At 41.1% G+C, this 71,019-nt stretch overlaps 8 protein-coding genes and 4 long non-coding RNA genes across 24 annotated transcripts; 4 read left to right on the plus strand and 8 right to left on the minus strand.

The window, feature by feature from the left end:
* Window positions 1–2,836: 2,836 nt before the first annotated feature.
* Window positions 2,837–4,832, minus strand: hoxa2ab (homeobox protein HoxA2ab). The gene is given in 2 exon segments (NM_001141625.1): window positions 2,837–3,631; window positions 4,292–4,832. Coding segments are annotated over 2 exon segments (1,122 nt in total). The 5' UTR covers window positions 4,656–4,832; the 3' UTR covers window positions 2,837–2,873.
* Window positions 4,833–6,328: 1,496 nt separating this feature from the next.
* Window positions 6,329–8,399, plus strand: LOC106588848 (uncharacterized). Its single transcript, XR_001324719.2, has 2 exons — window positions 6,329–6,487; window positions 7,868–8,399. It is a non-coding gene; the product is annotated as an uncharacterized lncRNA (long non-coding RNA).
* hoxa3ab (homeobox protein HoxA3ab) lies at window positions 8,284–43,531 on the minus strand. Of its 10 annotated transcripts, XM_014178291.2 has the most exons (5): window positions 43,278–43,531; window positions 34,960–35,067; window positions 16,509–16,569; window positions 12,284–12,869; window positions 8,284–9,943 (listed from the first exon to the last, which is right to left on the minus strand). In XM_014178291.2, exons 4-5 carry the CDS (start codon window positions 12,750–12,752, stop codon window positions 9,144–9,146), a joined length of 1,269 nt encoding a protein of 422 aa, XP_014033766.2. In that variant the 5' UTR covers window positions 12,753–12,869; window positions 16,509–16,569; window positions 34,960–35,067; window positions 43,278–43,531; the 3' UTR covers window positions 8,284–9,143.
* LOC106588850 (uncharacterized) lies at window positions 13,380–21,377 on the plus strand. Its single transcript, XR_001324720.2, has 2 exons — window positions 13,380–13,608; window positions 19,818–21,377. It is a non-coding gene; the product is annotated as an uncharacterized lncRNA (long non-coding RNA).
* Window positions 25,208–26,730, minus strand: hoxa4aa (homeobox protein HoxA4aa). Its single transcript, NM_001141624.1, has 2 exons — window positions 26,261–26,730; window positions 25,208–25,723 (listed from the first exon to the last, which is right to left on the minus strand). Exons 1-2 carry the CDS (start codon window positions 26,673–26,675, stop codon window positions 25,377–25,379), a joined length of 762 nt encoding a protein of 253 aa, NP_001135096.1. The 5' UTR covers window positions 26,676–26,730; the 3' UTR covers window positions 25,208–25,376.
* Window positions 26,861–33,301, plus strand: LOC106588847 (uncharacterized). 2 transcript variants are annotated; one of them, XR_006762412.1, is made up of 3 exons: window positions 26,861–27,073; window positions 28,140–29,104; window positions 32,782–33,301. It is a non-coding gene; the product is annotated as an uncharacterized lncRNA (long non-coding RNA). The 2 variants fall into 2 exon arrangements; XR_006762411.1 differs by having other exon boundaries at window positions 28,140–33,301.
* On the minus strand, window positions 36,561–38,677 carry hoxa5aa (homeobox protein HoxA5aa; the record flags this gene model as incomplete). The annotated part of the gene is given in 2 exon segments (NM_001139562.1): window positions 36,561–36,834; window positions 37,506–38,677. Coding segments are annotated over 2 exon segments (849 nt in total). The 5' UTR covers window positions 38,098–38,677.
* On the plus strand, window positions 43,302–45,968 carry LOC123730939 (uncharacterized). The gene is made up of 2 exons (XR_006762413.1): window positions 43,302–43,466; window positions 45,409–45,968. It is a non-coding gene; the product is annotated as an uncharacterized lncRNA (long non-coding RNA).
* Window positions 44,258–48,340, minus strand: hoxa7aa (homeobox protein HoxA7aa). 2 transcript variants are annotated; one of them, XM_045709167.1, is made up of 3 exons: window positions 47,766–48,340; window positions 47,278–47,568; window positions 44,258–45,744 (listed from the first exon to the last, which is right to left on the minus strand). In XM_045709167.1, the coding sequence occupies exons 2-3, from the start codon at window positions 47,435–47,437 to the stop codon at window positions 45,362–45,364; spliced, it is 543 nt and encodes a 180-aa protein (XP_045565123.1). In that variant the 5' UTR covers window positions 47,438–47,568; window positions 47,766–48,340; the 3' UTR covers window positions 44,258–45,361.
* A 3,482-nt stretch (window positions 48,341–51,822) lies between these two features.
* LOC106588846 (homeobox protein Hox-A9) lies at window positions 51,823–56,619 on the minus strand. The gene is made up of 2 exons (XM_014178328.2): window positions 53,309–56,619; window positions 51,823–52,917 (listed from the first exon to the last, which is right to left on the minus strand). The coding sequence occupies exons 1-2, from the start codon at window positions 53,847–53,849 to the stop codon at window positions 52,673–52,675; spliced, it is 786 nt and encodes a 261-aa protein (XP_014033803.1). The 5' UTR covers window positions 53,850–56,619; the 3' UTR covers window positions 51,823–52,672.
* A 1,760-nt stretch (window positions 56,620–58,379) lies between these two features.
* On the minus strand, window positions 58,380–64,548 carry hoxa10ab (homeobox protein HoxA10ab). 2 transcript variants are annotated; one of them, XM_014178301.2, is made up of 4 exons: window positions 64,278–64,548; window positions 62,424–62,617; window positions 60,275–61,306; window positions 58,380–59,384 (listed from the first exon to the last, which is right to left on the minus strand). In XM_014178301.2, exons 3-4 carry the CDS (start codon window positions 61,161–61,163, stop codon window positions 59,110–59,112), a joined length of 1,164 nt encoding a protein of 387 aa, XP_014033776.1. In that variant the 5' UTR covers window positions 61,164–61,306; window positions 62,424–62,617; window positions 64,278–64,548; the 3' UTR covers window positions 58,380–59,109.
* Window positions 64,549–66,626: 2,078 nt separating this feature from the next.
* Window positions 66,627–68,829, minus strand: hoxa11ab (homeobox protein HoxA11ab). Its single transcript, NM_001139565.1, is given in 2 exon segments — window positions 66,627–67,193; window positions 68,030–68,829. Coding segments are annotated over 2 exon segments (876 nt in total). The 5' UTR covers window positions 68,673–68,829; the 3' UTR covers window positions 66,627–66,960.
* Between the last annotated feature and the right edge of the window lie 2,190 nt (window positions 68,830–71,019).

Consider the following 71,019-nt stretch of genomic DNA (forward strand, 5'->3'; position numbering starts at 1 on the left):
TACTTGTAATAGCCCTTTGTGACTTTAAAGAATATTTCTCTCAAAACTGTGATTAAAAGATGTGTCCGGAGATTTGGTCAACTCTGTCAGATGTATCTAAAATACTAAATGAATCAGGAATGAGCAAGGTCAACTATACCATAAGGACCCCTTATTCATGTCTTCATTACATGTAGTGCAACAAGACCACTCATGGTCTGGAAAGTTCTCTACTTTTGATAGATTAAAACAAACAATATTGGAATAACCATGGTCACAACCATAAACTGTCAACTCTTCCTGATATGTCTTCCTGATAGATTAGATAGAACATGAATTTTGATTCAAATACATTACATTTAATTAGGTTTTAGAGTCATAAAGCAACTGAGGAAAAACTAAATTGCTACTGTGTATGCCACTTGAATGAAGAACATAATGTCAACTCTGTAAAACATCAACTGCCTCAGATTTGTGTATCTTGTTGGACACTAATTGAAAAATGTAAGTTAGTTGCATTTTATAAAAATGAAATAAAAATGTGGTTGTTTCTTTACATGGTGTGATAGCTGATACTTTGGTCTATCAAAATATATATTTCAAATGTTGTTAATATTAAAACAATTATTTGCGGGAAAAAAAAGTTAAGATTGTACCTTCTTTTAAGAATCCATTATCTCTAAAACAGCAACATTTTCTCTCAGCCTCATGGCAAAATGTGCAAAATAGCATGAGATTAGCTATAAAACTGCAAATTGTTCACTATGTCCCCTGGCAAAACCCCTCTTGGACACAGCAAGACTCCTTAGTTTCGAACCATGAGACAGTACTAAAGTATCCTACACTACCTACGCTTCGCTCTCTCTTTCTCTCGCTCTCTTCAACCGTGCACATAGCGCGTGGGTGCAGCACTCTTCGCCAGGCCGTGAACGTTCCAGAATGCTTTTTGTGCGAACGTGGAATGGGGTGAGAGAAAAGGCGCTTTGTTTCGGAATTATTTGGTTACCAGCCTTTGGAAAGGAAAGCCCAAGTTGGACCAGAGTTGTATGGCCTAGTAAAGTAGCTTTCCTCTTGACATATGTGCATGGAATATGTGCAATACCTATAGCCTACGCGTGCAGTCGTCCACTGCCAGTTTTTAATAAATTACGTATTGGCTAAACGTCACTCCACCGATACGCTACAGTTGAATGTAATATGGTTATGCACTTTGCTTTGCAATGATACGTTTTACGATCGATCCATGCTATGTAGCAACCCGTGGTTAGTATGCCCATAAGCATTAGCATGTTGAGTGAAATATTGACAACTAGTAGCCCATTCCAAAAGTATTACAGAATTGTAATATTTCTGACCAAATCTCATACAACTCCATGGTGAAATTAGTAAAACATGCATTTCTCCAAGGCTGTGGAAAAATGTATTTCTGCACAAGGACATAACACGTTTATAGCCGTAAGCCATTTTGCCATAATAGGTTATTGTTATGAAAATCAACATTTAATAAAATATATTTATTGGCGTACACTGCTCCCCAATCATTAAAAGCTTTAGAGCTATTTTTAGAAAATATAAAACGTGTAAAATGAATACTAATGTATAGGCCTGCAACAGCCTGTTTTGAATTAGGCTACTTATAGCACGAGGGGGAAGGGACTGCTGCAAGCTGCTGCACGCTTGGAGAGCCCGCGTGTTTGAACAGCTATAAAAATTAATTATTACCAAAGGCTTACAAAGCTTCAGAGTTTTTGGCCTCGATTCGCGAATCCCATCTGAAAAAGTAAAGAGGGTTGTTATTTGTGCATTATATATCACAATTGGTCTCTTTGATAACGTTCTCATTCATGATGGGGTTTGATTTATGAGCTAGTGAAGGCAAACATGGCTCGAGCATTTCTCCACATGCACACAGCTAAGGGAGCTAGCAATAGGGAGCCATGCTATTGCTAGCCTAGTATGTTCACAATTTGACTAACTTTACAACCAGGGAAAGTAAAAGAGGAAATGTATTCGATGTATTGTAGTAGCCTGTAAAATGTTCTGTATACTCGGATCTGCTTGAAATTGGACAAGACAAGTTTTCTAAAGAGTTTCTGATTCAGAATTGTAAGCTGATATTTCTATTAAAGAAATTGTTAAAATGTATATGAACTCCATTGTCAAATTGCACAGCTATTTATATCACTGAAAAATAATGAAAAAGGTGCTAATTCTTAATTAACATAAACAGAATACAATCTCAAGGCATCCAAGATGAAGGTTCGTTTTTTATCCGACTAAACATTTATGCTTAGCCTATAATATAATATAAACCATGCATTTATTAGAATAACTAAAGGATTTATACTCCGAGATACGGCTTTCATCACACTATTTTGACTTGCAAATTAATTCGAGTAAATTTGTATTCAGGAAGAGCTACTAAACATTGTATCGGTAGGTAATGCCTCATTTCTATTTTTGGGGGTTGATAAAAATACATTTGATCAAAAATTCACTTTACACTTCATAAAAAGGTTTGGATAATAATAACAAAACACAATTTTGCAAGTTCCTTATAGCAAGTCAGATTTATTCTAACAAAAATATCCATTGCACTGTAAGCTATACAAAAATAAAATGACCAGAATTCATACTATTGTGCAACTTTTCACATACCCATAATATTGCATCTTAAGAAATCATTGTGTTATTGTAATTGCAGGCCACAATGGTATATTTTTCAAGACTCTTACCTTGAATTAATCGACTAGGCCTAATCAATTAATCAATAAAAAGGAAATGTGCCGATCATATCAAACAACCACCAAAATTAACTTCATAGTTAATACCGGAGTTTTTTTTCTTTCTTTAAATGTTCCAGGTTGAAAGTCTTGCTCTATTTTTCATTGATTTCAATAGCTCAGATGCTGTAAGTCAATTGTAGTTAATGACTCCGAGAAAAAGTAGAAGCTGTCGGTAGATATGTCCAGATTGTCCACGGGGCTGTCCAGGGATTCTGACAAACTGGGCGAGGTGGCATCAGAGAGGTGAAGGCAAGAATCCGAGGAGAATACTTGGAAGTCTTGTATTGAGACGTCCAGGGCAGCGGGACTACCGCCATTGTCCTGGCCAGGTGCAGAGCCGGGCCCTATTGTTGACACGCAGCCTGGAACAGTGGGTGACGGGTTGGGGAAATGCTTCAGATTTTTGTCATTGCTGCTCAGTGGTAAAACTGTGTAACTCTGGGCCTCGCCATTGTGCGGGCCAACATTCTGGAGCTGCTGGGAAGTACTGAGTGAGTTCTGGTGAAAGGAGCAGGCCCCTCTCTCCATAAGGGCCCCGGTCACTATATTGAGGCTCTGCTCAAACAGCGAGCCCTCATCCTCCTCGTCGCTCTGGGTCCTGTCCTCGGCACTTGGCTCTTTCCCTTCGCCATTGTGGTTCTCCTTGCACTGGGTCTGCCTCTTGTGCTTCATGCGCCGGTTCTGGAACCATACTTTGACCTGCCGCTCGGTGAGGTCCAGCAGGGCGGCTATCTCCACCCTCCTCGGTCGGCACAGATACTTGTTGAAGTGGAACTCCTTCTCCAGCTCCAGGAGCTGTGTGTTGGTGTACGCGGTCCTCAACCGCCGGGAACCCTCTCCTCCACTCTCTAGAATCTCAGGCGAACCTGAAACCGCAGCACATAAATCACAAGATAAAGAAGCATTACACAATTATCCACTATGACTTGATAATGCAATATTACTCCTGTATAAACACAAACCACCAGAGATGAACCTATTTAACACAGTGGCTATACTGCAGCAAAATGGCTGCTCATAGTAGCACCCTATGTATTCTCCCCCACAAAATAGCCTACTTGTAATATGGCTATTGACTAATTAATGCACAGTATTGGACGAAGTCCTATGGCGCACCATATGTACATAATTTCCCCCAAAATACAGCAGAGAAAGAGAGAGAGAGAGAGAGAGCAGTAGTGTGCTCCAGACGGCTACTATACTGATGAATGCGCCAGATGCCCGGCACGGCAACACTACTCTATCACTCTTCATTACTGTCACACATCAAAACTCTGGCACTGCTCGGCGAGGAAGGGCACCGTGGATATCAAATAAATCATTTTACATTACTTAACTTTGCCCAAACTTTTCCGAGTAGAGTAACAATATGGATAACCCAATGCACAATTGTGCCCAGCAGATGAATTTTGAATAGGCTCTGCAACTTGGTAATGACTAGCCTATTGCCACTCCTTCAAGAGCTTGGAAAGTGCATTCTGAATAAAAATGTCTTCCCTCTAAATTACCCCATAAAAAACACCCACCTTTCGGGGAGAAGCACACAGGTCCACTCGTTATGGCAGTCGCCGAGGAAGTCGGCAGGTGATTCTTCTTGGAGGCTTTCTTCTCCCGCATCCAGGGGTATTCCGGGGGTAGGGAGGCAGTGGGCAGCGGGATGCAGCCATCGGGGCTGTGTCTGGGCCGGCTATGCCTCGGGTGGATGCCTGGGTTGAGGCTGGGAATGGTCTGCTCAAAAGGAGGAGGAATCAGTGTCGAGTGTGAAAGCGTCGAGCTCTTGATTGATGAACTTTGAAATGAATCACCGACAGGGGGGAAAGATGTCAGGCACTCAGCAAGCGACGGCTGACTATTGATAAAACCGCTCTCTCGCTCGAATTCGTAATTCATCTCCGCTCGCTGAGAGCCGAGGAAAGTTTGCTGCGCGTATTTTTATAAATGTAGCGGCTCAATGAGAAAGAGGTGGTGGCATTTTTTTCAAATTCACTGATTACGGCCGTATGGTGACCGAACAGCTATTAAACTATTGAATTCATGGAGACAAGGTTGAAATTGGAGCCAAGTCACATGATTACTTCTGCCCAATGACAATTTGGGGTTTAATCAAAAGAAGCCACTGTCTGCGTGATTGATCCAAAAACTCTGGTGAAGAACGCCTTGTCTCTATGGGGACGGCTGTTTTTATTTACACCTTTTTTACGCCCGCCCCAGTTTAACGTCCCCTAGCCTCCTAGTCAACTAAACTATAAATGTGTTTTTAGAATGGCTGCCTGAGCGCTGTGAAAGTCAAGTATGTATAGTGCCCGGGCTCATGCACTCCTATTTTCGCGTATTGTTTGGGTATGTCTGGAGAGAACGCCCCCGCGCCACACAAATTACACCAGTAGCTACACACTATGCATGCAGTCATTAGCTAAGTTAGCCATTCATGTAGAGTTCTCTCTGGGAAAAAAAACACCCCAAAAACGGATATTTACAGCTCCTGACAGCAACAACCCCTAACAATCAAATGTGTTCCAAAACGGTAGAGTTTACAACATAGACCGTGTTCATAGACTTTCTTTTCAATACAAGCACAGATGAGCTATAGGTTAAGCTACTAATTGATGCATACAACTGGGAACAGAACGTCATACCTATTCTGGAGGCATGGGTTAATCATGCCTACTATACCATTTTAGTGTCATCCACTTGTATGCAGTACATTTATTACACATGAAGTAGTTAAATATTGTGTTTAACGCCCAGATACCCAAATATACATGGAGCATGTAAGCACACACACACACAAACTTCAGACAAACACACACACACACACAACCGATGTTGCTAAAATGATGTGTACCTAATGCAACAAAAGAATAAGGCTTTAAAATATCACATTTTGTGTGCATGCATACCAATCATGTTCTGTTTCATTTGAGTCTGGAATTTTTGTAGAGTAATTATACTCTTTCTCAGTCCCTGCGTTTATATCACTCTGCAGAGCACTCCCAGTTCCACTAAAGCAAGGTTGACCTATATGCTAACAACATACTAAGTTTAGGGAAACAGATTCCAGCCTGGCCTTCCAGCTGCTTCTCTTGGGGTTTCCCCGGATAAGCGAGGTCACAGCGGGCGTCTTAGTCTGGGTGAGGTGGGTGGTAGACAAGATAACCTTATTTCTCACACATTTCAACTTGTGCTATTGCACAGTTAATAAACCCCTGCCATTGGAACAGGTCATTTTAACGAATACATTGCAGAGAGATTCTGTAGAAGGAAATGTGTATCGACTGAGCAGCTCCCACAGTTTGGCTATGTACCCTTCCAGTACAATCTGTAAAAGCCACACTATGGATGTTTTTCGTCAAACAGCCAGTAAGCAGCTATGTTGTATGCTTCAAAGGAAATAAAATTGGAAGAGTGAGTGGGAGAGGAGGAAAATAAGTGGTAGGCCTTGCTCAGTTTATTGCTTATATAGCAAACAAAGAATCCTGGAAGCCTGCGCGCGATCAATCTTACTCGCCAAAAGGTCTGACAGCTCGGTGCCCTCAGAACACATTTAAGGCTTCTAACTCTCCCCCGGATCAAATGCAGCCAGGAAGCGGCGAGCAACGCTGGCCATTTAGATTATAACACGTTTCTGTTCGCTGTCACATATTTTCTGTCGCTTAAGGGATGTTTTAAGACATTAAAAATACATGGAACATTTTGCAGAAGGGCGATAATGCGCGTAAATGGTGAGTAAGCTAAACCAACATCGCCACTGCATTTTCTTGCTGGATTTTTTTGGGGCGTATTTACAAAACGTAATTATTTTTCGTTGGAGCATACATTTGGGTTTGTTGGAGGTGAGTAGAGTCTGTGGTAAAGGACGGGCCTGAGGAGGAGACGGATGGCTTTTTGGAATTACGCGTAGGCTTTGTGTGTGAGGCGAGGAGTGGGTGGCAGCTTTCTGTGAACCCTACTCAGACCTACACAAGTTTTTTACAGGGGGATTCTGGGGGAATGATTAAGAACACCTTTCCCACGGATGGAAAATGACAATTCCTTGTTTCAACCCAATCCCTTATTTATGCTGCGTTAAAATCTCCAACATATGGGTCAAATCAATGGAGTATGTGTGTGTGTGTGTGTGTGTGTGTGTGTGTGTGTGTGTGTGTGTGCGCGCGCACGCGCAAGCTGGGTCAAATCAATGGAGTGTGTGCGTGGGTGCGTGTGTGTGTTTGTGTGTGTTTTGGATCCAGAGTTGCTCAGTCTATGCTGACAGACCATGGTTAAATTGTTCTAGGTTCCCCTGCTAACCATATGTCAGGATCAAGAGAGTGCCATCCCTGTAATACGTCATTTGTCGAAATTATAAAGGAAATAAATTCGAGTACAGATTTTGTAAAACATTTCAATAATCTTGAAATGCATTTGAAGGGGATAACTATAATTTTACTACACTAACAATTGTTTCTTCGATTATCAGTTGGGAAATTCTGAATGCACAATGCATGGTATTGTATGTGGAATTGTGTTCTCCATTATTGGCTTATATTGACCTACATTTCATCAATATACTCACTGAATTATATTTGAAAATAAAAACTTGAATGTAGTCAACGTAATTAAGATGAAAATATGTTTTATGCTATGTAAGACGGTTCTTTGTGTGAATTGAATTTGGGCCTGCCACAACAAAGGAAACTGCACAAGCGTATTATTACTACACAAGCTTATTATTACTACACAAGCGTATTATTACTACACAAGCGTATTATTTTCATACTTATTTTACACCATTGCAAAATAATAACAGCTGAAAATATGTCGATGACTTTTTGCTGCTTGTAAACGCTTGTAATTGTTATTGTGTGCAGCGAATCCAGGCCCACATAGGCCTATTTAGCTGCATCAGATAGCCTGTGACTCAAATATTTAATACGTCCTGTACTACATATCCTTTCATTTAGTCTAATTTACATGTGTAAAGAACTATAATTATGAGCTTAACAGTCCTACAGCGCCATAATAAATTTGAAATATGGGGCCAAAATGTGATTGATTGAATATAGGCCTATCGGCAAACTTTTTTTCCTTAACGATTTCTCATTTAACCTATTTTATCCTAACAGATACTGCAGAAGATCCTCGTGACACTTTTATTATTATGGATGTAGTCATGCGGAGGAGGCGCGGGAACAAGGCCACAGCAAAAGCTTCTGATGTGCCCACGCGCTAAAGGAGACAAAACGAGAGGCCTTTGTACAATGTTTTCGGGATTTATTGTCACTATGAAATAAACTATTACGTTATAGATTATTATAGGTAATATTGATTCTGTGATCATGTGAATGACATTTTTGTGATGAAATAGCATGCCCTCTAAAGTCCTACCAGTGTTTTTCCTCCTCACAAATAATCTATGTGATAATAAGATGTTTATTATTATTATTATTATGCCTATTATTATTGCTTCCTTATTGTAGTTTATGCCATGTGTTATATGTTTAAATACCCTCGAAATCCAGGTTGAAAGATACAATGTATATTTAAATTCATTTATTTCTTTATTCGAACTGGAGCAGCATGGAATGTATGACACTGAAACAGAAACTTGGTGATATCTGGAATATTTGTTCAATAAAGAAACGTCTAATATCTGTCCGTCCTTCCAAGCGTGACTGGTTGATTTGCATTCGTAGAGAAATAAAATACCTGCTCTAAGAAGAAAAAAATAACACCAACATATCAGTGTGCTGCCGAGTGTCTGTCTGTCTCTCTGTCGTCTGTCTGCTGTCAGGTAAGGGGTAGAACTAGAGCCTAGGCCTGGTTCCAATAGCCTTCTCTCCACATACAAAGAGCACAGGGGGGTCAAATAATACTAAAGAACTCCATATAACGTCATATAAATAAATAACATTTTGAAAGTCCAACAGAACACAAGCTGGTTAGATCGTAGGCTGGAGCTTCCAGGCCTCCCTTTTTTAAGGATCCTTCCACAAGTGCAACAAAATGCAAAAACAATAACACAAAACAAATCTTCAACTGCGGATAAATACCAAAAAACTAACACATTCACATTAAAATAATAGCATAAGATTTGTTCATATACCCTGTTTGATTTGTTTTTAGAAACAAGTTAAAGATTAAATAGGTCTATGCGTATGTGCCCCCGCGCATGTTGTCTCAGATAATAGGTCTGTGCGGAACAATAACACTATAGCAAATAGAGAGAACATTTGAAGCAAGCGTGATTACTTTCCTATGCTACTTCACACATTAAACTATATAAAAAAGAACAAACATAACCTAGAACAAAGAGAAGGTGGAAAAAGCTACTAAAGAAGAGAAGAAACAAAGCGATGGTGGTTCGTCAGGTGGTGCGGAGTGATCCAGGGTGCAACCCGGCTACAGATGTGTCAGTTTGGGCGCTTCCTGAATTCTTCCCTGAGAGTAGTGCGGCGTATTAAGGTCTGTGTACGTCGGGTTTGGATCACACACTCTTTGATGGTGACTATTGCCCATAGTGATTGCTCCATTGTAGTCCATGTTTGTGGACGGCGGGTGCGAGAGATGGGTCAGGCCGAAAACGGAGGCCCTGTTGTTGGGCATCGAATCGATGTAACCTCCGCCTACATACACAGGGCTGACCTGCTGCAAGTGCGTCCCATAGCCGCCATTTCCTTGGAGAGGATGCGCGTCATACTCGGGCGTGGCCGAGCCGCCAGTCCCGGGATACCTCTTCTGAGAGGGCGGGCAGTTGTTTAGGGAGCTGTTCAAGGGAGGGGGATATGACGTAGGCATACCGTATGCATTATGAGCGGGCTTATTGTAAGACGTTGGCGACTGGGACTCATAGGGGACACTGTTAACCAGAGAATGCATAGAGTTGAGGTATCCTCCACCCCCTCCTCCTGGAGATGGGCCGAGGGGGCTCCGAGGGGACTGGCCCCCGGGAGAGGGCATCATGCCACACCCTTTCTGATCCTTTTTGTACTTCATCCTGCGGTTCTGGAACCAGATCTTAATCTGCCTCTCCGTGAGGTTGAGCAGGTTGGCCATCTCGACCCTGCGGGGTCTGCAGAGGTAACGGTTGAAGTGGAACTCCTTCTCCAGTTCCACCAGTTGTGCGCTGGTATAAGCCGTCCGGGCTCTCTTCGACGCGGCTGACCCGCCCGGGGGGCTCTTGTCTCCAGGGCAACTCTCAACTGGCGGAAGAGGAAAGGGAAGACAGTCAATCAGTAACCAAGCCCAGCAGCAAGCACAAGAACAAGACCCACAGAGTGACAAGATACATATAGCTGATAACACACGTCTCTCCACATGGACCGACTCAAATACACACATCAACAAGAGTTCTACAAATGCAGACAAATCAGAGATGTCCGCAACTAGACTGTGGATGTTACTAGTGCAATTATATCAGCCATAACATGAACTATGACTGTATACATGCTGAGGACAGCTCCTAACTGTTAGCTATACAAAAGCCAAATCAAAGTGATTATAATTGTGTGTGTGTGTGTGTGTGTGTGTGTGTGTGTGTGTGTGTGTGTGTGTGTGTGTGTGTGTGTGTGTGTGTGTGTGTGTGTGTGTGTGTGTTAAACTACCTCATATTTCCCACTGTAGCTTTTTAACCCTCATAGTACACACATGTGCAATGCAAATATCTGTATTCCTCACTACGCATGAGCTAAATCTCACCTTGCCATCTCCTATGAGTCTCACCATGCTGAATGGCTGGGGCTCTGCCGCTGCACAGCAAGGTGTTGGTCTAGTTACCGTTTATGGCAGTCGGCCAGCACCTAATAAATGTTGCTACTAGCTACTAGCTACTGTACAGCCAGAAGCTGGGCGTGAGGAATGCAGCATGCCATCATGTTATGAGTTAGCTCTTCTTTATAAACGGGGAGATAATATTTTCACCATCTCTGTTTCAGAAACTAGGCTACTAATACTGCTGTTATTCGAAAAATGCTATAATCGGGCTATAATCCAAATAATAATAATTATCCAAATAAAAAATGTAATATTTAAAATGATCTTGTTTCATTAAGGAGCTACTGTTGAGGGATCTGTGATTAGAATTATTGCAAAAAGCAGACCCACTGGACACAGACTTATTTCAAAGTCTAGTTTTCATTTACATTTGGTGGAAAATCAGCAGTGAATTAAACGTGAAATCAAAAATAATTTCACCATGTCATTGGATTTAGGTTAAAAAAATACGAAATCATTTACATTGATGACTTTCTGCCAATCCAATCAGTTTTCCACGTTGATTCAATGTCATCACATATAATGTTTTTGCTGAAATGACGTGGAAACAACGTTAATTCAACCAGTTTTTACCCACTGGGGTAAGCCTTAGGCTAAGGTTTGAAATAGTGCCTTTGGCATCAATTTGGCAGACATCTTGACAGACTCATGATAAATGGGATTCAGCAGACCTTTCAGATGCCTGGATGCCCTACTTATTCACTTCTGACCAAATATATTCCCAAAAGGTGGACATAAATAGGCCTACTAGCCTATAGAGACAACACGATTTGGTAAGGCCATGGGAATTTAAGCATCTTTCAACTTTGGGTAAACAACTTCCTCCCCCAGGTCTGCTAGTTTTTCCTCTAATCAAAACAAGAGAACAAATTGGAACAACTGTTTTTGTATGTTTGTTTGTTGTCCTGCATGGAATGTTGTGTGATCAGGGCCAATATATTATGTTTATTCTAGCAGAAAGTCAACGATAGAGCATATGGACAACAAATGGTGGAGCTAGGCCTAAAACTAGGAGGAATGGATCACAATTGAGTATTTCTAATGAACATGCATACATCATAATAGATCATAAGGAATGCATACTAATGGAAGAACCATATTGACATCACAAGATTGTATGCGTAATTAAGGTATTATACGAAAAAGGTCGTTTTCAATAAAACGTCACAATATGTTCGATTTGGCTTCTGGGGGGCAAGTAGACTCCAGCTCCGCTAAAACCATTTTTATTTTTACCTTTATTTAACTAGGCAAGTCAGTTAAGAACAAATTCTTATTTTCAATGACGGCCTAGGAACAGTGGGTTAACTGCCTTGTTCAAGGGCAGAACGGCAGATGTTTACCTTGTCAGCTCGGGGATGCGATCTTGCAACCTTTCGGTTACTAGTCCAACGCTCTAGGCTACCCTGCCGCCATTGACAACTACGTGCGGTTTCCAAGGGATTGTTAAATAAATGTTATAAATATGTGGTTTTAATATCATCACCTATTGAGCATAGTCATAACTACAAATGTACGATCCGATTTGTTCAACTGTGAGGGAAAAGTTTGAGAATATGAATGTATGCAAAATAGGGAAATAATCAAACATGTTGTCCCTTGGTCGGTTCATCTGATGAAAATATATAGATCATTGGTGACTTGGGGGGGGGCATGTATGTATGTAGGCAAACTGTTTCATGTATCAGTAATGGATCACAGAACCACGCATGAACAATGGAGTGTATTTTATCACGTGTTTCCTCAGAAGTGGCGTCTAGGTCATATACCTGAGCTGGAGCTACTGGTTTTAGGCTTCTGGTTCTGACGGGACTCTTTCATCCAGGGGAAGATGTGCTTCCGGGTGGTAGTCGGCGAGCTGTGCACCGAGCTCTTTGAGTTGGGTTGACAGGAGCCGTTGCTCGTGTTCTGGTTGAGAGAACCGGGGGACTGTGACTGGGGAGGTGGTGGTGGGACAGACACCGACATCTGCGGTTGATTGCTTTCAGTGAGGACGGGTGGCTGCGCCGCCTGGATGGCCGTACCCCTATCGCAGTTCTCCGCCATCTCCCCCGGCTTCTGCAGGGCGACCAAGCCGTCTGGGGACTGCAAGGAGCAGGCTGGTCGATGGTACTCACTTTCCACATGAGAGGCCCGGGGATATTGGACCTGATTGGCATCATAACTGAAGCCATTTGCGCTTTGATACGGGTAGCCACTGTAAATTGCGGAGCTGTCGTAGTAGGTTGCCTTCTGCATCTCGCCGTTTCCCAATATTTATTTCAGAAACTGACAGGGTCTTGACACCCTTGTTGAATAACATTGGCACCCCTTGGTCACGTGACACCTCTTCGCCAATGGCCTCCTCGGGTGAACCTAGGGTTACAAGAAGCACGGTGAGGAGAAGAAATGGTGGCGATCCATCTTACTTTTCAATAAAGGGCTGACACCAGATACTATGGAGGCAAGATAGGGGCAACAGTTCTCTGGCTATTCTCGTTTACCTTCTGGTTACCAACACAGGGAACAAAGGCATGCACAAACCTCATCTGCACTTAACTGAATCAAATTAAATACGTTTATAAAAGCATACCATTTGTGCAATATTAAAATGAATTGTAAACCACCAAACGAAAGGCCTGTCGTGAACTGGGCCTATGACTTCTCTATGCTTTCTCTCCACAGAGCCGGACATGCCCTCACCGCAGTGTGCTGTAGTCTCTACCGCAGCCCAGCCACCTTGCTAAAAGCATAAACAACCACATTCCCCAGTTTGTGCTGCATGTGTGTGTGGAACCAAGATGGATGAGGGCCAGGAAGAAACCTGTAAAACCGCATCTCCATGACCACGACGTGAACTTTCCCTGGCAGGCCTATAATAAAGGCTCCTGTCGGTGCTGTCGGTTAAGTCGCGCATCCCGGTGATGTATGCAAGGGCGGGATGGCGCACTGCAGACAGCGGCCCGGTGAACAGCTAAGCTATGGCTCGGGATTCAGGCAGACAGAGTTCCGGCATGTAACCTAGAACTATAGGCGTACTTCTAGGCTAGGAAATAGCTATTGTGGATCTAATGAGTAGGAATGCTCAACTACTGCTAGTAGTTTACTCACTGAGGTAGGCAAACTGGGGTCATATCTAATGAGAAGTCATTGAAAAACTATCCAACTGAAATTATCGTTTTTTTGTTATATATTCGATGTGGGTAAATGGGTACAACATACACGTTTTTAAAATAAAATAGAGTTTTCCTTAGAAGGATTTTAGGCTTAATTTGTGAAGCATTGTAGTCTGGATAAAATAGCAACTCTAGGCTAAAGCTATTGTCACACCTGCTAATGGTAATTATGTGAATCATTTAAAATAAACGAGTTATTCGATGCAGCAGTATCAATTCACAAACTATCTAAAATGTTAAACTACTTTCACAGCTAAAGAAATATAGGCAGGTTATTGTAGTCTATAGTGTAATCCAAAATGAAAACATGAACATCCTATTGTGTAGCCTAGTTAAGGCAGTCCAAAAGACATACCACCACGATAAAATGATGATAGCCAACAAGTAGAGAATATTTGTGATAATGATTGATATTCATTGCATTTTTATTAGAAATAAATATATTACTACTCTTTTAGTACAATATAAAACTAACTTGGGCAAAATTAATATTAGGCCTAGCGGTACTATTATAAATCAATAATGTCAATATTAAACATGACCATGATTTTCATATAAGATCCCCTGAGATGTTTTTTAAGAAAATTGATAGATAATTCGTTAACTACGGCTCGTTACTGCACAATACACACCACGACAAGCAAAAAGCAGACCCTCTTGCACTCAACACACCGCAGAATGAAAATGAATATCCCAACACCAGATCTGCTATGAAAGCCATGCTTTGGAATACATATCAGAAAGCTTTTTGATGCATTTCCAACATAAATAGTAGTCTGGTCGAAAAAAGAAAGACAGGGCAGAAAAGAGAAGAGAATACAAGTTCGAGCCTTTGAATACTCAGCCCCCCGCTCCGCGCGCGAGAGAAATCTGGCTGCCTGTGTTGTGTGTGAACTCTTCCTGAACCGAGATGTAAGTCATACGGTGATAAATCACCGCGCGACACAAACTCTGCCATTTACAACCGAGAGAGAGACAATTTCTGGCCTGCTTACCTTATCCTCTGACGATGAATGCAAAGCACAAGGCAATATGTTCTCATTCAGCGACGAAATCGATCAAAACAGTAGTCCGGAGAAAAAGTTTAGGCAGAGCGAGCTGGGGTATAAGCAGCAGCACCAGCATGCGCCAAGCTCATACAGGACTCATCCGCCACAACAAAAAAGGGAAGGGGCGAGAGGCTCTGTGTGTAGAAGAAACAAAATCCCTTTTTTTCTGTTCGATGTTTGAAGGGTAAACCAAGATAATGAAAGCAGGCGCGAGCACTCGGGTCGTCCAGATAAGGGCTATCGGCCCTCGGGGTTGAACTTATCACATGCTAGAGCAGTGCCCATGTCTTATACCAATATTAAACCTAGCCAGGGCTATGGACTATGTGTTTGGGCACAAGCACCATGCAGACATCACCAGAACAGTGAACTCCCCCGAAACATAGCGTCACCATAGACAAGGAAGATTATGCAAATGAACTAGCGCCTTGGACACAAAAAGTCACTTCAAATCCTGCCCCCCCTCCCCCTTAAAAAATAATAGCATTACAAAAACCACGAACACCCATCCCAAATGTTTTATGGCATTTGTTGTTATTTATTCAACACAGAATCGAATAATGACTGGATGAAATGATGGGAGAGTACACAGCTTTACGCAGCACAGCTGATGGTAACAACGCTACATTACCATTACTATGAGAGGGATAAAGGCAGCTTAATCATTAACCAACACTTTTGCATTTTATGTAGCCTATCAAGCCTTTCATTTACGAATTGTGCTGGGATTATAACTTTTTTTTGTGTGTTGCAATATTCGACTAATTTCTAAATTCCTAGGATCGAATACGTCTTTTTCCTGAATGGTTAGAAAATACATAAATGATGCGTTTATGAACTGGGGACGCCGCCGATTAAAGCGTTGGTTGGGGTGAACCAGGGGAAAGACCCCATCGGGCCCTGGGTTAGACAATTAAAAGAAAGTACATCTCCAAAAGGGAAAACAGAGGAGATAGACAAGAGAAACCCGGGAGAGAGAAACCGAGAGCATGGGGAATCCCTCTGCATGTGAATGGTGTCGTTTGCGGACAAAGCAAAACGATTTATGTCCTCTTGCATCTCAAGGCAGTAAACACGTCTAGAGCACTGCTTCCCTTGTCTGAGGCCGCATGGTGGATGGATAGAAGGACAGATTCAGCCACACAATGAAAAGGTACAACATTCAGACGGCGTGGGAGGGTGAGTGGGACCAAAATTCGTGCGTGAGGATATTTTTTTGCAAACGTTGCCTTTCTTTTTTCAAAGCAGAATAGTGACTTGGTATAATTATTTACTGCTTTGTGTTTTCTCGAAATGCTGACTCATGATTTTCCTTAATTTGGGCCCTAACTACGGGTTAGATGTCATGGAGATAGTGGGAACAGAAGGCGAATTGATATTAATACAAAAAGGACGAATACAAACCACCCAAAAACTACTTTTTGGGTGAAATATTTTGCCAACTTTACAGCAAGTGTAATCTACAGCCTACGCCAAGGCAGATGGTTTTCAGAGAGAGGGATTTTTTAAAGGAACAAGGTGTCGCTGCAAGAGCTGCGATTCCCCCGTCGTTTTTATAGTGACAAATTACACTACAAAAGACATGTGGAAGAGAACGAATTATTGCTCTCAGGCGTTTCATATCACCACTATAAGCTATATAGGAAGCTTACAGGCTATGGATGTGTGTGTACAAGCCTGTGTGTGAGTGTGCTGGTGTAGGCGTCTCAGTGTTACTTATTAGAATTGAATCAGGATATGACCGTCAAGCATTTCTAACAGAAATCAATAAGGACATAATATGGACTTACCGAAGGCAGGGCAGGGTCTCGTGAAGACCGTGGGATGGATGGGATTTATTTAGGTACAATTCTGAAAGAAAAATTCAAATCAACGTTACTTTAGCCAACCTGTTTTTTTCCCTAATAAACCTATAGGTCCAATATTCCACCTAACATGTAAATGCTAAGTTCATATCAATAATAACAATGTGCATAATATATTAGCAGCCTAATATCATATTTCCAGAAGAGAGTAGGCTAGGCCTAATGAAATCTCCAAGTAGCCTAACAATAGACTAATTACTTTGAACAATAAATTAATTCAACATTAGCAGCCAAAACCAGTCAAGCAAATACACAAATTTACGATAATAGGCTATAGCCCAGTAGTTTAAAGAATTTTAATGTGGCCTATCTTGCTGTGTGTCCAAATGTAAATATTGTATCATATTGTAATCCTATGTGTTAGTTGTGCAACAAAGTTAGTGAATATTCTTTAAATTAAACTTATTAACCACATTATTATACATATTTTTCTCTTATTAATCAAATTATTGCTAGTCATAAAAATAATACATTTCAAAACAGTCACATGTATATTTCAACATTAACGTTACAAAAACATAACTATCCAGAAAACCCAAAAAGTAGCTTGGACAATCATTTTGGTTGCTTTTTTCTTTTTGTGTGTATTTTTGTCCACCATTGGAATTGGATCGAATAGTCATTAGCGCTCGTGCAATGGCTGCCCCAAGTCCCTGCGCCCATAAATCACACCCGAGCGCGGTGACCTCAGCGCGGCCGCGCGGTCCGATATGGCACTCCGTCTACCATTATCCTCGTTTCCGTGGCAGAGCCGCACAACCCCAAAGCTTTTCTTCACTTTTTATGTACCTCAACTTGATGTATCCTTTCCCGAGAAAACCCATGTTTAACACCACAAATTGATGTATTTTATAGGGAAAGGAATTACTCCTCGGAGCAGGACGTCACGACTGCTTCCACCTCAGTTTTTTTTCTTATTTTCTAACCAGCAGAGGTTTAAATGGCTGGGTTTATTTACAAACGGCTATCTAGGCCAACTGCTATCTGTGGCTATGGCTGCATGAACTGCATACGGGTTTCTAGCTAAACACTTGAGTGTCTACTATTCTGAGCTAGGAATCTGATCAAAATGAAACTGAAAATCATACATTTAAAAATCTATATTTTATTGTGATATATAACACCAATGGAGTAAGGGGATGGGGGATTGTTGTGAGGACTTTGAAGCCAAGCTAAAATGTTCACACAGGATAGTGAAGCAAATATAATTGAAGTTATGTTTCATGTAGCATAATTCATTTTAGTAGCCTGACACTGAAAATCGACGATATCTCCAACAACCTGAAAATCTATACTCTTTAAAAATGTTTCAGTTTTATTTTCCAGCCCGACAAAAACATGGAGTCTTTTTTTGCTTACTGACCTCTGCCTCGCGCGGCAATAACTCACGACAGTAATGAACAATCGGCGGAAATACCTCAAAATAAAATCCATCATCCCCAAGCACAAGCTCTGACTCTGTCCGCGAGGAAAAACATATCCGTCCGTGACAGCAGTATAATAGCATCCACAACAAGCAAGAACCTCCCTCTCTCCCTGTCTCTCTCTTTCTCGTTCCCTCTTTCTTTCTCTCCTCAGCAAAAGTCTACAAAGCCCCGACTAAACTCACGGAAAGTGGGGGGATGCGCGTAATCAGCAACGTATGGCCAGACCAGGGCTCCGGTTTTCTCCCGGTGCCATAACACCGCGCCGTATTATGCGCCCTGCTCACGTGACACCACGTCAACTTAAATCCCTTTTATTTGAGCCCGTGAATCATTAATGGAGGCAGTCATTGCCCCTGAGGAAAACGGATCACTTTAGAGGGAGGAAAAAGAAGGGTACATGAGACTGCAATGTATCTAACGATGGGACAGGTCTCTCGCAGTGCCTCTTTACTTCCACACAACTCGCCTGATTCCGAGGCGTGTGTATTCTGTCAGTTTTGGAGGCTCCTATATTTTGTGCCTATTAACGTAATTTGAGAGCGCTAATCCCGATGTAAAATACTGTGATGCTAGGCTAACTAGCCTTGAGCCACGGGCAGAGCCAGGGATGTGTTTGGCGCTGTGGTGTGACAATTCTCACTATGTGAGATAGATAGAGGGCTTTTCCTCAAGGAAGCCCCTTATGGGTGGCGGATTGCTCACTCAACACCCGAGTCACCCCTTTCTTTTTTATAGAGAGATATGGCTGGTGCTATTGTGTGCAGAGTGTGCAGAGGCACTCAATATCGCCACCACTCCACGATACATCACCCCACATCCCCGAGCTATACAACCAATCACTCACCTACTCACTCACTCAGTCAATAGCCACATACCGGCGGCCGAATCGAAATCAAATATCTCATAGTTACCTGTCCGAACTCTGCGTAAAGGTGTGCGTCCTAGTAGCCGGGAGGTGTGAGTGTCAGTTAGTCAGTCAGTGCTGATCTGAGAGGAGAGGGTGCATGAGTAAGCGCAATGAGCTAGTTCTTTACCCCCCTGGTCAGTGCAGCGACCCTCCATTCAACCTGCAGCTCTTACGCATTTCCTACCGCCAGTTGAGTGATGCTGGAAATTATAGGTTTGCGCAGAGGGCATACTCAAATCCCAGTATGGGGAGGGGGAAGGATCAGGTGGTAATATGGCAACTGGCCCACTCTTCTTGTTCACATGAAAACGTATGAGATGAGGGTCAACGACAATAATTATCTTTGAAATAAATGTATATTCTACTGCAATGTCTAACAGACCCACAACTCAAGTTATGAACGGTATGGTGGCCCACTACATTATATCGTTTAGACTTCCCGGGTACAACCTAAACCTTGTCCGGAAGAGCAGCCCTTCTCTCGGCGCCGTTTGGCGCTTGTTTTCTGTCAACACTGAGCAGCGGGCGTGGAAATGTTCCACCATAACTATTAATCACGTCAAGCGGACATGGAGCGCATCCCACTCCCACACCACGCCACCCTTTGTCTTCTCAAACTACAACCTGAGCCGTTTAAACTTTTCAAATCCGAGCAGGAGGGGACCATCTCTTATCAGTTTACCTTTCAGACTACTTTGTGGAAGATTGGGAGTGAGGAGGTTCTGATTTTAGGATTTATGTTGGGTTAGAATTATGGATGAATCAGATTTGATTAGCATCATTGTTTTTTTTTCTGTTTTTTTTTTAAGGGGGGACGTCGTTTAAACGCAGAGAAAGGCCTTTACTTTGGCATACATTTTGGTGATACAGAAATGTGATTTATGTCTTTCTCTGTTCTAGTTCGGCCAGATTTGCATACCACTACACCAGCTCAGAGTGCACATGCATGGCAATGCCGGGGAGCGTCTGTGACTGGAGCTGACAGTGGACGGAAAACAGACCCTCTCTCCCACGCCGCGTTTCGCCACCGCACCTGAACTTTTTCCTGACCCAAGCCGAGGCCCAGAGAGTCGAGTGCGAAGTTATTTGGGGTCAAAAACAAGGCGAGGATGGAGACTACAAAACCAATTACGAACATAGCTAAACCTCCGTTTTCAGCTGGGAAAGTTTTGGATACTTTTTAGGATGGGCGTTTGTTGTTTTCAGCAGTTTCAAATTGAAAAGTTTATTCGCCACTGCACAGGATTCAACAGGTGTAAAACAGTACAGTGGAATTCTTGATTTGAGAGCTAGTTCCAATATTCAGTGATAATACTATAGAAAATAACCGAACATATAATACAGAATACAATCAAGAATAAAAACCACACAAGATGATTAGCCTATTACAGAATTTGGTTCGTTTCTTTGTTTATACTTTTTCTGAGTTAGTTCTTCAGATATATCAAACTCCCAACCCCGGCCACCGAGAGGACTTGAGCTGTAGACCTCTCCACACCCTCTGTCTTTGGGTGTTCGCCAGACGGCAGTGGCTATAGACTACATATCTCCCCACAATGTTGACATTTGAAGCTCTTAACAGCGAGCCTTGGGTTACCGATACACTCTGCAGAAGATAACTCTTTCTCAGGGGTTTACATTGACCAACATCAAGGCTAATGCGAAATTCAACGCCTTAAGCTGGCTTGGCGTCCAAGCTAGACAAAGAAGCCTCGGTGGATCTCGCTATACACGACTACACCGACTGACTTCTGTCCTGCTGGTTTGTTTCAGTACGTATTGTAGAAATGAAATCGTATTAATGTTGACTTTTTGTTGTAATGCTTTTAAATGTATTTCAATTGCCACTTTTGATAGGCTAACGTTATATTTAGTGCTTTGAAGAGCCGATTATAAACATTTTAGGGTAAGAACAAGAGACTAAACTTCCTAATTTGACCTCAGAGCAATAATAATGCTGTATAATAATAATAATAATAACAATCATAATAATAATATTAACAATAATAGTAGGCCTACACATTACCAATGGCACATTTAATTCAACTAGCCTCTGGCAAGCTAAAACTAAAACTAACCGCTCAAAGTCATTTTGAACATTTTTATAGACTTATCGTTATTACACATTTTTATATTGTATGCTACGTTAATGTTCAATAACAGCCTTATAGCCTAAAGTCAGTCTTTCGTGGACAGGATGGTGATCTGTTAATGTTTAACTTAGTTCTTGATTGTTCTTTGTGCCTTCTCTGTTTAAGGCGCCCATTCAGCAATGTGGACAACTCATTTATGCACCATAGCCTGATATTTGCCTTCTAAAACTTTGCATGTGTGGCTCACAAGACCAGACATGGGTTAACATGCACATAAATTGTTAATAAAAATGTATTTTTACAAAATACTTTGGAAACAGTTATCTTTACCTCATGAAAACTGAATATAAAGTCAATGATTACTGTACTACTTCCACATGAATGCATTGTTTTGACCAGAATCTGACTATCCTTACAATTCATTTCAACGCACCTTTATTTATCCCATCAGAGACAAATGTGACAGTAAGTTGAGTGTGCAAAAAGCATGGAACCTCTTCCTTGCTCAGGGTCATTGGGTTGCTCTAAGGTAATCTTGTGATCACTTATGTCCAATGCCAATATACAATTGAGTTCATTGCAGTGTTTCTTTTCATTTAGGCCTAGTTTATTTATGCTCAATTAACGAAGTGGCATTTCTGGGCTCTACACCCTTGAATGTAAGCCACAGGTCAGAAGCGAACAAGAAGCCTCAGTGCACAGCTTTGTCAATCGCAGCAGTCCTATAACAACGGGGTATCAGTTCATATTTGATCAATTAAATGTTCAGTTTAATAAAAGTTCGTTGCTGCCACATTGCAATTCCGTATCCCCCTCCTCTTCCTTTTGAGTCATTTTAGGGTAAATTTAGCCAGAAATATAATATTATGGAAAAGCACAGATGCTATGCAGAAGTTTGTACTTTTCCACATGCTGATACGCCTTGTGTAAAACGCCTGGGTGTGAGCCTTGATCACAAGTTGAATGCCATATCCTACCATAATAACTGCCTCATATAGTCTATTATCGTTGAAAAAGTACATCTTCATATGAGTAATATTCAGATTCCAGGTAACAATTTAGAAATGTATCGTTTTTAAGTTTTTAAATGGCTACGTGACGGTAACGCTTACGCATTTTAGCCACAAGGAACCAGTCTCCTAGCCGAGGAGTCTAAACCCACAAAGCTGCGGGTTAACAGGAGGTTGATGCTGGGGAGCAAGAAAGCCTCATAACAAAGCAGCAGCTGAATATACACTGTTACAAATCAGTCACAACCAAATATCAATGACGTGGACAGTTACATTGCTCTCAACCTTTAACATATCGCTATGTAATGAAATGAAAAACACAAGTTATTTAGGACAGAAAGTGTCAAAATCTACTCACAATCAGACAACATGGGTTCTATCCACCAGAGAACGGACGGACAGGAGCGAGAATTTAGCAGAGAGGAATATTTGATTCGTGCTCTGCCGAGGATCATTTCAAATGAAAATACTGCCGATTTTCATATCTATTTCTGACCCGAGGGCATTCATTATTGAATACGTCACGTGAGTTATCATATTAAAATGTAGTACATTTGGGGTGACCTCTATTCGGGTATTAAATTAGCTCAAATGTCTAATTTCACTATCTTGACATCGTGAGAGACTGCGTAAAACCTGTGCCAATCAAACAAAATGGCAATTTCTCAACTCCACGCCTACGCCAAGTGCTGGCACAGAAAAGGCCTAGACTAAGTTGGCAAGATAATTCTGTGTAATTTAAAATGTTTCCATAATGCATTACTTTGAATTTCACTTGTATCCACTTAAAGCTCAGATGGAGTTTACGAAGATGTAGCCATATTACGCAATCCTTTCCTGCTGTGCCCAATGCCATTTGATAAGAAAATACGCTGATTGTTATGCATATGCTATAACATTCCACTCAGGCCTACTTATATAATATATATATATATATATATATATATATATATATAACATAGCCATCGCTTCCGTCTATCAAGGATGGATTATGAATGCTTGTAAAGTCAGATACATAGACAAAAAAATGCTGCTTATGGAGAACAATAATAAAGGCCTTGAATAACTGGTTTTTCATTTCGTTAACATATCTACTCGAAACTCAACGTTAGAGTCCATAATTATAAGAATGGCTTTCATTTACTAGAATAAAGTAGATCCTTTGGAGAGGTCAACTAGGTCCCTTTTATAGCTACAGTAAACGGAAAAGTTGTTTTTTCATATAGCGCTAAGCGTGGTCTATCTCAATCTTCCTTTTGCACTCATGATCTGACAGACGCGTTTGTGGGACGAATAGCAGCAGAGACGACTTTGAGTGAATGAGCAGCACGGTTGCACACCTTCACGCAATTTTTGTTTCCGCATTGTCTCGTGGGCAAATGTATATATATTAAAAGCTATGGAGGACTGGACATTGTGTGTCGTAAGGTCAGAGGTCAAGCGGAGTGCTGCTAGTCGATGATTGGTCAGATACTGCTGTGTCCTCTAGTTGAACCCTCTGATTGTTTAGATGTAGCCGGTAGTGACCAACACACGCTGGTATACTAGGGTTTGAGAAGAAAATGCACATTATCCTTATAATAAAAAACGAAACCAGTAGCAGCCAGATGTGTGACCAAATACCTCGCTAGAATAGAATAGGTCTCTATGGGGCTACATAGAGTTTGTGGAACATGTATTATTATGGTAGTAAGTAATATCCTATTTCAATTTGCAACACTCATACTTTCTAAATACTTTCGTATAGTAGTAGTTTACAGATTATTAACAAATATGCACACACGATTTAGTTTTGTATTGTGTTAACTGTGTATGCAATGATGTAACAGAGAAACATGGCCCGTAAATAAACTTGTTTGGTTTAATAACAGTTTTATAGCAATCTGGAAAGTCCACTGAGAAAGATGCATCTGGGTGAAAAATAAAATGTTATTGGAGTTTTATGCCCACTTTAGGCACAACGATATTTCTGGATAATTGTGCGTCTTTGGCTGCGAAACTACATTTACTGAATGTCTTAAGACTGAACTTGCAAGGAGTGGGCTTTTGTATATATTTACTGACGTTTTAGGGATTGCCCATTGGAATATCACTGGTCTGGGTTGTTTTGTCCAGAAAAAAACGAAAGTGGACAAACAAAGCAAAATGTAACACCCAGCACAGCTATCCATAGTTAGGTGAATTGTATTCCTTATAACGTTCATTACGCACGCACATTCGAAGCACTGGCTAGCTCATTCAAAGGTTTCAATCCCTGTTCGGGAATAGTGTAACGTCATTAGAAACTGAATGAAAAGTATTGTTATGTCATAAACGTTAAAGAAACAAGCACTATGCGTATTGACTTTGTGAGCCTTGTTAAATCATCCACAACCTTTGTGCGGCCTTTGACATAGGCCTACGCTATAGGCAAGTTATGCTATTGTTACCATAGCATTCAATCATTTCATCTAACTCAATGCATATTATTCTGAAATATCTTACAATATTATATGCAAACCAATATCAGCCATACAATTGAAGTACATATTTATTTCACGGGAAACGTTTCTTGCATGTGCCTAAACTACAATACATTATTACACCGTCCATTAATCAAACAACATGTACAAATATTCACAGTTTAGATCACACCACAAAATAGGGACACACTATCACAGATAAAACGAGTCTACACTACTACACGAACAAACAAACGAGGTTGTCTTTTTTTAGCCGACAAAATGGATTCAGTATTGTGCCTTCGCTATGATTTGTCTATGTACATTAGGGGTGAAAGTCACCTGGACATTACACGACTTAATAACACATTCAACAGTAAACCAACTCATTCACACATCACGAGCTAAACCCTAACTACGACCCTGTCCCGTTCTAAACCTCGTGATTGGTCTCAGACCGGGCTCTCGAGCTTTCCTAAAACATCGTCATTCTTTCAAGTATATTAAAACTTTCCACGAGAATAAACAAAAACATTGCATAGAAGAAAAAGAAATACGCGGCCTCACATATCTCTCGTCTCATTCTCTTTCTTTTTATTCTATGCAATGATACATAAAATCCAAAGTCCTGTGGTGCATTTGAATGTGCGTTAACCTTCTGTCTTAATAAACAAGTACAGACATTTCAGTTGCCATCTTGGGCAGTACGTGGCGGATTTCGAGCTCAATAATGAGGAGAGAGTGAACAAACAGAAAGAGGAGGTTGAGAGGGGAAATGGTTTTGAAAGGACGCGACAGGCCCAAGGGCCAGGGGAATGGGGTAATACCATGGGGGCCATACTCGAGAATCGGGCCACAAAATTCAGTTTCTGTGTTCTGTTCTCAGTCTGTTGGTTTGGCGCGAGGGTTCCATCACTATAGGCTCGCGGTGCAAGGCGTGGGAACAAGCTGCTGGTGCGTGGCTGTTTTGATTTTCTGTTGTTGCTGCTGCTCCTGCTGGGCTCCCAAGGACGAGGCTGAGCTTGAGGAGCGGATCTTTGTGTTCGGCAGCTTGTGATCTTTCTTCCACTTCATCCTTCTGTTCTGGAACCAGATCTTCACCTGACGTTCGGTCAGGCACATCGTGTGCGCGATCTCCACGCGCCTGCGCCGGGTCAGGTAACGGTTGAAGTGGAATTCTTTCTCCAGCTCGAGAGCCTGCTGGCGGGTGTAGGCAGTGCGAGACCTCTTGGGCACTCCTCCTCCATTGTAAGTAGCATTGACTGAAGAAAAGCAAGCACACATACATACAAGCAAGCAGTTGTTACTGCCACATGAAGCACTACAGTTCAAACACTGACCATCTCCACTGGATACATTACAAGTGTTGTTCTCCATAAAGGCTCGTTGGTAGTCTAATGGGGGAATAAAGCCTACGATGTTTTGTTGGGGGTTTCGCCTCCATTTCTATTGCATAGAAGGACCTTAATTTGGAGACTCCATGTGTACAAGCGCTCGCATCCAGGGACAAATCAAGCCTTAGAAAATGATTAACAGAATCGGCGGGGTTGTATATTACAGTTTGGCTGGTGTCCAGCCATGGAGGTATAGTTCTAGTTAAAAGACAACATAGACACATGGCCCCGGCAGACAAACACAGGCAATAAAATTTATGAGGGTTCTTAATTACCGACCCCGCTGCTCGATGGTCGTAAATTGCCGTTGTAAGGGATGCTACTAGTGCTGCCTCAATGGGCGTGCATACGTTCCAGTGGTGGCTTGCTCTGTGGTTCCGGTATTTAAACGTGGCGATAACTCACCAACATGGACCTTCTTCATCCAGGGGTAGACCACCGGCACTTCCTTTCCCTTCTGTGCGCTGGAATAAGACTCAGTGGCGAGGCTGCAGTCTTTGCTCACGTCCGCCACGGCACCGCTGTCTGGGACTGGGTTGAGGCGAGGGCCATGGTTCTGGGCAACGGGGTGAGCCTGTGCGTGATGCCTGTCGGTGAAATCGTCGAGAGCGTTGTTGGGGACATTACCGTAGTCGTAGCTCGGTTCTGTGTAGTTTGACCTCGGATAGGACGCCTCGTCGTGATGGGGAAAGCCCGAATCTTTTGGCCGTTCGTAGTACTCAGTAGGGGCGGGGATGTATCCGTTCTGTTGATATTCGTCGCATGGAGGAAAGGAAGGTTCGATATAGTTCGAGTTTATCAAGTATGAACTCATGATCATTAATTTGTGAAGTGCAACAATACTAATTTTTATCGCTCTGTCGTTATTCTGATCTCCACAAAACCCTCCTACTCTCTGTCAAATGTACAAAGTTGTCTGGTCACGTGTAAACCGCCACCAATCACCGCGTCTCCTGTGGGCATCATGTAAACAGGAACCAATGGAAAGCCTGGCATTGGCACAACGAAAATGGCTCAGACGAGCCTACGTTGGTGTTTTCCTTATTTAATCAAACTAGATGAAGAGAGTTGTTTAGCACATAGACTCAACTAGAGTAAGTAAAGCCTTTATTTAGCAGTAACCCACAGTAGACCACGGCCTTGAGGAGATGATGATGGTGAAGGGTATCTCTTACTGTTGCCCAGGAAAATGACGGGCTCTTTGGAAACAAGCAAACTGTACGTGTCTTATTTTCTGTCAAAGATGACATTGGAGCGCCTTTCCAATCCACTCCTTTCCAAAATGCTTTCCTTTCAAGTCAATTCTCAGTTGGTAATTCCGTGCGTAAAATGTAAATGTGTATTGTAACATTTTACTGATGGTGATGAACTAAATGAAATGGAAACTTGTTTACATAGATACTGATATTGATCGTGAAATGAAGACTAGAGAGAGACAGATTATGTGCACGCACAATCGAGGAAGAGTCAAATATTTCACTTGATTTGTGCCACAAAACAAAAACAAAAAACAAAGCGAAGCAAAGATAAAACATTGCCTGGGCGCAGTCACGCGGCTCTGAGGTTCACATTCAGTCACTTAATTAAACCTATGATAACTGCATTTTAATTATAACATCAAATAGTTTATATTTGGCTCATCATATACAAGATGGCATCTTAAAAGCAGGCCAAAAGAAGGCCAAAGAACAGGTTCCGAATTTGCAATTATGTTAGTAGATGAGAAATGAACACTTGTGTTAAAATTAAAAGCAACTCAATACAAAAGTAAGTGATCAACATGCATCGGCCTATCTACCGACGCACCGTCTACTTACAAAGCGCTTGTCAGTAAGCACAAAGATAGGCCTATACGACTCCTTTTCAGAAGTAACTGCCTGCGATTGACTAGAACTAACCTAGTTGACTTTACTAGGTTAGTTGTTGTCTTTACTCAAAGATCCAACATAAACACCCATCATTTATGCAGCATTTTAAACTATTGAGGTGGATGTCAGATAATAATTAGGCCTACAACATAAGACACAACTAAGGGCATAGTAATAATAATAATAATCATAAATATAGTATACTATTAATAAGTACAATACCAAACAACTGAAATAAACAACTAGAACTAAAATACCAAGATTCAAGCCAACACCTGAAAATATATTCAACCTCACGACCATGTATCCTACAATTAACCAAACACACTTCTCGATTCATTTCACTATGACAAAAGTGCAATTCTATACAGTTTATAATAGCAGCATCCCTGACCGTATCTCTTCTGTGCCATCAGTGTCTTGTCATCTGCCATCTCCACGACCTGCTTGCCCTCCATCTCACTATTCCGAATCCGAGGTGAAAATCTCGAGGAAGCCTCCTCAACTGCACGAGCAACTCTAAGGAAAGTGTCCGCGACTGTCCACGTGAAGAAGGCCCGGTGCGCGGTGGTAAGGGGAGGCCAAACTTCGAAAATATTGAAAGCTTTATTTTTTCGCTCCCGCTTTCTATTCGCTCCCCTAAACAGCGATAACTTCTCTATGACCCCAAAGTGACACCGTTTCCATTTTGTTTCTGATTAATCTTGCCCATTGACAGTCTTTGTTAAACAACAAGGCGTGCCCTTCTCCAAAGAGGCGACATTTTCATATTTGTTAGACGCAGTGACCTGAAGTTCACCCCGGACTTGGACTTCGGTTTTCGGGTCTACTCGACTCTGGGGAGATAACGGTGCACTTAGTACGGGTCAGCACCCAACAGCGCCCCAAAAATAATATATATATATTTTTTAAACAGTACAAAACCCACGTAAGTCCACCTTAAAAAGACTTACGTCGATTGTGGCACTCCTGTGGCGATGTTAGCCAACTGAAGGGACGTTTCATTGTATCCATGTCAAGGTTTGATTTAGAAGGATATACATATTTATTCAATTTGTATCATACTGTTAGGCTTATGTTATTGTTGCTCATCTAGGCTCCTGCTTTTCCTGTTCAAAAAGGTCCTGCTCCGAGCTTTGTATGTGTAAGACGGAAATGAAAGCCATCTCTATGGGATTTGTATTTTTGTCAGATATAGGCCTATGGCATTATACGCATCTAAATAGCCAAAGTTGACAGGTGTTATATTACGATTTAATGTATTCTGCACCTGTAACTCATCGTGAATGACAAGGGGGGATATTTTATTCTCAAGATCTGGCCTCCAGAACGCATGTAGCCAAGACCACCTGAGAGCCTATCTATCAGCATAATATCCAAGGTAAGAATACTTGACTTGATATCTAAATCACATTCACCCACCCACCACTTATGCTGCTGCCATATGGTGTATTATTATTGTTATTTATCCTGCTACCAGTCACTTTCTCCTGATCCCTGCCTACATGTAAGCTACATATCTACCTCAACTACTTCAGTATCCCTGCACATTGTAAATGTGGTACTAACACTGACCCTGAATATAGCTGACATTCTCAACAACAACAAAAATTCTGTCTCATATTTCTTATTTCTCTTCTTTTTTTTTATAGTACTTTGATATTAAATATTGCATTGTTGGGAAGGGCTAGCAATTTAACCATTTCACTGTACTTGTGCATGTGACAAATAAATATGAAACATGAAATGTACAGTCAGTGTGTTATATATATATAAATATGGGCAGGGTTGGCTGTTATCCACTCTCTAGCCATACAGTAGCCTACCCTGAATGAGACACCGGCTAAGTCGGCGATGCTTTACAGCTATTTACAGTTGATTGCGTTTAATACACTGCTTTTTTCATTTAACAGGCACTTACTATAGTCATGTTTCATTTAACATCTTGAGATGGGAAAACGTGTTCATTCTGAAGTTCAACATGTTTTTTTTATGACCTAATGTTAAACTTAGGTGAAATCACAAGTTTTCTTTTGCCACTTCTCAAACGTGATGATCTAATAAACTTTTCAGCGACTTAAATATGCTATTTAAACAACCACATTCAGTGTTTTACGATTTTAGATGGAAATTGTGAAATATGATAAATTGACTTTCACAATATCAAAAATAGAAGCATTAATATATATGGGAGTGGTACCAATCTTAATTTTGCAATGTGGCTTAGGCTATGGCAACGTTTCTGTAACAATTATTCTAAATTAAACTCGTCCAAGGCATCTAAATTAATTAGCAAAGAGAGCAAAAAGTCTAGTTATAAGTAGGAAAAATCTGGCCAACTATTCCATTCATTTGCTAAGGTAATGTGTGAGAAACAAGTGTATTGCCACTCCTTCGGTCCTTCCCAAATATAACGAATATAATATATATATATCAAACTGACCCAGTGCTGTAAATGTAGACAGTAAGAAAAGTGTTCTGATGATAGTGACTGAACACACATGGCAGCTACAAGGCCCCTTGTCTGTTAGGAGGACCAGGCTGCAGAGGAAAATATTCACTAGGTGGTTAAGGTAAGGGTGCAAATTATTGTTGCAAATATAAGGATTTTAATCATGCCACATGTTGTGAGTTTTGTATAACATAACGATATATCGATATGTTTGCTCAAACAGGAAGGCCACCAACAGAGCTCCTTGCACGTTCAGTACACCTTAAGAGGAAGATGGGTGGGTGAAATAGTGTATTACTTTGAACATGTTGTTTAAGTTGTCGTCTTAAAAATAGGACATAAATCAAAGCAAAAGCAACTGCATCAAGCGAGTGTTTTATGGAGATTTTAGTGATACACAAACGTTTCGAACAACAAGGCCTTAGTTAGGTCTGTGTTATCAAAGCATACTATTTTGCCCAATCCGTATCTTCTAAACTTACACGACAGAACATATACTAAATGTTCTTCAATAAACAGTTGTTAGAATTGTGCCATAACCCAATTCGTTATCTCCTAAAAGAAACAGTTCACTTGCGGGAGCTATTTCCTTATTTATTTATGATAAAGACACACCACCAATTGCCATATTATTCCTTTAGCTCTTGACTCTTTTTAAATAAATGAACATTGAATAACCAATAGTTAGGCTATTTTATAGTAGGCCACTTGTTTGTTTAACAAAACGAAATATGAATGAACAATTTGGGAATAAATTGTTACTGACATGGCTAAGGCAGATCTCACAATTTCGAGTGCACAGTTTCATTAGACGTTTTTAGGAGAATAGCCTACATTAGCCTACATGTTGCCATGTCTTGAAAACCAATTGTATCTATTACAATATAGGCTAGGTGCATATTTTCAGAAAAACTATCCCCATGAAAGCGCATTGGGTTCGCAGTTTTCATGTAGAATTAGATAAGGATGGAGCTCATATTCTCACAGTCTTACGGGAAAGGAGAGCGCCTGTGTTCGATCTCTTTATGCAGCTCCATCCCTTTAGAAGCTTCATACCCTAAAGCCTAACACATTTTCAAAACCTAATACAATTATAACGGTGTTTTTGTTCTTATTAAGAAAAGGTTATAACGGTTTACTGTTTTCATTATTATTATTATGATTTTTACATATTCCTTCTTTGTAACCAAAATCAACTTGTGGGTGACTTTTTGTAAGGCTAAAAACAAGACGTGTTCCTAAGCAGAGGGAGAGAAAGACTAAATGTTTTTTAAGGAGTCCGGGGGCTCCATTTGGGGGGCTGTGACCATAGCCTACCCATCACCCTATGACCGGGGTAAGAATATCAATCCTCAAAATGCTAATTTTGCCCTTGTCCCTAAACATAACCAATGCAATTTATTCAAAGGAAATTCACCAATCCACAGCCTTAATAAAATGCTGGCCACTCAATCTTGGGTCTGGGGACGGGCGGGGGTCCACTCCCCTCGGTCCCTAACTCGGGGTCACCCCGCTTTCAGGGTTCACCTGGAGTGCACCGTCAAACATATGTAATTCAAAGCTATTCTATCTTTTGTGTGGAGAGTCAAGATCGCTATTATAACGCTGGCATCAGGCCCCGGATGAACAGATGAAGGAGACTTGTTCAGCGGGTAAACTTTTGACCCCAATTTTTCCTCCTCTTCCCCGCTATCTCGAGTTCATCAGTCCCACCCCTGCGAGGCTGTGCTGCACAGGCGAGGTTTCTGGCTGCTCGGGACGAAAAATGTATTTGCTCTATATTCATTTCTGTTATCATTACTGTAATTATTCTCATGAATATTACAATTAATGGTATCCTATAGTAACAATAAAGGCAGGCCTATAACAGAATAACTGTAGTTGTATCTCCGTACTGTCTCACTGTGGGTTTTGGTTACAATACACCGCTCTGCATACCTCTAATACAGTATGTAAATGATATTTCAGTAACAGGCCCGAGGGGTTGTGGTATATGGTCAATATGACACGGCTGAGGGCTGTTCTTACTCACGAAGCAACGCGGAGTGCCTGGTTACAGCCCTTAGCCGTGGTATATTGGCCATATACCACAAACCCCATAGGTGCCTTATTGCTATTATAAACTGGTTACCGACATAATTAGAGCAGTAAAAATAAATGTTTTGTCATACCAGTGGTATATGGTCTGATATACCACGGCTGTCAGCCAATCAGCATTCAGTGCTCGAACCACCCAGTTTATAATGACATTTTAGTCATTTAGCAGGCCCTCTTATCCAGAACACCTTACGTTATTCAGTCGTTTGTATCAAGCGAACCACTCAGGGATGCATGTGTGTCCTTCATACTTGTGTGTGCCTCACATCTACCTACTATGCAGTACTGCTAAAATGTACCACAGGCTATCCAAAAAAAACCTAATGTAATATGCAAATGTTATTTTTCCACTGCAATGTGTATTAAGGCAAGCAAACCGGTCAAGTATATGTGTGTCCTATCCTACTATCGTGTGTGTCTGTGTGTGTGTGTGTGTGTGTGTGTGTGTGTGTGTGTGTGTATGTGTGTGTGTATATATATATGTGTGTGTGTGTGTCTCCTCCTATCAGAATCTGGCTGCGGATGACACTGAACTTGGCCTAAAGCGAGCTCTGCTGGTGGCTCCGGGAGGATGCGGATTTATCTTTCTGCTATGGCTGACCTCGCGGTGAACCGCGCGCTGGGGACGGTTCTTTTTCTCTGCCTGGCATTGTCTGCCTTGCTGTGCAACGCATAAAGGACCCGATTTGGACATTTTAATTGTGTTACAATGGTGTAATTTTCTCCCCAGACGTCACAATGATAATGGCATAGAATAATGGTTTTACTTACATTACCTACACCACAAACTGTAATGGAAATAAAGTTACATTTTGTTGCATTGGCTATTTGTTTACACGACTTTGTGATATATGTCAACTATTAGGTTGCTGGGCGGTGAAGGGGTGGATGGGAAATATGGATGGGGTCAAACCACGTCAAATCACCAGATGAGTCAGTTTGAATTCAGTCGATGTGTTGATATAAAGTCCTTTGAAGATAATTTTTTTCAGATGTATTCATTGAATTTCAATAAAGATTTTGAGATTACATTGATTGAAATCGAATTCACTGATGAAAAAAAGGTTATGAATAGACTGTAAGAACTCATTTAGACTCACTAAAGGATTTATGAAACCTTTAAAAAAAAGGCTAGATAACCATTTCTGATACTTGAAATAGAATGTTTTCTACATACAGTAGGTCAACTTCTTAAACATGGGCAAAGGCTTGCCAGCTATGCACTATTACCCATTATCCAAATGGTTTAATCATCACGACATGATCAAGGCCTAATTTAAATGTGTCAACATATAAGAGCAACACACAACGATGGAATTTGAGTTCCCGAAATCCATAACTGTCAAACAGTAAAACACTGTTATACACATCAAATAGGCCTGACACATAGCTACGTACTAGAAACACAGTTTAACAAAACCTAGACTGTTGCCACAGGTAGGCCTAAACAAAGTCTACATTACTGCCAAAACAACAACGTAATTAGGCTATATACTAAGCGAAATAAGAAACGGATGCAGAGCAGTTCTCCCAGCAAACGAAAAAAACGCAATCTAAAGGAAACTATTGTGATTGTGAAAATGCGTCACAAGACAAAAGTTACACACACTTTTGTGACGCATTTACAAATTGGCTACTTTGATAAATCAATCCTTTACTGGAGATACTGGTATCTGAGTGACCACCTCCGCACGGACGCACCCGCCCAGGCTCTGCAAAGAGGTCACCATGCAGCGAGAGTGACACTCTCCAAGAGGTCAACTCAACTTTATAACCCCAAAACACAAAATGACGTGGCTGACACAAAACGGAATTCCTTTTCAAATGTGGCCCTGCTGCTTTTGTCATGTGTTGTGTTTACTCTACAGTGTGTTTAGCCTTCCCTGTCGCTCAGTTGGTAGAGCATGGTGTTTGCATGGTGTTTGCAACACATGGTGTTCGCAACGCCAGGGTTGTGGGTTCGATTCCCACGGGGGCCAGCACAGAAAAAATGAAATGAAATGTATGCATTCACTACTGTAAGTCGCTCTGGATAAGAGCGTCTGCTAAATGACTAAAATGTAAAAATGTAAAATGTTTATGGAACACATGAGGAAAGCTGACCAAAGCGACAACTGCAGCGCCAAAGTTATGAAGTTGTGCTTTAACTTCACACTCAACCACCAAAAAACATTATACCGAAAGTGTTATATGATAGTCAAGAACTGTATACAAACATATTTCAGTTAAACAATGACAATGCAAACACCATAAAACAGCTCAAATAGCTTTTTGTCTTGTCCAGCACATGAATAGCTATGAAGAGGCCAAATAACCCCCCTTGTGTTATACAGGAAGTGAAAAAACAACGTATTCAAAAGTGAAGTTTGTGGGGGTGGAAGTGGACAGAAGCATAATTATCCCACACGCAGTAATGGATTATGAGTTTCACCACAGATGGAGGGAAACAAGTTCCACTGGGAAGGAAGCAATTAAATATCCATGAGCCGGACCCAACACTGGCCAACATCTGCCGAGAAAGACCAGTATTCAGCTCATAACCATCTGACAAATTAGCGTAATGGGCTAATATGGACAAATAGAGCGTCCGAATACAATCATAATGCTGTTTCGAACAGGGTGGCTGTTCAGAGCCAAGAGAATGGAAGCCTACAGGCTACCCAAGGGAAATAGAGGCAGAAACTTACCTCGAGACAGGAGCTCTCTCCTTGTGTGAGTCCGGTGCGCAGGGTCCATCGCGAGGCGTTCTGGTGAACGAGGAGCGGCTGTAACCGCCAAGGAACACTTTTTACAGCCTGCAAGGAGAGAGTCAGACGAAGCCTCGCGTCAGTGCGATTATATGTTATGTGCAATATACTGTCAACTCCCCAAAACCATAAAACTTACTTTAATGGCCACCACGTGACCGTTTATGGCCAGTGAGCCTATCTGGCCGCGCTCTGGGTGATTTTTACGATCTAATTCATAGACAAAACCCCCATTCATTTGGCACCCAAATGTCAGGGAGCCGGAACCGGCCTAATAAAGTTTACGGCTCGAAAAGTCGAACGGATTTCATGAGAGTAGTGAGCTCGAGCACAGGGGACGCAGAGCCCCTAGAGCAGGTCACTGGCTAGGACCCGCTTTAGACCCACGTGCAGAGGTGAGTAAAGAAAGCGCATATAGATTTGTCTACCTGTTGATTTTCTCGACCTTGAAACTAGCTGGGAAAGTGTAGCTTTTTAAGTTTCAAATGGAATCAATGGGGTGAAAGGGTTACACTGAGGGGGAAAACGAATATTTCAGGACTGCGTTTTAGTTAGGCATAGTCTTGACCTACAAAAACAAGTTACAGCAGGCCTATGAAGTTTGCATTCAACAACTAAAATGTTGGACAATTCTGAGACATACAAACATGCGTTTTCCCACCTAGGCACATGAAGAAATAATCGAAAAAACAAAATAATTTACAGTCTGTGTTGTTCCCGTAGAAAGTTTATTATAATCAGCATCACCATAACAATATTATTTTCATTTTCCAGTCATTCTTTAAAAACATTTACAAAAAGCTCACGATGGCGCTTACGCGATGGGATCCACTATGTAACCCTTCACATCCAAACTAATGAGGAAGAAAACGTATACACAAAAGACAGAAACACACATTCTAAGAAGATGCGCCAGGTGAAACAACTTTACAGCAGCTCGTGCAAAAGAAGGATACATAGGCACAGCGACAAACACTGGGTCAGACTGCGCTTCCATCACGTGTTCACAGCGCACAACAATCACATGAGGCTTATTACGTCTGTCTACAATAAGGAACACGTTATCTGACTTTGGTACAATACATTCAACAAATAAATACATAGGCCTACTTACATACATACATAGAAAACAAAGGCTATACACAAAAGCAACTACATTTCTTATCAAGTCATTCATTATTTGAGTTTCTACACTGTTTTATGAGTGCAATAGGCTACACAACTTTTCTTGGATTGTTAATAGACTTATTTCTGGTAACTTTAAGTTTATTCAATTTTGAACAAAAATAAGTTAAACAAACATGTATTTCCCATTGGTTTTTCCTTTAAGACAAACATTTACAGAACGCAGGTTTCTCTTTTTTTTACTCACACAAGCATTATCATGGTCAAAATAAAAGAAATAAGGAGGATTTTTTTTTAAAGGCTGGAGCTTGCATGGACACGTGGATGTTCACTGTCCTAAGAAGCCCTTGGAAAGTCTCTTGGGCTTTTGACATGATGGGAAGTTCTCCCAAGCTTTGTATTATTTTATTAGTGCTCACCGGGGAACCAAATATCAGGGATGGTGGTAACCTATAGCCCCTGCCGCTGCCATGCTCATGCTTTTTAGTTTGTTGTCCTTTTTCCACTTCATCCTCCGGTTCTGGAACCAGATTTTGATCTGGCGTTCTGATAGGCAGAGCGCGTGCGCTATCTCGATCCTCCGTCTGCGGGTCAGATAACGGTTGAAGTGGAACTCTTTCTCGAGCTCCAGTGTCTGGTAACGTGTGTAGGCTGTCCTCGCCCTCTTCCCCTCTGGTCCGGTCAGACTGTCTGGTGGTAACACACACAGGATGCAACCATGAGCCCACAATCAAAATAGCAACCTACACAATAATGTTTACTAACGCTTTATGCAGGGTTACTTAGCAACAACGCTTATACATTTTACTGATCACTCTTCCATGGAGCCTTACCCACATAAACACACCTTTAAACACTATTCACACACATTTCACATACACCTTAAAACGCAGTGGAAGTGCCAATTCATTTCCCAAAGTGTGTCTTATAAAAATACCATACAAATATAGAATAATCCGAAAGTATGGCAAAAGAAAACCTATAATCATATATTTAAATCAAATGTTCCCCTCCTGCATTTTGGTAAGAAGAAAATGTCCTGTGTTTTCATGCCACGTTGAATTATTTTCCCAACGCCTGGGGTACAATATGCAGTTAAACAGGTGGCGTAAATCTCGCCATTACACACGCCCCTTAAAACTACCATTAATAAAATATCGAATATATGTGATTTTTCTCTCATATAACGATTTGGGGAAATACTGTTGAGCTCCGAAAATGGCAACAAGCACATCTTAAAATGGCTATAGGGCACACCATCGCCACACACACCACAAACCCACACAGAGACAAGACGAGCTGTATCAAGTACAAAACACAAACACAAACGTCGACCTAAACAAAATATAAAGCTGTTTTACCATGATTTATGTGCAGTTTCCTCATCCACGGGTAAATATGGGGCTGGGCACCGTCGGTGACATTTTGGGAAGTTGTCTGCGCCCTTCCCGCGGGCTTCTCTTCCTGGAGGGGGGACGCTTTGGACACACACACCCGGTTCAACAGCGTGCCTCCATTCGAACTCGGGGTCGTGCAGGGGCTCGTTATGGAGTTCTTTATGTCTCGGTGTTGAGGTTGAGACTCGCTGACCGGAGACGAGCAGCTCGCGACAGAGGAGGAGCACGGGAGCGGGTCAGGTGGAGGCGAGAGGGACGTCGTCTCGGTGGCGCTCCCGGGCTGGGTGTACCTGGGCGTCTCGACAGAGGACGTTGTTGTCGCCACCGACTGGTTCGGGGAGTAGCCCTGTGCCCGCACGCTGGCCATAAAGTGCCCGTTACCGCGACTGACAGTGAGGTCCATCCCGTTGTAGCCATAACCGTACCTGCTGGAATGCATGGTCGTGGAGTCCCTGTATTGCTCGTTTGCAGAGCTGTGGTCTCCATAATTATGTAACTGGAAATCCGCGCCATTGGGATAGCGACCGCAGAATGAGTTTACAAAATAGGAGCTCATTTGTTGATAATTCCAATATTGTTATTTAGCAGGTATTTGTTGCTTTTTTGTGTTGAAAGTAATAACGTGTGTACTTGATTTGTGGCTCTTGATGGTTTTGCGCGTTCTATAGCACCCTTGCACAATTTATGATGAATTATGGAAATGAGTAGAACATGTACTTGATTCTCTCTTACGTAGGCACCCAAATATGGGGTACGGCTGAGAATCACGTGCTTTTGTTGACCAGTCGTAAATCCTGCTTGATGACCTCCAGAGGTAAACTCGTGCACAAATAGGAAATCTTGGTGGGATGTTAGGGAGGCGCGCCTGGGTATGCGCCTAGGCACGGCGCTCGCGGGGCGCGGGTTGCGTCTCTTGGATTGTCGTCGCGCGCCATCTTCTGGCCGCAGTCTGGCACTGCCTGCGACAGTGTTTGAGGCGTGGGCTCCGAACGGGGTCGTTCAGAGGTTAACGACCATTGCGGCAAAAGCATGGTCTCCCCAAACAATACAACAAGAAACGCAGTGTATGCTGAATATGCAACCTCTCCACTGATAGAGAGTATAGAGAGAAATCGGTATTCAATGTTATCCTCGTCGATGGTAAACATTATCCTTCTCGTTGGGAATAAAACACGTACAGTACAAGAAAAAACAAGTACAAGAAAAATATATTAAAAAAATAATTGTCTAGAACCTTAAATGTAGTTGAATCAACTCTTTGGACATTTGAATACATTGCATGTGTTTATCACTAATAATGATTTTACAGGTGAAGCTTAGTTTACTGATGTGCATAGAGCGGTTAACCTGCATTTATAATCCAATAGAATAGAAAGGCAGTCATTCCTAAATGTTAGATACGCTAAAAATGAGGCATTTGAAACAATTTAAGTGTCGTCTTTTAGATGACGACAGAAAGTAGGCTACAATACAGTAGTCTCAATAGACAACACTTCACCCCTCAAGTGAAATCCATAAATACTTTTAGAAGTCCGAATGACTGAATTATGCTAATTCGATAATTAGGCACAAAAATAATCTGCAAAAAATCTTGCAGCTGTGTGTAATGAATAGCCTAATCTCTAGAAAACATCGATGGCATAACAATAATATACCTTTTTTTTTTTGCAAATATGGATAACTTAAGTCCATTTTCAGAACAGGAAAAGGAGGAGCAGAAAAATATAGGTTTGTTTGAAAATAATCTAAACACATATTGTAATGTAAGCACATGTTATAATTTAAACACATGTTGTAATCTAAACACATGTTTTAATCTAAACACATGTTGTAATCTAAACACATGTTTTAATCTAAACACATGTTGTAATCTAAACACATGTTGTAATCTAAACACATGTTTTAATCTAAACACATGTTTTAATCTAAACACATGTTGTAATCTAAACACATGTTGTAATCTAAACACATGTTTTAATCTAAACACATGTTGTAATCTAAACACATGTTGTAATCTAAACACATGTTGTAATCTAAACACATGTTTTAATCTAAACACATGTTGTAATCTAAACACATGTTGTAATCTAAACACATGTTTTAATCTAAACACATGTTGTAATCTAAACACATGATTTAATCTAAACACATGTAATCTAAACACATGTTTTAATCTAAACACATGTTTTAATCTAAACACATGTAATCTAAACACGTTTTAATCTAAACACATGTAATCTAAACACATGTTTTAATCTAAACACATGTCATCTAAACACATGTTGTAATCTAAACACATGTTGTAATCTAAACACGTTTTAATCTAAACACATTGTAATCTAAACATATGTTGTAATCTAAACACATGTTGTAATCTAAACACATGTTTTAATCTAAACACATTGTAATCTAAACATATGTTGTAATCTAAACACATGTTGTAATCTAAACACATGTTGTAATCTAAACACAGATTAGAAGATACATTTTCAGAGAATGTCTGACGATAGGCGAAATAAACATGATCTTTTTGTATAAGAATGTTCGTTCATTTTACATGGATAAATAACAAAGGGAAAATTAAACAATTTCCCTTGGCCTTGCTCGGCATCTTCCCCACACCCATTTCCTTCCATCAATAACGTCCTCGGAGTGAGGAAGCGAAAGAACTGACAGGACTGGAATCTGCCTAGATAAGTGTTGTCAAGTTTTCAAAATACAAAGATAAGGCACTACGTAATGACAATCTAAAATGAGGTTCGAAATATTATATGAAGAAAGACATATATCGGTAACAGCAGAATAAATAATAATGTAGGCCCAATCAATACAAGCAATAACAATAACAAACATATGACGACATTCATTTAGCACTATTTGATTATAGCTGCTGTTCATCGGTGTTGAGTTGCTGGTTTGTTGGTGTAACGTAGAGATAAACTGTATATAGGCCTAAGCTAAAATCGGAGCAGTGGTGATGATTATAATAATAGTTGATGAGAATGTGACTCTATAGCTGGAGCAGGGTTATATTAGTGTACAGGCAGGACAGGCAGAGCGATAACTTTTTAAATAATGTAGCCTTACAAAAGAGACGTGGCTAGTAAGCAGAAAATGGTGCAGTTAATCTGGAACGTCTATTTAGGCTACTAGAAACTGGGGCACGCGACTGCAGGTTTACAGTAGTCTCGTTTTGGCAACGAAGGCCCTAATATTCCAAAATCCATTGGACCTCTTGGTCCTATAATCCCCAAAAGACGATATTTAGGCTATACGACGCCCCACAAAGCCAGTTTAGAGCGTCGGCACTAACTGCGTGATGGATAAGTACGCTGTACGAAGGATGCAGACTCACAGCGGTAATAGGGCCCCTTCAGGCACTGCAGTAGCCGAGGAACAAGCTGCACTCAGGACCAGATGTGTACAGCGGTGTCTAAAGGAGCCCTGTATGCGAGCCCGGGTCTTAAATTTCAGGGATAGTTTGAGAGCGCATACAAGCATGGTCCGGATGCTGGAAGGAGCAAGGATAGGTTCTGTGCTTTAGAATGTGCAGGAGTGTTTGTGATTGTGACTTTAAAGAGGTTGTTAGGGAGTCTAAGAGCTAACATCTGATTTATCAATCGCCAATAGAAACAAAGTTACCAAGAAATTATCCCACCCAGAGAAAGGGGGCAAATCAGGAAGCGCGAGAGTAAAAAAACGACAGGACTAGTTGCGTTCTACTCAAGTGTCTGCATCTGCTAGAAACGTCAGGATGTAAAAAAAGAGAGAACAGAATCAGGATTAGGGACTCTGTGTGCGTGCTTGTGGCGCACAGAGCAGGGAGGGGCGCGTGCTCTCCAGATGGTAAAATGCTAACAATTTGAAATGCAGCTTCAAACCTTGATGAGTGAGTAAAATGTCACGATGCTTCAGTTTTATTTGCTCATACATTTCATTAGCTACATAGGATGTATTTCGTGCGTAACAGACAAAACTGTTCAAGCAGAATTTCAGATACCTTTGTATAGTGTAGGGGAGTAGCAGCACGGCTATATTCTAATGTTTGGAGCTCGAAGCCTAAGGGTTTCACTGTACCCTGCAACCACACCTGCAACCCTGTACATGTGACTATTAAACACTCTTAATCTGAATATATGACATGTTTTCTCGACTAGTTTCATTACCACTGTAAATATCGAGGAGGATATTGAATTGGAGCCACTAAGGTAAACGGAACTCTAAAAACACATTTATGAGGTGAACCATAACGGATGAAATTCTAAGACGCAAACTCGTCGAAGAAAACTATGCAAACTGACACGCACGCATACAGTAATAAAATGCATCACAACAATAGGCTATTGTGTTGTACATTTTCCTTGGTATTGATGCCTATTGTGACATTTCGGTCTCTCGGTGTCCAATTTGTGTCATATTTTGAGGTAATAATCTTGCCATATCAATTGTGACGTTTCGGTCTCGCAGGTTCTATTCTATGACATGATTTGGAGGTGACAATCTATTGTTATATGAATGGTGTCTATTGTGACGTTCTGTCTCTCTGTGATGTCCAGTGATCTTATGTAAAGAACACTTGAACATCTGTTCACAATCAGAACTCCATTTTATGGGGGTGTGTATTTTCTTTCTGCATAATGATTGCATGTATTTCTTTCGGTGTCATCTGGTCATGAGGTCTTGATGTTTGACCATTCTGCAGGTTATTTGCATAACCCTACACCTTACCATTTTCTATATGTAGTCTGAATTTACACAGACAAAATATATGTAGTATTACCTCACCTATCATATAGCTTAATAAAAAAACGTTGAGCACTACTGCTATTCAGAACAATACATTCCAGCTATATTGGGCCTTATGCAGTGCCAGTGTAGAGGATTTAAAACTCTTATGAAAATGAATTGCATATTACCAGCAAAATAGCATTAATAGCATATTTTTTGTGTCCATATCGTTTCTAAATATCATAAGCGTGAACATGGTCGAGATGAATGGGTCATTGATAAGAAGGTCGTTTCGATGATGTGGTGCTGATGTTACATCATGGAGGAGAGGAAAACTGGAGCGAGGATACTCTAGATTAAGCTAATCTATAATTTCCTCAAATCAAAACAACTGCTACATCTGCCGAAACCATGCTATCATGATACAAACAGCAATGTACACCCCTGTTTTATGGTTTAACCAATAGCACGAATAAAAAAGACAAAGGAAAGTTCTGTGTTGGCGCAATTAACGCATAGACTGTAAATGAGAGAAAATGGACAAAACGCTGTGACCAAAACACCACCACCCTTCTCCCACCAGAGGGCGACAATGAGTAGGCCTATTGGCCACAGTTCCAATTCGGAGCTGGTGAAAGACCATTCCATTTGAATAGCAACAAATAAACACAAATAGCCTGCATCGCCAATAAATTATTCAAATCCTGATATTGAAAAAGCATTTTCCTACATTAGTATTGAATAACATATTTAGATAGGTCAAGCCCAGAGACCACAATCAACGAACCATAGCATTGATCTTAATCATGCAAATAATGATCATATTGTTATTATCAAATCAAATATTCGGACATAACCCGTTTAACCCTACAACACAACATTCCAACCACTCTTCTGAAAGCCGTCGCTATTTAAAACTAAACAAGCATAGAAAGTTGTTTTTACTTGAATGCTCACTCTATTTAATGCATTATTACAAAATCATATCCAATCGTGTAGTATTCTTACCGTATGTGAGGTGTTCGGGTCTCCTGGTGTGTGGTGATGTCACAGGTAGAGGACAGACAAGTGCTGCTGGCGCAAAGCGACCAGATCCCCAGTTCTGACAGCTGGGTCCTGGACGAATCCAAGCGCTCCCGGGATCAGGCAACGACGCACTCAACCCGTCCATTGTGCCAAACCGTCACGAGGACCCCGGTAATGAATCCAAACCGTCCGTTTCCATGAGAAGGGCACTGCTCCTTGCACTGCGTATAAAAAACAACTAAAAGCAAAACAGCGTTACCCACGACGAAAAGAAATGGAAGAGCGAAAGCCTTTACATTACAGAAAGGGTTGGATGGCAGACACTTTTAAATGAGTGCGGTTCTATTCTGGAAAAGGAAATTATGTATAAAAAGTTCATGTTCACGGCTCTATGCCATGTGACCAGCGGCGACCAATGGGAAGCCGAGGAGCCTCGTAAAGTTGTATTGCAATGTTGTAAATTTTCATAAACAACAACGGATTTATGACCCAGTGAGAGAGCGACAGGGGGAGAGAGGAAGAAACAGAGAGGGAGAGGAGGGGGCAGGTCAAAACTAGGCGCCATTTTACCGAAAGGAGGGGGAATGCAGTCATTTCCCCTTCACAGTAGGCTAGCCTGTACAGTCTGTGTCCTCATAGTTTACATACTTTAGTCTCTTTATTAAGCAAATGTTGCATTGGTTTCATCTATTTTCACGTTAGAAATAGGCCACCGTGTTCTTATGTAGTAGCGTAATAGCGTTTTTGTAGGCTCAGTATTTCTTGTCATATAAAAACAAATGGCTTAAATGTTAAAATGTTAGTATAACTAAATGAATGTGAAAAGGTAAGATGCAGTATGTTCACTCATGCCTAATGTAGGGTATACCATCGATGTTGGCATGTAGGTTGTATTTCATAACATTTTGGCTAAAGATTTGATCAATGCATGGTTGGGTTACAGGAAATTCGTTACGAAGCTATTTTCCAAAATGAATGTTTTTGTTTTTATTCGATTACTATTGCATCTTACATAATGTCACAATAAGAATACCGCAGAGGAAAAGCGGTGAGTGTCGAATGCAAATTCCTGGACGAATCCAAGCACTAGTCAAATTGCAAAACAAATGCTAATTTCTGAACATTGGACCGCTTCTCTGCTATAGCCTAGAAACACACCAATTCCCTAACTTACAGACTTGCACGTGCAAGCAGACACACTCACGTCCATGAAAATGTTATTGACCCTAGGCTATAGCTAGTTAGAATAATTGAAAGCAAAAAGGAGATGACAATACAATAACAACACGACGTTACAATGCAGTGTTTATAAGTACTTCTTATGCAGTGCTGAAATTCAGTGAGACAGTGGTAGGCTATAGGTTTAGTCTCTAACGTAAAATCTGAGGTAGGGTATACAAATTTGACAATTCATTTTTTTGATTGCTGTTTGGAAATCATGCAAATATCTATTCAAATCTTTACATGACCCCAAAAGACAAGCTCTCACAACATTAGACATGATAACAGACAGCAGCGCAATATAACGATAATAAGCGACAGTTAAACATTAAAGCCATATTCACCAGTGGATTCAACATTTGCATTTATTTCGCTTTGAAATAGAGACAAAAAGAGTGCGAAAAAGGTTCTTCGAAGTCAATTGAAACTGGAGGTAAATTCTGAAGTTGCGTGAATGCAACTGTCGCCTTAGGTAGTTCTCTGTTCAGGAATGTTATTTAAGTAGTAAAATATCTAATAGTTCCCAACGATTAACATTAAATATTGTATAACATTTACAGTAGACTTGTTCTACATTCAAAGATCAAATTGAGTGTTCATAGTAATAGCGCAGAGTAAATAGGTAGTATCCGTTCCCTTTCATCTTCCTATAGCCATATGCATTTTATAGCTATAACCAGTGTTTTCACTAGCTTGTATACGTTAAATTAGTGCGTCTCAATTTCAGCCCTGCAAGTCGTTTCCTCAATCAGGCTTCTAAGCTCTGAATAGCATGATCGAACAGAGTGTATCGATTCTGTGATAGTCTACATCTAGAACATTTCCTTAGTGACCAATATGAACATTTATGGAGTGTTTCTAATCGCCTCCTTGTCTCCGTCTCCTCTTGCAGGGGTTTCTGACGCCACACCGGTGGACTGGGAATCTCCGTACTCGGCGTCCTCGGCCTTGGACTGTCCGTCTGTTACCGGATCACTGTCATCATCCTCGTTTACGTCCTCGCCGTTGGCACCGGGGGTCGAGCTCGAGGACTCGTCCTTGTGATCTTTCTTCCACTTCATCCTCCGGTTCTGGAACCAGATTTTGATTTGGCGCTCGGTCAGGCAGAGCACTTGTGCTATCTCCACGCGCCTCCGGCGGGTCAGGTACCGGTTGAAGTGGAATTCTTTCTCCATCTCCAGTGTCTGGTACCGGGAGTAGGTCTGACGACCACGCTTTCGGTTTGGATCTACAAGAGAAAACGGTTTCAATCTGCTAGGTCCAAGAATAAAAATACTACAAATTGCTCTGCCATGCATAAGACCATGTCCTACACAAGCATGGCATATGTAATAACTCTGATAATATCATGATATTGATAATGACATATGTGACAATTCTGTGATCTTGCATTCATGTATTATTTCTATACAAGTTAATCAATTAATAAAAATAAAAACATTGTGTCTGTGACACAGTTTGTGTCTTTGCCATTTTTACTAAGATGTCTTTTTACTAAAATGTTTTAGGACAGTCAATGATGTTTTGCCTCATGTAGCCTATATACACTTCAATAAACTTTCTTTTTTTAAAGACTTCCTTCCATTAAAAATATTCCAGCTGAGAGTCTAGCCTGTAGCCTGTAGCTAATGCACTGCATGCCTCTCCAATCAGAAGCATGTGTTTGTCCACCACTACTAGGTCATTCCCACATAGCCCTTAAGCAATTACTACTGCTAGTTTCATTGGTAGGGTATATCTTTATTAAACACTGGCTTGCCTACCAATTCCCTACTAGCCAGAAACGACACTATTAATAGGCTACCACTGCTCCAACCACTGCCATTATTTACAACCACCATTAATATAGATTATCTCCATGTCTACAAAAAGGTTTCTGAGACTGATGAGGATAATCACATCTGCTATCCCAGTCAAAAGGTTGAACTGCAGAGCGCACGATCACTGATTTACACCATAACATACAGGTAACTGCCAAAATAGTGGCAACACTTGAGTAAATTAGGGATATAAAGTATACTGAAAGCAGGTGCTTCCACATAGGTGTGGTTCCTGAGTTAACTAAGCAATTAACATCCCATCATGCTTAGGGTCATATATAAAAATGCTGGGTAGGCCATTATTTTGGCTACCATGGCTATAACCCCATAGGATGACAATGCCCCTCTCCACAGGGCAAGAGTGTTCACTGAATGGTTTGATGGGCATGAAAACGATGTAAATCATATGCGATGGCCCTCTCATTCATCAGATCTCAACCCAATTAAACACTTATGGGAAATTCTGGAGCGTGTCTGAGACAGCATTCTCCACAACCATCAATAAAACACCAAATGATGGAATTTCTGGTGTTAGAATGTTGTTGCATTCCTCCAACAGAGTTCCAGTCAATTGTAGAATCTATGCCAAGGAGCATTAAAGCTGTTGTGGCTCGTGGTGCCCAAAGCCCTTTAAGACACTTTATGTTGGTGTTTCCTTTATTTTGGCGTTACATAGTCTGGTATTTTATTGTCACAAAGGGGAGTAGAAGCAGTAAGAAAGCAGAGGCAAAAAGCATTGCAGAAGCGAAGGGATAATACATTTATGGCCACAGAACTCATTACTTGCGCAATAAAAGTTGAACAATTCTTTCCATGAAATACCAATGGCTTCAAGTAATTAATTGCGCCATTAAGACCACGGTAACTATCCCAAGGTTTTGACATTATAGCAGAGCTCTGCAGGAGCAGGTTGGGAAGGAAGGACTCATCTTAGACTGTACCTGATGTTTTCATCCAGGGGTACATCCGGTAGTGTTTGTCCTCTGGCGAGGTGAGGGGCCCCGGCTGGACACAGCTGTCCCCGAACAGACGGCTCTGGTCGAAGGAGCTGCAGTGCAGACTGCGAATGTCCGGCCCCTGGCCATAACCAGGGCTGAACATCGGGTGGCTCTGGTAGATTGCATTGTTGACGTTGTAAAGTCCGGACAGGGACGGTGGGAAGGCAGGGGCTGCGGCGTTGTGAGCAGATGCGGGTCCTTCTCCATCGGGTCCAAGAGTGCACGAACCTAGGTCTGCGTTAGTGAAGAAAGAACCGCTCGCCGTATATTTGTTAAAAAGACCATCCACATAATAAGAACTCATATTTTTTTCTCTGTGATTTGTTGGGCCAGAATCTTCAGTGTCGTTTTTACGAGGTAGTGTGATATATGACAGCAATACACCCTGGATTTACACCGAAGCCCATTTTCCCCAGGACCAAAGAACTCACCCACGTGATCCAGCCCTGTGACCGATGTAGCCAATCACCGGCGGGGCCGGAGATTTCATTATAGCGCACAGACTGCAGAGTAGGAGGGCCATTCCATTGTAACAGAGTGATGCTGAGACTCCGAATTTTCACTTTAAAATGTATGTCAAACAAAAAACAGTGGAAATTGATTAAAGTACTCATTGTGCATAGAGTTGTATGATTTATTTAACTTTGCAATCATTGTTTTTTGTTAGACATTTTAAAGTGAACAATCTGAGTCTCAGGATCACTCTGTTACCATGGAATTTCCCAGGATTAACACACACACACACACACACACACACACACACACACACACACACACACACACACACACACACACCCTCTCATAAACACTGTGGGAAGCCTATACATATGAAATGACACAAAATACAATGTAATCAAAATAAAATAAACGTATACTGTTGCATTTAGCCTTCATTTCATAACACACCATAATACACCATACTACACCATAATACACCATAATACACCATACTACACCATAATACACCATACTACACCATAACACACCATAACACACCATAACACACCATAATACACCATAATACACCATAATACACCATAATACACCATAATACACCATACTACACCATAACACACCATAACACACCATAACACACCATAACACACCATAACACACCATAATACACCATAATACACCATAATACTACCATAATACAATCGTTTTCACCACCTCATAACATCTGTAATTTATACACAACTAAGAGTATAAAATTGCATTGTGTACTCATTCAAAAGGTTTTGTTCAATTCATATAAATACATTTGTCCATGGGTAAAACTGAACTACATGACACAACAAACATCAAAACATGATAATTAGATTATAGGCTACAAAGGACTGATCAATTCAAAGTTGAAACATTTTACAACAGTTTTTTTGATATTGTGGTGATTGAAATAATACCATTTACAATTGTAAACATTTTCAGTTACCATTGTTACGTTTCAAATAAGATAATATAAAAGTAATTGTTGCAAGTAAGTATAGGCCTAAGTGAAATATTTGAGAATTATTTTGAGTGGTAACCTGATGCTAGATTAAGCAAAGTATTAACTCAAAACATAAAAGTTAGGTAAGCAAATTAAATAAGTCAATTTGAATATTTAAAACTAACAACGATGTTGCTTTCTTGGAGGTTGCACTATGTTGAAATAATCCGATATATATATATATATATATTGAGAAAAATACCATTGAAAAAGACCATTGAAAGTATCTGTCCCTATTAGTATAGGTCAGTAAATCCCAAAAAGAATCCTCCCAAATTATGTAAAAAACACATTTAACGAGGGATAGCTATACATATTTATATGCCATAGTCCGTGGCCTAATTTGGTAACGTTTATGTAAATTCTTTCCCATTCCGCAATGTTATCTGGAAAAAAACACAGAAGGGACAAAAAAAAAAAACGAAATTCTATATGTGGAGTTACTGAGCATTTAGGCTCATCTAAATACCACCAAACATATGATATTTTAGTACGCCATATCAAAATATTCCAAAGTTGATTAGCCTAAATGCAAATTCAACACATGTCACATTTTATGTAGGGCTATTGCAAATGTAGATGAACGATAAGCCTATTTGAAAAGGGCAAAATTATTTTCCAATTACTTTACGAATCATATGTACAAAAGATTTGTTGAGAAAGCACTATTTATGTTTAGTATTCCTATAGGCCTAAACTAAAGATGAAATAAACACATTTTAACGATAATAGTTAGGCCTTCTAAAAGCCTGATTTCTTTCATTTCACACGCGGAACAACTACGTTTCAGGTTTTTCTGTAGCGTCAAATCAAAGATAGGCCTAACCGTGCAAATGTTTTTTGTGACTAGACTAAGGCATAATATTTTGTATTTTTTATGTATATTATTATTAAATATTAAATACTGCCGCGGATGTGTCAACGTCTACAAGAGCTAACATCATTATAAAGACTATAATAGCAAGCAACAATTAGAATTACCATGTTAGAAAACGAAAATACACCAATAGGCCAAAACATGTCAAAATATGTTCATCAGGAAGTAATCAGAAAGGGTAAGTGTTCAAACGAGGCCATTTTGAGCCTTGTTATGGAACATCAGCGCCATCCTCTGGTCACTACACGTAGTTGCAGGGTGGAAAAGGTGCAGTGCCCAGAGAGCTGCAATCACACCCATTCCCCATTAGGCCAATACATAAATAAATCACATAATAGGAATGCGATTAATGTATTTGGCTCTCATTGCCTGCAGTTCTATTTCCACATAGAATACAGATTTTGGAGGTCCGATGATGACAATCGAGAATAGTATATCTAAAATGTTCATGTTGTTCTCATCTATACTGAGATTAGGTCTTGACTCATAACGCTGTTGTTTTATTGCCCTTTCTGTTTTTTCAGCGCGTGAACAGAACACTAGCTACCACCAGAGAAACTGAGAGAACTTTCCCAGGCCAGGTACAAACAAAGGGTCGCCCGAGATGACCATGAGTCCGGCGAGCAACAGTCGGGGAGACGCCAATAAAGCGGATCATTTCCGCTAGGCCTTTTGTCCATGCTGCAGTCCCACAGAAAAGAGAAAAAACAAATGGGTGCCGAGTTCTGGAAACGGTCTAATTGTGTCTGGACGGCCATAAAGCCATTAAAAGTGGAATGCCAGACAGTATAGCAGACCAGGCGTTTTATTGCTATGTCTCTGGCTGAGCCTTTGAAGTTTGGGGTCCATCTGCGTCCTCGAGGCCCAGCGCGTCACAACACCACTATATGGCTCCATACAACTGCAATTTCCTTGTTTTTATTTACTAAAGCTAATATATTCGTGCATTAAAATATATGTGCCTGTCTGATGTGAATGATGTTGTCTGATAAAACAAGGGTGGTTCTGTGAGGATGTGTCTTTACAGTTCCAAGGTCCAGTTGTAGCCTATTTCACAAGTAGGCCTATCTATAATTTCTATTTTTATTAGCTACTCTTTGTCGATATAAAATGTTTGGTAGACTACAGCGCAGATTTGAGGGAACTTCTCAAGATTTATAAACCAAAGGTTTTCGGTGGAAGCAGGCCCACATCAATAGACCTAACTCATTCTTGATACAAATGTTAAATAGAAGCTCAGATCAAATATATTGTAATCTGAATGCCGCCAAAGCTACATTTTAAATAGTAAATCTTTGAACGCTGAATACCTCGACCGCCCTGCTCATGTTGACGGTTTGAAAACATAGCGACCATGATGTGTCCAGAAGCACCGAGTCTAAACTGAGCGGTGGAGTCATATCATAGCTGAAGAATACATGTACTACATTATTTTAGGCATCAGCTGTCAAAGCTTTCGACATGTTTCTTGTGTTGGGTCCTCTCGCCCTGCAGCGCTTTGCACCCCATAAACGGTTATAGTGGTAATTGTCTTTTATGGCTGTATACAGCTAACAACCTCCTCTGCCAAGGCGCGCGGAGCGGAGCAGAGCAGCAAGCGTGCAGCGATCCGCCGGGCCTGCCTGTTTGCCCGGACTGCAGACTGTTTGAACCCCCCCACACATACACCGTTTTAGAGTATATGTGTGTGTGTGTGTGTGTGTGTGTGTGTGTGTGTGTGTGTGTGTGTGTGTGTGTGTGTGTGTGTGTGTGTGTGTGTGTGTGTGTGTGTGTGTGTGTGTGTGTGTTGCGTGCGAGCGAGCTTGAAGAAAGAATAACAAAGTGCGCGTTCACAATATCGAATTCACTCACGGAAAATTAAATAAATGGGTAATTGTTATTATTTTTCTAACACACCATTAATAGTGTTTTTGCTAGTATTGTTCCAATATTTTGTTTGAGAGAAAATATAAGTGCAAACTAATGTTAGAATAGTCCTATGCACATTACATTTGGTAAACTACAATACATCTGACTGTCAATAGCTTTAAGAATTTGATCATTTTATTTTAGAGCATCACGTTAATTTGAATTAAATCTTAGACTGAACAGTGACATGCAAATGCACAAGAAATTATAATAATTCAACGTGGCTGCATTCGCAGATATAATTTGTTTTATTCAATAAATAGTACAAATTACATTTGAGAAGCAAACATGTGAAGGTCCCCAGACCATGAGGTATTCATTAGGTAGCATACAGTTATTATTTAGTCTCTCTCCCTTTCTAACAAATATGTCCTCTCAAATGTTACTCCCTGAAATTCAGACATAGTATACTATCTATATAAGCATTCTGTCTCTTCACAACGAAAAGTCATGTTAAAATGAAATGAGGTTCTTGCAATTCTAGGTAGTTGAGAGACAATATCATTGTTATGTAGCTTCTAGTAACATTATCAACAGTTCAATATGCATTTTAAAGAGGCTTTTTGATGCTCATGCACCCGCTTCAAAATGCCACCATTACGTTAGCCTGTACCTCCAACTCAAATTGACCAATAGTTGAAATAACGACCACAACAAAACATTTGAAACTAAATTCAGTTTAACCTGAAATACACATAGGCCTATATCTACAAACCAGAGAACACACACATAGCTACAGACATCCACACACAAAAGAGCACAGAGAACAGGCCTATTAATAGGGTACATGCCTTACACAGATGCCCTCACAGCCGAGCCTTTAATTCATTCATTAACATCCTAATAACAAAAAATAATGCGCACTGCTAAATTGTGCAATATAAAGGTAGTTAGTTGCATCAAACCGACGAGTAGAACCGGACATGCTTTTTACAAGACACATAACAGCCTCTGTTAGGGATAAAACAATGAGACAACGGCTATAAAAATGCAGTCCAGCAGAGAAAGAGCCTTTTCACAGATATCCCCCTAATTTCGGATATTTTTGTTACGTTCTCATTCACCTATAAATCATCTTTTGGTCCACCATCTTTATTACATTTCTTCATCTTCATTCTGCGGTTCTGAAACCAGATTTTGACTTGTCTCTCCGTAAGGTTGAGCTGCCTCGCGACCTCGTACCTACGGTCCCGCGTGAGGTACGTGTTAAAGAGGAACTCCTTCTCCAGCTCGAGGATCTGGTGCTTGGTGTATGGACAGCGCTTTTTTCTCGTGGCGCTAGCGTGGAGCCAGTTGGATACCGGGTTATCTGGAGAGAGGGAGTGCGAGACGAGACTGGTGTGAGCCCGGTGCTGCTGGGCAAAATGTCATAAAAACATATGACCCACAAGGGACGAGGCTGATAACAAAAGCTCTGTATATCAATTCTGAATGTAAAAATCTAAATGCGTTCCAAAGTAGCAATGCACTCCCATACTTGGCTCTTGCTCCTGTTTAAAATCTGAAACCCATAGTATTAGAAGACGGAAATGAGTGAGAGAAAGCTAGCCTATTATCAAGTCGCTATAAATGAATGGCACGCCTTGAATGGCATATTTTCAAACACGCGCCCTCTCTACTACTCACACATTTGTACCTGCATCCCTGCAGCTTTACAGAACATAGCATGGCCAAATGTCAAAGGATGAAGCAGCACTTACTTGGATCAAGGGCAGGTTTTCCCTCCTGCAGGTCCCCGGTCTGGCCTGGTAGCGTGTCCTTGTCCACCGGGGATGCCGTCTCCACCGTTCCGTCCGCGAAATCGGACAGGAGCAGCGCCGTGTGGGAGCCGCTGTCCGCTCCCGCATCCAGGCTCTCGGATTTGATCCCGTAGTGGTGACTCGTCGGTAATCCAGTCAAAGGCAAGGACCCTGACATGGGCTCCAGCAGCCAGGACTGCATGTAGCGACCCTCCACGTCGCCTGGAGCTGGGCTTCGGTGATTCCCGTACGGGTGGTGGTACATCGACGACACGGCGCCTGGAAACTGTGCCGGTACATGGTCCCAGGACGGGCTGAAGACCGGGGCTTTCGTCGGGAAGGTGCAGGGCCCAAGCTCAGTGTGATCGGTGATCAATGTGGGCTGCCTCGCGTGCTGCAGCCCCCCCGGACCGGAGGTGTATCTGGGCGCGGAGAGCGCCTCACTCTCAGGCAAGATGAGGGAGTCGACGTAGTAGCTAGTCAATGTTCCAGATGTCGACATGGCAAAAGAGACTTTCACATGTACGCACACATACACTGATACTTACAAAAACAAGCGCGACACACACACCACACACACATACACACGCACTAAACCCCACTCTCACAAAATAACAAAGAAATCAAGTAGCAACTTGGCACCACAAAGAACTACAGTCTACTAATAGTTCGGACGCAGGGCTGCCATTCGATTGGGTGATGCGCGCACGTGATCACAAAGGCTAAACAATAAATAATAAATCAGTCTCTTTGACTATTAAATGCTAGCGGGTCTCTTGTCTTAAAACGTGACCACGTCTAGTTTTAAAAGCAAAGTATTATTATTTGATATGATTAGTACGCAATTGCTGATATAAATGTAGGGCTATGACAAGGGAGAGGCTGAACTCCATTGAGAAAAATACAATTGAAAATACCATTGAAAGTATCTGTCTGTTAGCATAGGTCAGGAAATCCCCCAAATAATCCTCCCAGATGAGGTAAAACACACCTTTAGCGAGGGATATCTACACATATGCTACAGGATAATAAGCATTACCAATGATACTCACAACAAAACCCACAGGGGCTGAAATTAACCAGAATAACTTCTCCATATTGGGGCTTATTAACGAAACCAAATGTCTTAAATTGCATTCTTTCTATGGCGCCAAAGAACGTAAATTATTTTGATATTCTTCCTTAAAAATAATGCTCTGGGACGCTTTCCATCCTAGTATGTAACCTCTTTCATCTTCCGTCAAAATGTTTCAACCTTTCATATTTTCATTGTCTTCGAACCAGAGAAAGTTATGACCAAACATTCCCAAAGAAAAAACATTTTACGCACATAATGTTGTGCTATAACCTGCTCTTTAGTATAGCCTATTAACATATTAGTTTGGTATTATACAATAAAACTAATCGGACTAAAACCCTGCTCAGAATAATATCTGACTAGTTTCATTTGTTATTTCATCAACATCCTATGATATTGTTTATATATCACCTACTGGGAAAAAAAACATTATTTCAGTAAATGTAAGATTATTTTGAGCATGAAAATGGAAAGGGGTATAGAATTGTATTTGTGTTTGCATAGTAGACCTATTTACTCACACCTATAGAACCCTAATATGGTCGTTTATTCACTGATGTCTTCAAAAAATACATTTGGAAAAAACAATGTTATTGTTCTAGGCTAATATTACATTGGTATATCCATGGACAAGAGAATTCTGGTTATTAAACAGAACCGAGGAATTAAACAACTATTATATTACGCCTAGAGAAAAAAAACATACATGTTTATTCATATATCTCAATAGCCTAATTGTGAAGCATAAAAGCATAGCCTAGTTGTGGCATATTTAAATAATTAAGCTAAAACAAATAAACGACAATTGTGAAAACTCGTCGTAGAAAATAGTGTGCACATAGTAGCATGTAAATCGATACCTGGCTTCTACTTTAAATACATTATCCTATTAAATACATTATCCTATTAAATACATTATCCTATTCAATACATTATCCTATTATTACTAGGAATGTTATTAGCCTATTATGAGAGACCACTATCATAAGAACCACTAGCACTGTTACAAATACCAGCACTATCGTGCCAATTATGAATTCCGCCGTGGCTAACGAAAACAGCAATGCACTATTAAGTAGAAAATTATAACAAAGATAGCATTATGTAAACTACTAAAGCACTTAGAAGTTTAGGAGTTTCCCTACAAAAAATTGGAGATCGGCCTACGTCGTGACAATTACATGCAACTAATAGATAATAGATAGTTTACAAATGGAGTTGTTTATGCCATTATTCAGACACATAGATCACGTTGTAATCAAATTTGAAAGCAGAAATCTAACACGTTTTCATTCTCCAGCCACCCAAGCCATAGACTGTTCTCTTGGCTTCCACACGGGTGCATCAATTCTGACATCAACAGGCTCCTGAACAGCTTCTATCCCCAAGCCATAACACTGCTAAATAGCTTACTAAATAGCTAGCAAAATGGCTACTAGATCTGAGTTGACCCTTGTATTTTATTTTTGCAAAGTCTCTATGCACACTCACAGGGTACTACACACTCACGCACACTGACAATCCAACACACACACAAACACTCACTCCATCATTTGTTCACACACACATAATATGCACATACATTTATAGTGACTCTATAGACACCCGCTGACATACAATCATAATATACAGTGCTGCTACTCTGTTGATCATACATCCTGATGCCTGGTCATCTTGCCCCTATAGGCCTGCCTGCATATCTACCTCTACCACTGCAGTATCCCTGCACATTGTTAATATGGCATCGGACTGAGTACTTACTTTCTCGTATACTTCTCATTTCTTATTTTCTTTTCTTGTGTGTTTTTGTTCTACCTCATTGTATTTTTAGTATTACATTGTTATTGATTACTGCATTGTTGGGGTTAGAGCTTGCAATAATGGCATTTCACTGTAATTGTGCATGTGACATTAAAACTTGAAACTCGACATATAAACCAAGACAGGAACGCCGGAAATGATAGTCAAGCCTACACTATCTATGCATTTGATTTCCAGGTGTATCTTTTCAATGGATAAGCAATACAACACAAACTAATACTTGTGGGGTAACTAATACATGAGGGGTAATTCAAGAGCGGGTGAGAAGCTACTGAACGTGCACCCCAAGTCTGGACACAACATATGATACTATATGGACTAGTAGGAAGAGAGGAAACGCCTGCGTAACACTTTACAGACATTGTGTCGAACCTTGCCCCCCCCCCCACCACCACCATAGCCTTAGAGAATGGAGATAGCTGCACACAGAATACGTGTTCTATTTATTACCATCCAATAAAACGGAAAGCTAGGCCAACACCCTACATGGTCACAGGCGGTTCACTGCTGCTAAAGAATCCACTCCAGCATATTTTCCTACTGAATGAAAAAACAGTAGGCTATGCCACACACCTACAACGTAACAGATAATATTTCATCCTCGAACGTATACCACTGTGCAGAATCAGATAAGGCATGGATGAAAATGTGTTAGAGACATTAGAAACAAACAAAGAGGATAGTGGATAGGGAAAGGCTATGCGCACTAAAACACAGAGCAGACAGGCATCTTCAAAAGAAAAGACACAAGGGAAGGCACTTTAAGGCTGTAAACTAAATCAGGGTGTTTTTCAACACGGACCCAGTTTACCGCAGGGGCTATTTACTTATTTTGCCCACAGATAACAGCTCGTCTGGCGGATCTAAATATCACCATAAAGCCCTTCGCCTCTTTTGTGTCCGGGCTGTATTGCGCAGCGGAAGCATCCGGCTCTATTGCCCACCGGCGCGCCACTGAGGTCGCTGTTGCCCACTCAACTTCCCCTTCCTCTCCAATGCAGTGGTCGTAACCGAGGCCTTGTCTGACGTCGCCGCGTCACGACTGACAGAAAACATGCTTATAGCTTTACGCTAATTCCAAGTCCAACCCGCCTATAGCTGAGCTTTTACCAATGTAAATATAGGACGCAGGCATTCAGGGGCTTAATTTAACGATGAAAAATAACAAGAAGAGTTTGTATAAATATTACTGACGATATGTTAAGAGATATACACGACAGCAAGTCTTTCCCAACAGGTAAAGGCAATAAGAAATGTCCTATTTTTTATTCATTTATTTATATCACCACAAATAACACTCCCAATACTATTCAATACTATCAAATCCAGTTAGATTGCACGTGTCCCAGATTAAGTTGACTGACGTTTCGATGTATTAAACTGGGCCAATTCAGACAGTTTCGTGTTGTAGAGGTAGAAAATGGATCCCAACAACATGAAACTACCTAAACCACTCCACAGTCCGCTCGACGCCTCAAGACGCACAGCAGCCAATGCATAACGCCACGTCTTCTTTCGTTTTCATATCGATCTCAACACCCATGCTGTTCATAAGAGGACTGTATTAAAAATAGCCTACAATGTTTTTACATGTTCAGTATCAAATCTTTCCGCTGGAAACCTGCTTTTTTAAACATGTGGAGTCCCGAAAACCCAAATCCAACATAACAAATTGACTCACCCATTCATCGAAGTTATTGCGCTATTCCAATCACAAGAGAAAAGAAGATGACTTCGTCCAATTGTGTCTAAATGCAGTGTAACTTTCTACGACTGTCTATAGCCTCCTCTCCGGCTTAACGGCTCTCTCGACTGAAGCCAGTCTTTGGGGAGAGTGAGAATCGCTATATACGAGCCAGTCATAAAACTCTACTGAAGCCGGTTAGGCTTGCAGTGTTATATGCCTATACCGCCTAGACATAATGACTGGTGTCATATCTAAATCGTTTCCGAGAGCTACTCCATGGATCCTAAAAACAGTTCTGAAGACAAAAGCCAAGCAATGCACAAGCAACCCAAAGTGCACTTACAACCTCAACTGGCCTGTACAAAATGCCTATTCTCTTTACAGACAAAGAATGAGCGAGAAGAACAGAGTTATGAACAAGGACATCAAAAAACATACTAATCCAGTTTATGTGAACTGATCATTTATTACGCAATACACGAAAACACAACCTCATATGTACATAATGATATACACAATAAAAACTATTTCACAATGTGGACTGCTCATGTAGCCTACATTTCCCTTAGTTCGAGTCTACACAACAATATTATCCTAAAGTGGATCAAATATATGTTGTTCTATGTACACTTACAATCAGCTCATCATAATATATACTTTACATCGGAAGAATACGTTGACAGGGCGACTCATCTTCTTCCCTTACTGTGGATACATAGGCCTTACATTTTAATGTGATCCACATTGCAAAATGCAGGAAAAGATGGATTTGAATCATGTTGTTTCATGCAGTATAAATGTAAAGGAAACTCCCCACATATATGCAATATAAACGTACATCTCAATTGTGATCTATATTTGTATCTACAACAAACATATATATATTTTTAAGTATTGGTAGGCTACAATCCTATACGACCCAAAGCAAATTCCTTCCATTGTTTTACTCAAGACACCTATCCCAACAAGTGACAGCAACAGAACCGAATCAACGAACAATTAACAAAATATTAAGAAAAAGAGACAACCCAAAAACATTCACGTTTTACCACTAGCTTATATAGGACGATGCAAAGACTAGGTTTGTATGTAGGCCTACTAAAGATGTGCCCTTTACATCTTGCATTAGAACTAAAGCTAGTTCAATACAAAGCTTATTGAAAACATTCGAAGTTATCACGAGAAACCAAAATTTGACGTGAGCTCCCGAATCCTGTTTTCCCGGGTCATTTTCTTCAGTTTCATTCTGCGATTCTGGAACCATATTTTGACCTGCCTGTCCGTCAGGTGCACGCTCCTACTGATCTCTAGGCGACGCTCGCGAGTCAGGTACATGTTGTAGAGGAACTCCTTCTCGAGCTCCAGTGTTTGGTGCTTGGTGTATGGGCAACGTTTCTTCCGTCCGCTTTTTGCTGTTAGCCAGTTGGCCGTGCATTCGCTTTCTGTGTCTCCTAAAGAAAATGGTATACATGCTTTTAGGCTATCAACTATGTATGTAAGATAGGTTGTGTGTGTGTGCGTGTGCGTGCGTGTGTGTGTGTGTGTGTGTGTGTGTGTGTGTGTGTGTGTGTGTGTGTGTGTGTGTGTGTGTGTGTGTGTGTGTGTGTGTGTGTGTGTGTGTGTGTGTGTGTGTGTGTGTTTTGTGCAAGTCAATGGTTTGATATAGGCCTTTTCATAAGGAAGGTTCAACGGCCTTGTGTACTTTGCTTGAACTTGAAACATTTGCTAACAATAACAAAAACAAATCTGAAATGTATAACATTTTCTATCATTCTAGATCTACTATAACAAGAACAAATATCACCGCCCCAAAATAAAAACGGTTTTAGTAGCCTATTTGTTTATGGGTTGTTAGGCCTATATTGGGCGGCAGTCAAGTCATTTTTTGTCCAAAGAAACAAAGTCCTAAAATGTTAAATAAACCTGCAGTAGCCTAAGCCTAAGCAAGTAATTGCATTTATTTTTAATAATACAAGTTTTTTTTTTTTTACCACAGCATTTTTACTGGTTTACTTCTGTTATTCTTTCAAAACTTTAACACCAGCTTGACTTTTAGGCAGCGAAATTCTCTCAACTAAAGCGTGGTGTCTCCTCTGCTAATGCCAATGACAAAACATTTAGCCTTTGGGTTACGGCAAGACCACATAAACCATATATAATCACTAAATAAAAACAAACACCTGAATGACCTCAGAATGCAAAAGACGAAATCAGTCTCTCCGCAGGTGTTACCATATAACCTTTTTACGCATCCCCATACCTGCTTTACTATACAGCACGCTATAAAACCAACCGTGGCAGAGTGAGTGAGTGACCACACCTTTCAATGACCTCAGCTCACCTTTAGGTGTTTTCGCTGGCTTCTCCTTCTCAAGCTCCTCTTCAGCTTCCTCGGGAGATGAAGGTTCCGCGTCGGAGGACGCTCGTGCCTCCTCGTCCCCCAGTGGGGCGTGCGTCTGCTGGGGCTGGGACGCGGTACCGGAAGACAGAGCCTCCTCGGTGTCTCTTCTCTTGTAAGCCGCCGTGGCTGAGCAGGCTAAGGCTGAGGACGGTGGGGGGGTCGGGCTGTGGAAGCGAGTCTGTGCAGGGGGGTGTAGGCCAAAGTGAGAATGAGAGGGGTTCGATTGGGCGCCGTGGTAAACTTTATGAGAGTGTGCGTGCATCTGAGACAAGCGGAAGTAGCCAGGCACTGGTACAGTACCCCCACCACCACCGCCGTCGGTGACTGTGCACGAGCCTGAACCTGAGCCTGTCGTGGTTAGCCTGGAGTATGTCAGGTCTTCGGCGGTCGAGGCTTTGGGGCACTTCTGCGGCTCGTAGAGACAGTACGCGCTCTCCTCCTTAATACTCGGCGGGAACGAGCAGGGCGCGACCTGGGGACCCACAGTTTGTTGCTGATCCATTCGGCACGACCTCTGCGCGTCCATCCACATCTCCATGCCTGACATATACGCGCCTGACGCGGCAGACATCATGTTTTGGGGACCTGCGTCGCTCCGCTTGCCTATACCTGGGAAGTATCCACAGTTCTGTAGCCCGTAAGACACCTCTGATGCGGCGTTATGGGGCAGACACACGCCGCTGCCCGGGTAGTAGTGTCCCCCTCCACCCTCCGTCCGACCGCTGATCAGAGAATCCACAAAAAACGCGTTTCCTGCGGGGCTGTCCGAGCATGCCATTATTGTGGTGTATTTTGGCGAGGGGAGAAGATAGCCCTTTCTGGTTGACATTTCTTGTGCAAAACATGCTGGATATGATTAGAGGTACCCCCCTCTCCACCGTGCAGACTCTGGAGCCAATAGGAACGCTCGGATACGCAGAGCCCCTCCCATTCCAGAGCCACGTAGCAACCGGGGCCATATCCATCATGGGTCTGAAGCAGATAAAGGAGACAGCACAGCAATCAGTGGGTATCTCTCACCTTGCTTTAATGCACCACCATAACGCCGGAGGGGCGAGGCTCTATGTGCAGAATGCAAACATTCGAAAATAAAGAAGAGGTATATGCACGCCCATGCATGCGCATAGGGAAGTTGTGCAGCATACCTATCGACTATCAATTTGGTTTGCAGCATTAAGAGAAGTTTGTCTGAACCCCTATCCGTTTGAACTGTGCATAACATAAAATAATTATTATCAAATATTCGTTTGCTATAAGCCCTATATGGCTCCCTATTGCTCCCTATGCCTCTATAGTTAATACATTCCATATGCATACATCTCACAGAAGAAGACAAAATGGAAACCATTTTAGTTTCAAATAAGAAACAGACGCAACAACAGGCCCAATAAAGGCCTAAACCTTTCCACGCGCATACATTTTCAACAATCTTCACCAACTGTAGGTGACAACTGTAAGGCAACATTAAGGTTCCCAGGTTCAAACAGGTATAGTAAACAAGGCGTAAAGAAGAAAATAAAACGACACTTTCCTTTACAGTGCTTTAATAAAAGAGATCACTGCGTGGGTCTAATTCATTGACAAGTCAATGGATTTTACAGAAATAAAACACTGATAAAGGAGGTAGGCCTAATTACCAGGAAGATCATAAGCTTCACGCACGGCAACTGTATCGGTGTTCAAAGCAGTTGTTGCTTTACATTTATTTCATATATATATATATAAATATGGTGATATCAAAGGAGACTGTGTATTCCTGACTTAAATAGCAGCACTAGATTATTTTGGGTGTCTGATTAATTGTAAATAATTGTACATTTAGCATCGAAGCATGAGGACATAAGCCAGCTGATGTAAATTGTGTGTGATTACCATGTGTAAAAGCGTGTTATAGCCTAAAGGCATTGTAAAATGAAAACTACTGCAGATGTTCATTACTAGGATTTTATCAAAATATAAAAAGGTGTGCCATGTCCTATCAATACATGTATTATTCACACAACTCACCACACGTGCATAACATCGCTGTGGGTTATACCTTTAAGGCCACATTTATGCTTTGGGGGTTTCAATAACCATGTTTACGTACTTGCTCAGGTTATTCCCTTTCCCTTTTAGGGGTATTATAGGGACACAATTGGTATCCCTCCATTTTGTTGCGTCCATGGTGAGCTGCGCCTTCTCTCCATCGCCAGGTTGAAGTTAATATCAGACAGCTTTGACCATTACCAGGGCCAGGTGGCTTGTGGCCTTCCGCCTCGGTTTTCACCCTGTGGTGTCCATCTGAAGGCAAAATGGAAATAGAATTCTACATTAACATGTTTAAACAGCATGCCCATTAGATGCCCATTTCTACATCATTATACAGGTTCACAAATTATTTCAAATTCAACTCTCAGGAAAAATCTAATATAATATGTCTCACAATTAAACATAGATGTGAAACTGTTATTAGTTTATTCAATTCTAAAGTATAAGGAATGAACATGTTTATATGATGCATAACTGGGGTTGACTATACACCAGGGACAAATGCCGTGCGCTAAACATTTCTTTGCCTGTTCTATAAAATGAACAGTGAGTAAACTTAGCATAACATGATGTGTGAACTAAACTACCAGACACATCAGCAAAAACACCATCAGCAAAAAATATCCTATGATCTTATGAGGTATCAGCCATTGGAAATTCAACACTCAATGTTGACAATAATTAATGCTGTGCACATGCAGCTCGGAAACGTCAGCACACACCCCACGCTCCTGTATTGACTTGTAGCCTATCAGTTATATCTCCGTGTTACAGTTATTAGCTTAATTGTGGCTACTAAATCTTCATTTCACAGCTGTCCAGCTATCATTTCCACCAAAACAGTTTACTCTGGCCAATGTCTTTGATCAACCTCATATAATGGTGGCCGGGGAGGCCGTTTCGAACGGATCATGTTCGTCGCGTGTGCAGTTATGAACAATAATGCGGAGTTTTATTACATCCGGCGGAAGTATTTATTTTTCACGAGAAACAAAGGAGTAGGAGACGGGAGTCCACGCGCATGCAACAGCCATGGAGAACCCCCCTCGCCTCTTGGACTGATACCGAATCTCTCCCCCTCTCTTTAGCTTTCTATAACAGGAAGGAAAGGGACACACGTTCCTGGCGTTTCACAATCAAATACTTTCCCAATCACATCACTTATACTTTGGCACCGCCCAGAGTGTAATGCATTCTGGAAGGACACCAAAGGCAGATTGATTCCAAAAAGCCAAGCTTTGAGTGAGAGTAGTGACTTCATAGGTGATTTTTGTGATTTAAGAGGGCGTACATTAGTTCCAGGTCATCAGAAAAATCATGAATTATATATCTCTCTATATATATATATATATATATATATATATATATATATATATATATATATATATATATATATATATATATATATATATATATATATATATATATATTTAACACCCACTGACTGAATATTTAATAATGAAAAACTTCAGATAAGACATTAATTCCATCTGTCCCTGATTGAGAAAGAATACTTTCAGCCTGTAAATAACATCGATATATTAAACTAGGCCTGTGTGCTGGATATTTTGGGCAGAGATTTTACAAGATATTTTGAGCCATGCTCTTGGCCTACATATAAAATATACAAGTCCAACAAAATGAGCAGAGCACACAGCATCACACAGATGTGTTGCATTATTAGGTTACTACATTTCATATCTTAGCTAGGCCCTCAACAATTCTACTGCCAATCATTCTCTAATGCTGACCACCAAATTGACATGTGCAACCGAATTATCAAAACAGCTAAATTAAATAAATATTTAAATACAGCAGGGCATAATAAAACTGTTGAAATAATCGACTTACGGGAAAAGCAAGTAATCTCACAGAATATGAGGCTATGCAAGGGCTTTGTTCGAGAATTTACCTGCGTTTCAAGTTTCCCTCGAGAATCTTGAAGGTTTATTACGCTGGGTTCTTCTTGCAGATGAAAAGATCCACGGCAATGACTTTGATCTCAACAGCGCCGCCCGGTGGCAGGAGGAAGCGTCTGCGAATGTGCACCAGGCCATGGCCACTACTCCGATCCAAGGAGGACAACCTGCAATGGGGGAAATGCACTCTCAAATGAAGTCGAAGTAGCCAGTGAGCAGAGGCTTTTCTTATCCGTCCTCTCCTCAATCGTCGCTCTCGTCTCCTTGGTAAGAGAGTGAATAACCTTGGGTCTCAGACGGTTTATTGCACTGCACTCCAATTGTACAAATGCTCCAGACTCTCAGACAGGTTTTATGGTCGCGTTGCTGCGGCAACGGGGAGGATGTCTAGTAATTAGGGACGGAATTCCAGCTCGCCATAAAGGATGAGCCAGGCAAGGCTAGGCCGGACTATGGCGGAGAGAGGCAACCATAAACTTCAGCCTCTCTCTCCCTGCGTTAATGGCCCATTTGACTGTCATATATGAACGCCATTGCGCTGCGGCTGGCACTCATAAACAGAGTCATAATAACAGCAAATATGGCGGTTCTCACTTAGGAGGATGTTGTGGAAGAAGGGGTGGTTCTAATCTTATCTGTGAGAGACAAGTCAGAAGTATGTGAATTAAAATTAGATGCATATGGAGACTGTATTAGGCTTGTTTACCACAGCGTTGTGGGTAACTGAGACAAAAATATTCAAAGTTCAAAGCCAATGAATGAACTCCATTGAGCGATAACCCACTGGGCACATACATCAGTTCGTCTAGTTTTGATTTAAATTTGGTTGAGTTGTCAACAAACGTGAATTCAACGTAAAGTCAACCAACAATTTCCCAGTCATTGGATTTACTTTAAAAGTTGGGTGGGGAAGAAATCCCTTAAATGTATGACTTTTTGCAAATCCAATCCGTTTTGCACGTTGATTCAACGTAATCACATTGATTGTATTGGTTGAAATTACGTGGAAACAACGTTGATTCAACCAGTTTTTGACTATAGTGGGAAGCGTGCATGTCACCCTATAAAATTGCAATGAGCAAAAGTCATGACAAAATAGAACCTCACACAAATAAGAAATATAAGTCTAACTAATTAGTAGCCTAACATGTATGTGCAAATCAACGTTTACGATAAATAAGTAATCTTGGTAGCTTGATGAAATAATGGTATTAATCAATAAATCTCTCACATAAATATAGTTCACACGAATAAGGTTTCAAATTCTAGTAAATTACTCTTAAATATACTTACCAAATGTTGGATGTTTAATCTATCAATTATGAATTAACAAAACAGGTTGAACAATTCAAAATTATATTTTATTGTCTTATTTTTGTGCGTAAAATGTTTTGAGTTGTGCGTAAAAGGCCTATGCGAAGGTAAAGTGTGCGGAAATAACAGCTTTCAAAACGGTTTCGAGTCTGAGTACAATAACCAGTCACATTTGTACATTCCTTCAATAATATTTTCATTTTTAATTTGGAAATATAGGATAATACAGAATGTGTCGGACATAACAAGCAGTTGATCCAAGATTATGTCCCTGACAGTATATTCTAAACGCATTTAACATTCATGTTACTTCAATGAAAAACATGAAGACCTGTGAATAATGGAAAAAAGATTTCGTCCTATTTGAACAAAACCTGGATGCATATTTTCTCAATCTGGTTATCAAAAGACTGCGGCCTTGTTGCGTCCGTTACCTGTGTTATCTACACGCATGTCGCAAGGCAACAATTCGACTATAGGCTGCTACAGCAATGAGGTTAAACAAGCTTATATCTGGTTCTGTCTGTATGGGGTTAACATTCTTCTCATTGTGGGCTTTCCGTGCAGTAACATCAAATTCAAATCCAAATTGGGTGTGGTAATCAAGTACACAAAATATAAACAGCCAGATTACATGTGTTGTTTTGAAACTATTACAATGGTAGAATGACTTAGTCACGGTTTGGGGTCAACACAATTTAACACAGAATCCCTATCATTTTACTGATAAAGCTTTGCAGTTGGTATTCTTTAGGAAATTAGTGGCTACAAAATAAATAACCGTACAAAAAAAGACGCTTTACAATCTCACCCTCCCAAGTCTCATTATTTGGTCACACCAAAGTCCTAGCCTCCATTATTAAATGCACAACATCACATATTCACTGTCACAGGAAACCTATAGGCCTACCACGTCACCACTTGTACGATCTTAAAAACCGAAAACTTAATTTACAAGAGGCTTTTTAATGTTTTTTTTTAATCACCTCGGTCAGTCATTGGTAGACTGATAAGGCTGTCCGCCTTGTGAGAAGAAAATGAAGGCGACTGTGTCACAATAATATTAGGATACACAAGAAAGAGTTCATAGTCTTGGTGAGGACAACATCCGCAGAAATATTTTTTGAAACAAAGTCTGATGGCCAAAATGCCGTCAGTGTGTCAGTTAAATCATGCTCATTCTCAAACGGGTTGAAATCAGGAGAGATTCTGCTGCCTGTCCACGAACTTGAAATGAACAGTTGAGCATCGTGTTGCAGCTACAGCCATTGCTGTTGTTGTGTTGTTGTTGCTGACACATATGTCAGGGGAAAGAGACCACAGCGAGTCAATAAGTCTGTAAACGCATATGACAAGTCACTCCTAAAGCAGCGGGTTCGTGGTGTAATACTGTAATCTGTCTCTGTTTAATTTCTTTTCCTTCATTCTTCGGTTCTGAAACCAGATTTTCACTTGGCGGTCGGTGAGGTTCAGCATACGAGAGAGCTGCAGTCTCTTCTCTTTGTTGATATACACACTGAAAAAGAACTCCCGCTCCAGTTCCCGGATCTGATATTTTGTATAAGGACATCTTTTTTTACGAGTCCTCTGTCCATCTAGAAGAGAAGAAAATGTCGGTCATATAAAAAAATCGAAATATCTCAAATCATCCATGACTACGTTATAGGATTTATAAGCAAGGTTATATAGGCTTTTAGGTAGACTATAATTACGCATTGGCCAAATCAATCCAAAGAAAATATTGCTACAACTTAATTATGCAGTGATTTAAATTACAATATGAAAGCATGAAATAGCATATGCAGTGTTCTGGATAGGAATGAACACTGATACATGATCATTGACAGTTTGCAGTTTGCAGCATGCATGTAAGACTATAGTATGTATAGACAAAATGCAATTAATTTAAAAATAATATAAACAGTAATAACACATCAATAGATGATATTTGATCAGCGTCGTGATTTCTCACATTAGTAACTAACATCATACTAGTGTAAAACACAGTCTGCCTGATTGCTTTAGGGCACGAGCTCCAATGTGCTAACCTCTAAACCAGAGGCACCACCCTCATTACACGCGAGTGCTATTTTAACGCCAAGAAACCCGTGAAATTAGGCTACATTTATGATTCAAAAGATGAATGTTCGACCAGGAGTGTTAAGGCTACATTACAATTCACAGTCATAACTACGTGCTTTTTTTATATACTTTAGGGAATGTTTAGAAAAATCACTAGCCCTGATGTCTTTCACAGCCAATTTCAATTCAAAGCACGTGATCCTGTAGTTTATAACAAAGTTTTGTTGGGGGAAATCTACAGGCCCTATATAAACCTTATACGCTTATAAAACAGCATATAAAAAATTTAACTGCAGCGCGCTAGATTGCAAACTTTCTCTCATAACCAGGGTGCTGACTTAATACGTACTGCTGCTGCTCGATTTCTCCTCATTGTTGCCGGAAGAGGACTCCGGGCTGCTGGTATCTTCGCGCGGCTCCTTCCCCTCCGTTTCCCGGCACGATGGCGCGTGTTCTGCGGCGGAGCTTGTCTGCTTGGTGGCCGTTTTGTCCCCTGAGTAGTCGTTAGACGACGGAGTTTCTGAGGCGTTGGCGTACGCTGTGTCGAAAAACTGGTCGAAGGCTTGGGGCAGCACCCCATTTCTGCCAACGTTCCCGTAGAAATTGGACACTGCACAGCCCGCGCCGGAGTGGTGGTGATACGCAGCAGCGGCGGTAGGGTTGTTCTTGGCAAACATTTCCCCCATGGTGGGCTGCGAGGACAGACAGTCCCGATGTACCATGTCCTCCGTGGTGGGGTAGCACTGGGGAAGGTTCCCCCGGTGTGACCATTTACCGGACGCGTCAATGGCGGCATAGTCCCTGAACGTCACCTCTCTCACGGGCTGGACCTGAGGCAGGTTAGAGGAGTACGAGTATGTCATGGGCCGAGTAGACGGGGTCTGGGACAAAAACGAGGGTAGACCGGAGAAGTCTGCCCCCGCCGAGACGTAGTAGGTGCAACTGGGCAAATACATGTTCGAACCGACGGGGACCCGCTCGTCAAAATCCATCACTCCTTCACTCTACTACTCTATGTGGGTCATGCCTCTATAGCCGCCCTTTACATGGCTCTGGAGCGCCTTGGCTCTTGCCTCTTTGAAGCAGGTCCGCGAGGCAGAAATTTTTAGACGTAGGCTGACGTGGAGAGCAATCTACATCCATTCCAGGGAGGCGTGGGTCACGTGACCAGCGGCAGAAATTGACAGCTTTCGCGTGTATGAGAGCGTGTGTGTGTGTGCGCAATGAGAGAGGGTGTGTGAGTGTGTGCGAGTCAGTGTGAACGCGCGTGCGCGAGCACGAGGAGTTATTCAGTGAATGAGTGTGAGTTTGAGTGAAGGACAGACTGCAAGTTGTCCTGAAGCTTGACATTGGTGGTTTATCGCTATGTCGGTCTAAAATTAATTCCCTTATATGCTGCAAGTCAGAGAAAAAAATATAATTGCATTGGTTGTTAAAATGTAGAGAAGTGACATATTGCTATCGAAGGATTAACCTGATTCAATATCAATTTTAAAGATGCTATGTGCATTTCGACATTTAATCTGGAGGGCTCGTTGAATCCATGCGTCTTGTAAGCTTTATGGTATTCCTGAGGGTTTGATGTCGTCTTTGGTAAAAACCTTATGCATTTGAGGCGTGCCAACACGTGTAATATCTGTATCCTCTGGACTTGACCAAAGGACTAGCATTTCAATCAATAGGTGTGGAGGTCATTTATGATATCAGAGCCCTCACAGAAGCCCGAAATGTACTGATGGACCACAGACGTCCTCTTTACCAGGAGTTTGAGCTACTCCCCTCAGGGAGACGATACAGGCCACCAGGGCATAAAGAAATAGTACCAAGCAATCCTTTGTCCCAGCGACAGTAAGGCTCCTGAATGTTGAAAACGACCAGTGGGACCTGCGGGCTGGCCTACAGCTAACATTGTAGTTGACATGGTGTTTTGTTGTGTATACCCACTGAGCAAAACTGTTTGAATCAACGTTTTTTCCACATCATTTCAACCCCCAAAAATATATGTGATGACGTGGAAAACTAATTGGATTTGCCAAAAGTCATCAAGGTAAGGGCATTTCGATTTTTTTACACCCAAATTTTAACCTAAATCCAATGACATGGTGAATTGTTTTTGCTCATTATGCGTTGAATTCACGTTGACAACACAACCATATGTAAATCGCGCGTTGAACTGACATCTGTGCCCAGTGAGTAGTGTACAGACAATCACTCATCGCTCATGAATTGCACTTTTTCTAACTGTATATTTCCTTGTCTATCTTTATGTGATTTTATGTATGCACAGAGCCGCAACCAACATTTTCCCATGGGGATAATAAAGTCATTATCTATCCAATACTACTGAATATGATTTTTACCAGGCAAGTCAGTTAAGAACACATTCTTATTTGCAATGACGGCCTACCGGGGAACAGTGGGTTAACTGCCTTGTTCAGGGGCAGAACAATAGACTTTTACCTTGTCAGCTCGGGGATTTGATCTAGCAACCTTTCGGTTACTGGCCCAACGCTCTAACCACTAGTCTACCTGCCGCCCCAGTTGCAAAAACACCAACTAAAATATTATTTTCTTGTTATGTTTGATGTTTCTCACAGGTGTGTGCTCATACTTTACAACATTATATCATGACCGTTTGGCTTCACGGCAACATTTGTCAATCAGGGTCATGTTGAAGTAAGCCTTCATGTTTGGCCCTGTCTCCATGCAGGTGTCGACGGCGCGGCTACCAAACAGACATTTTAGGCTGTGCAGCACGTATACAACACCAACAGACATAGCTCATATCGACGCTTGGTTTTTACAATAATCCAAACCCCTAGATCATCTCACTTTTGCCACCTAAAAAAAAACGGACGTTTTGTAAACGGTATTTAAAAAGTTGCCAATATTGCACAATATTGTTTACGACAGCAATAACCAAGGAACCACTGGATCAGTAGGCTTACTTCATATTGGAACGCAGGAAGTATGTAAATAGATAGAGAGAAATGTGCGATTGTGGGTGTCTGTCTGGATATTTGGAAAAACCCAGAGCTAGACCAATAAAAGGCCTAATTGGAAATGGACATTTGTTGAATCATACATATTATACAAATTTTAGTTCATTACTAGTTAGGTTACACAATTAGGCTTCTACTACACAGTTAGATTGTTTTCAGCTTGAACTCCATCACTTGTGAATGATAGGCCTATACGAATATAGCTCTCACCGCGTATAAGTAAGGCTAAGAATATTAATACACACAGATCGCACAATGCGTATCTTCCCGTTTCACGCACAGATATTTCTATGCATTGAGTAAATAAACATTTCTCTATGATCTACAAGACATTGTG

This window comes from Salmo salar, chromosome ssa27, assembly GCF_905237065.1.
Source record: "Salmo salar chromosome ssa27, Ssal_v3.1, whole genome shotgun sequence".
Classification (NCBI taxonomy): domain Eukaryota; kingdom Metazoa; phylum Chordata; class Actinopteri; order Salmoniformes; family Salmonidae; genus Salmo; species Salmo salar.

What these genes read in the sequence shown, in the direction of transcription:
- hoxa3ab (XM_014178291.2), bottom strand. Translation starts at nt 12,752, where the DNA reads ATGCAGAAGGCAACCTACTACGACAGCTCCGCAATTTACAGTGGCTAC. An exon ending in AACCAGTAGCTCCAGCTCAG is followed by an intron (nt 9,944 to 12,283) that starts GTATATGACCTA and finishes CTCTTCCGCCAG; the next exon opens with TTGAGAGTTGCCCTGGAGAC.
- hoxa4aa (NM_001141624.1), bottom strand. Translation starts at nt 26,675, where the DNA reads ATGATCATGAGTTCATACTTGATAAACTCGAACTATATCGAACCTTCC. An exon ending in GATGAAGAAGGTCCATGTTG is followed by an intron (nt 25,724 to 26,260) that starts GTGAGTTATCGC and finishes GCTTTTCTTCAG; the next exon opens with TCAATGCTACTTACAATGGA.
- hoxa7aa (XM_045709167.1), bottom strand. Translation starts at nt 47,437, where the DNA reads ATGTTCAGCCCTGGTTATGGCCAGGGGCCGGACATTCGCAGTCTGCAC. An exon ending in CCCCTGGATGAAAACATCAG is followed by an intron (nt 45,745 to 47,277) that starts GTACAGTCTAAG and finishes TTTCTCTTGTAG; the next exon opens with ATCCAAACCGAAAGCGTGGT.
- LOC106588846 (XM_014178328.2), bottom strand. Translation starts at nt 53,849, where the DNA reads ATGTCGACATCTGGAACATTGACTAGCTACTACGTCGACTCCCTCATC. An exon ending in AAAACCTGCCCTTGATCCAA is followed by an intron (nt 52,918 to 53,308) that starts GTAAGTGCTGCT and finishes CCCTCTCTCCAG; the next exon opens with ATAACCCGGTATCCAACTGG.
- hoxa10ab (XM_014178301.2), bottom strand. Translation starts at nt 61,163, where the DNA reads ATGTCAACCAGAAAGGGCTATCTTCTCCCCTCGCCAAAATACACCACA. An exon ending in GCCAGCGAAAACACCTAAAG is followed by an intron (nt 59,385 to 60,274) that starts GTGAGCTGAGGT and finishes CATTTTCTTTAG; the next exon opens with GAGACACAGAAAGCGAATGC.